General features: G+C 57.7%; 3 protein-coding genes across 3 annotated transcripts; all 3 read right to left on the bottom strand.

The window, feature by feature from the left end:
- Positions 1 to 989: 989 nt before the first annotated feature.
- On the bottom strand, positions 990 to 8,347 carry LOC118259606 (protein DGCR6). The gene is made up of 5 exons (XM_035569260.2): positions 8,209 to 8,347; positions 7,965 to 8,125; positions 7,526 to 7,626; positions 3,875 to 4,015; positions 990 to 1,957 (listed from the first exon to the last, which is right to left on the bottom strand). The coding sequence occupies exons 1-5, from the start codon at positions 8,319 to 8,321 to the stop codon at positions 1,874 to 1,876; spliced, it is 600 nt and encodes a 199-aa protein (XP_035425153.1). The 5' UTR covers positions 8,322 to 8,347; the 3' UTR covers positions 990 to 1,873.
- Positions 8,348 to 19,958: 11,611 nt separating this feature from the next.
- SCARF2 (scavenger receptor class F member 2) lies at positions 19,959 to 42,315 on the bottom strand. Its single transcript, XM_035569259.1, has 11 exons — positions 42,134 to 42,315; positions 35,763 to 35,821; positions 34,016 to 34,117; positions 33,153 to 33,672; positions 32,824 to 33,042; positions 32,288 to 32,416; positions 29,790 to 29,893; positions 29,604 to 29,721; positions 27,495 to 27,616; positions 22,493 to 22,645; positions 19,959 to 21,947 (listed from the first exon to the last, which is right to left on the bottom strand). Exons 1-11 carry the CDS (start codon positions 42,277 to 42,279, stop codon positions 20,740 to 20,742), a joined length of 2,880 nt encoding a protein of 959 aa, XP_035425152.1. The 5' UTR covers positions 42,280 to 42,315; the 3' UTR covers positions 19,959 to 20,739.
- A 4,696-nt stretch (positions 42,316 to 47,011) lies between these two features.
- Positions 47,012 to 57,437, bottom strand: PRODH (proline dehydrogenase 1). The gene is made up of 14 exons (XM_035569257.2): positions 57,157 to 57,437; positions 56,806 to 57,014; positions 52,773 to 52,807; positions 52,285 to 52,434; positions 52,108 to 52,172; positions 51,586 to 51,702; positions 51,344 to 51,423; positions 50,971 to 51,052; positions 50,406 to 50,498; positions 50,169 to 50,315; positions 49,823 to 49,998; positions 49,633 to 49,731; positions 49,415 to 49,503; positions 47,012 to 47,957 (listed from the first exon to the last, which is right to left on the bottom strand). The coding sequence occupies exons 1-14, from the start codon at positions 57,430 to 57,432 to the stop codon at positions 47,770 to 47,772; spliced, it is 1,806 nt and encodes a 601-aa protein (XP_035425150.1). The 5' UTR covers positions 57,433 to 57,437; the 3' UTR covers positions 47,012 to 47,769.
- Between the last annotated feature and the right edge of the window lie 10,883 nt (positions 57,438 to 68,320).

The following is a 68,320-nucleotide window of genomic DNA, read 5'->3' on the forward strand; positions in this document are numbered from 1 at the left end:
ATAGGGCAATTCCCACATCAACCTACTTTCCAGCTGGGGATTTTCCCCTGGGAGGTAGCGACCCCACAAGAGATACACCTTCTGTCTCCAATCACTGAACTGCAGTAGCATGATCCTGTGGGGGGAAAGTCACGATGGATATGGGAGTTTGCCTCAGCCCTGAATTTGCAAAAGCCTCTTTGCTTCTCACAGTGTTGCAGAAAATCAAAATGCTGTTGCATTTGCATACATCAGCAGGCAACACCACCACCTCACCCTACTGAAAGACCACCCACAGAGTCTCCCAACACCTTTGCAGTTTCCTTACTTCAGTTGGGGATGGTCCCAATTTGCTGAAAACCCCTATGGCTTCAGTGATCTGCTTTCATAAGAACCTAAGGGCTTGCAGAACCCTGAATAAGGGGTTAGTGACACATTTCCCAGCGTCAGCAATTAACAGCATTCTGAACCTTCTAATACTGCCTTCTACTGTGAAGAGGTAGTAATAGCAAAGGATGCAGGCAAGAGCAAACAGTAACACAAAGGAGAAGTCTCCCAAATATAATCCTTTGCTATAGGAATGCTAGAGAACCCTTAAACAATGGTCTTCGTGTAATCAAAGCCCTTCAACACATTGGCAAAAGTCCTTGATCCATCCCCAGCAGCTGCTCTGGCTTGAAGAGCCGTTCATCCACGAGGAAAAGAATTGCTTTCAGTCTCTGCCTTGCCCATCCGATTTCTTGTGAGCTCCCAGCATTGCTTCAGGTGTGCAAGAAATGTGCTGGTGTCAGGTGATGGGCATCTCTTTTAACCAAGCTCTCAGCAAGTGCTCAGATTCCTCCTGTGGACCAAGTCTGGGAGATGCAACCAAGAGTTAATCAGCTCAGCCCTAAAAGTTCTTAGGAACTCTCCAGCTCTCTAGCTTTAATCTAGTGAAGCCCCAAACCCATGCTTATCTAGCAAGGATGGAAAAACTGTGTGATTGCTGATATTTAAAAAGCTGCAGCCCCACGAGGCTGTACATAGTATTTTATTTCTATTCATTTGGAAACTGTTTTGAAGTAACAAAGCAAAAGCTCTGAAGCCTTTTCTGCTATCTGACTCGGGTGGAATCACCACTGACGTCACGTCACAGTCCAGTGCAGGTGGACAGAGGCCTCCCTTAATAAAACTCAGAGGAGAAGCCTATGCTGTTAACTGCCTAGATGTCTCTCTGTAAGGGGTCTGCCTGTTTAGGATGCCGTTTCTGCCTCAACACACACGAACACATCTTCTTGTAGATAAACTTTTTTTTCCCCCATCCGCCAGCTATCTGCACACTGAGGCTGCACCGGAAGGCCAACACGCTTTGCTTCCTGTCTGACAGGGCAGCTACCCACTTCTTCCATCCCTTATCAGAGACACTCACTCCTCCTTGACTCAGAAGAGGAGATTGTAATTTGGAGATGACACTGCTCACAAACTCAGCTTCACTCCCCTAGATAACAGAGAACATCCATACACCGGTGGTTTGGGTTTGCTGACTCGATGCCTACAATAGTCTCTCTCAACTTAGTAGACTGCCTCACTGACACTGCAGGCTGTACTGTGGCAGACTAATGCCCTCTGTCATCTCTTGTCTTCGTGACACTTTGCAATGCCGCAGGAATTGCAACATGCATCTTGTTCCGAGGAGTGGAAAGGCACTCTGAAGCTCTCCAGCTTCAGACTCTGCTCTGCTCTGGAGGTCTGCTTCCCCCACCTCTAAAGGTTACCTAAGGGACACAGCTATTTCTTCTACAGCTGCAGACCAGTAGCCCCTTCCTGATATAATATAAAGCAAATGCATTAATAGTCTATTCTTTAGAGGGAATTCAGAAGAAAACTCTGGAAAGTAAACAGCAGATTTGCTTGTTCAGGAGAAGGCCTTCTCTGACTCAGATTCCTTCTGCTGTAACTTCCGAATCAGTTCCAGTAAGTTCATCTGTAAAGTCAGCTCCTGTAAAGGAAAAAAGAAATTTTTGCAAGAATAAGATGATCCCATGCCCTCATGCAGGAAGCAGAAAGGACTGGTTTGTACCACCCACTCAAGAACGAGTAATCCTAAGGGAACAAAAGAAAAAGCTTGCAGATGCAAAACACGGGCTTAATCTTAAGTGTTTCTACAAAACACAAGGCATTAATAACTTAAATCTGCTGCAAACTGTAGCTGCATCAGGAATCCCACTGCTTTACAAATTGTTATTGGTTAAAAAGGTTCTTTCTTGACAGTTGTTGAACAATAAATCCAGTGAGGGCTGCCAGGCTGGCCAGTTTTGAAGGTTTTCCCTTTTCCACCACACAGCCTTCAGTGGAGGAGAGCAGCAGTGTCCCCTTGCACACACAGAGCCATACACTCTAGGGGAGGTTCTCCAGGTAGGCACAGCTCCCCTCCATTGTTCTTGGACAGCAACTCCAGTGCCTGATCCTTTTGCAGGAGACAAGGGAAGGAAGCAGGAGGAAACATTTTGTGTGCTTTCCGACTGCTTTCTTCTAAGGTACATGCAACACACTGCTGTGCTGGTGTATACAATCCCCTCTTGCATTCTTCAAAAACTCCTTTTTCTGTGACTGCCATTGAGTTGAGATCACCATCTCCTATAATCACGAGCATCAGCTTATTGCTTCCTTATACTCCCCTTGCCATCTGCTTGTTCTTCACTCAAATTTATCTCACAAGCCATTTAGCAAATAGACTGTATCACACCTGCACATGGCAGGGTATCTAATTCAGTAAACCCTGGTTCTGTGACGCAGGCTTGTAGATGTTACATTATGGAAGTAAAAACCTATTTTTGTAAATTATATATATATATCAACCACGTAAACATGCAGTTTATATAACAGACTGGGAAAAACACATCTGCTGATGGAAATGTATGGAGAACAACAGATTTCAGCAGTGATTTCTTGTATGATGGCAGCATTCAAAGATGCAAGTCAAGGTCCGGTTTACCAGCTATCATAAAGGCAAACATAAAAAAGAAACAGCAAATAGGAACCCTGGTAAGAGTTACTACTTACAAAAATAACATAAACGGCAGGGGCAGGAGGGGAGACAAAGAGCTGCTTTCAGTAATGAGTAATAGCAGCATAGGAAAAAAAAAAGGACTTGATCAAGGCTACACAACCGGGAATCATGTGAGTTTTAGAAAATGGCTATTTAACTAACTTAGTGTAAGCCAACTTTTCTCTCTAGTAGGTTTTTATCAAAATTAAATTTAATCAGCTGAAAAATACAGTTAAGAATAGTCTGTTCCTGCATTCTCTGCAAACTTCAGTGGCATCGTAATGAGATTTTGGAACTTTTAGTTTTCCATTCCTGTGGTGTCGGAAAACAGAAGAAAAAAAAAAACACAACAAAAAGCTAGGCAACTGCTCTCAAGTTTTAAGAGCACTGGAGAAACACAGAACAATTCTCTAACGAGTCTGATACAACTATCTCCAGTAAGTCACAAGCAAGAATTAATGAGATGCCTTATAAAAAAATAAGACTTATTGAAGGCAATTTATATAGCTAAGCTAAGCACAAAAATGACAAACCTACTTATCCATTTATTTCAGTATTCCATGGACCCGTTCAAGAGTCACAGGACTGCAGGCTGCACAATGTTTCTTCCACCCCCAGTGGGAAAAACACTGCAGAAGGTTGGGGATATTGCCCTCTCTAATGGGCTTCTGTTGCTTCGAACCCACCACCTGGTCCGCCCAGAGCACGTTACACATCGGCTGATGAGGCAAAGGACTGATCATTCTTCCTGAGCCAGCAATTCAGAATTCATTATGAATAGAGTAAGATTTAAAAAAAAAAAAAAGAAAAGTTGTTAGCACAAGAGCACTGCCAGATCTTACACTCACTGCTTAACCACAAACCTACCTGTGGGTTGGTGGTGATGTAGAAGCCTGATACCCCAGCCTTCTCCAGAGTGCTCTGCTGGTCTATGACTTTTTGGTCCAGTTCCAAGACAATTTTCTCATCCATCATTCGCTGTTCCTCTCGAATTCGTTGCTCCACAGCCTGAGATGATGATATGCAGCAGAAGAGTGGATTATTCACCTTCCTCGTATATTTTTCTCATCTCTAAGTCTTTTACCAAAACCAAAGAGCTACTAGACCCTCAAGCACTCCAACTGTGATGACCTAGACTCTTCCAAGGACAGTAGAGGGCAGCAAGCACGGCCTCAGATCTTACCTTGAGTGACTGCCATGCCTTATAGCAAGCTACCTCTCATGAAAGAGCAGGGAAACAGCTGGTACTAGCCTAGTTTATGTGTGTTTTGAGGCTAAAAAAGAGACCATGAGCAACAGATCACAATCCGAATGACTTTTCCTGAGGAGCAGCAGGCTGTAGCTGAGTACTGCAGTAGCACATGTGCTAAAGAAGTCCGTAGTCCAAAAAACACATATCCTGCAGCATCATCAGTGCTGCGAGGGAAGACTTGGAGGAGTAATACAAGCCACAGAAAATCACCACAGAGCCAGTTCAGATGCCTCCACGTTCTCTGCGCACAAACACATACAGAGCTGGAGCTTTACAGCAGACCCAGGTCCCATTTATTCACTAAGGAGTCAAGCTCCTCAACTCCTAGCTTTGCAATACAAAAGTCAGCTTATTTTGTATTGACAACAGCAAGTCAAAGCTTCGCTTGGAACTACAGTATGCTGGGGCTCTATTTCTGGCAGATTAAGGATATTATCAAACGAACACTTTCCAAATAGCCCTATCAGCAGAACCCTCCCGCCTTGCCTTTGCAGAAAACCGCATTACCTCAGAAGAATGAACGGAAGAGCAGAGCATGGTAAAGGTGTGGGTTCGCTGCCTAAGCACAGGATGGCAGAGCTGGAACTCACCTGCCACAGACACACAGTGTAATGGCGGGGTGTAAGTTAGCCTCTCTAGCTGGAACACAGTGATCATTTGCTACTTCAGAGGCACACTGGAAATCAAGTGTTGAGAGCATGCTCTACAAAGGCTACTATGTTCTGCTAGCTGCAGAAGTGGGCTTGGCTAGTCACTTACGGAGAAAATGTCAACCTACTTGGCTAAAAGGAACACTGCTAGAGAGGGCAGAACAAAGCAGAAGGATCGCAGGGGTTGAGGAGAGCCCAGCTCCAACAAAAAGCCACATATGTGCACAGCTAAGGCAATAAGATCTTACTGGGCTGCCCTGAACAACAGACTTCCTTCTCAAGACACAGGGAAAGTCAGGAAACACCAAACCTGCTCTAAACATAAAGGAAGGCTCCGTCTCATGTAAGGACTAAATGACAAGTTTAAACATTTTACCCATGCAATGCTGCTCCTTTGTAACATGGTAAACAAAGGCAAGCATTTAGCTAGAGACATTCAGGGCAGTAAATAATCCTCAGTGCACAGAGAGGAAGAAGTCACTAGGTCTGGGATTTCCTGTGTCAACGACTGTGGTTTAAAAGGCCTGGGCAGATCCATCTGAAAGGGAGGACAAGTTCCACAAGTCCTGTGGAAAAGCCAGAATCTGAATGACAATGGCCTCAGTCCTGAACAATCTGGAAAAAAAATTGAGATTTGTCTACAGCATGAAAGTATCAGCTGCTGTCTGCAAAAGGCCTGACCCAAATGAAGGGTGTTTCAAAGACCTGACTGGACAAACTGTGAACAAGTTGAAGCAGCCTCAGAGCTTACTCTGCTTTGAGCAGGAGTTTGGACCAGACACCTCCTGAGGTCCCTTCCAACATTAACTATCCCACGACCCTAAGAAAACTCTGTGTTTATAAGTTCTTTAGTCTGGAAGGCTCACAATCCTTGTCTGTGGAAGATTCAAATCCCTTGGCTCCCACATTCCCCAAGGACTTTCCTTCCTCTTGATGGCCTTGGGGCAAAGGAGTAGGTACCACACCATTGTCTTCACTTAGTCCTGTGCTGAAGAAGTGATTTGCCCGTCCTTGGGCTTGAAAATCTCTTTAAATGAGATTTAATTACCTGCATACTGTTTAGGGTAGATATCCAACTCTGAGATACAGAAAAGTACAAAAGACTGAGAAAGTAAGGCTTAAACACAAGCTTCAGCTCAAGTGGCTGGTATGCCAGGCCAAGGTTTTAAGTGCTACAGATTCCATTAGGAAGCTGGACATCTAGAAACTACAACTTGTATTATCCCTCCTGTGAGACTAGTCCCAAGCTGTTATACAGGAACTGCTCTTCAAAACCTTTAACCACAGAGAGCAGGTCTGACTAGGAATGTAGCAATTGTTACTAAGATTACTGATCTATTCCTAAAATGCTCTACAGAGTTTAGAATAACAGAGCAGTTACTCTGTCAGAGAATAACAGAACATATAAAAGGGAAGAAGTAACTTCAGTAACTTCCTCCTGACAGACGGATAAATAACACAAAAAGGCATGGGGAAGGTAAAAAGATGTAAGAAGTTGTGCATGATATAATACGAGGAAAAACAAAACACATAATATGGATATGATTGTCATCAAGTCTACTGAGCAAATACAATATTAAAAATGCTTTAGAATCAGCAATATAGATCATTATTTACTGCTGTGCTGCAAGTACAAGTTATTCAGACACAGAATGTCTAATATAGGTCCACACTGGCCTTAGTCATCTCAGTAAGAAATGAAGGAAGTGAAAACAAAAGATCCAACAGTGAGCTCTAACACCATGGTTGTTATGTACAAAGGTCAGAAAAACGCCTACATTTAAACAGTTATGCATTTGCCTTACGTGCAGTAATTTCATGCATACGTTTGAATTACATGAATTAAGAAAACTAGCTACTTGTAATTTCCCTTACTTTAGTGATAAGATAGAGACAGTTTTATAACGTATAGGTAAGGTGATCTTCAGAACCTTCGGACTGAATTTACCGCTCATGCTGAAGATCCTTTCTAGAAATGCCTTGAGAAACACTAAGAATCAATTTTTGTTTTTAGGTACCTCAGGTTATTTCTTTCAGTGTAACTAAGTAAAACATGAGTTTTGAGTGTTCTCTGCTTTCTCACCTTCTAACACATAATGGTAGATTTTATGCATGTTTGTATTTTGCATCAACTTGCTGTCTATCCATATGCAGGCTTAAGCTTGTAATATAACAAACAGACTCATTAGCATATTGTGGAGAAGGCCTTGCTCTTTTGGAGCAGGTTCCTCAACTTCCATGATTGTCAGATCAGGTCTGGGCTCTAACTACACTAGATGGCAATGGCCTGGGGCAATCACCTACTCTGTCAGAAGGGACTGAGGGGTCAAAGGGCAGAGCCAGAAAGAGGACCATCCAGCTGGCGTGGAGAGCCCAGGGTTCTGCAAGCATGGCCAGACAAGATGGCTGGCAGCTTCCAAGGCTTCGCAGAGGACTAGATAAACCCTTTGGAGGTGCCAAGGGCTGTGATGCCCCTGCAACAGCACCAGCTCCTTGGGTGGGACAGCTAGGAACAGCCTTGCAGCAAAACAGCCGTTAAGCCCCAGGGAAGGAGACAACCTTTGTACTTATGTGAAGGGTACTGAGGGAAACTGTGCCCACTTGCTCACCCCTTACCTCCATCTCCCGCTGCTGGGCGGCGCGGAGGATCGGCAGGTTGTGCGGCCTGCAGCACTGCTGGGCCTCCTTGTGCCGGTGGAAGAGCTCCTGCTTCAGCCCTGCTTCGGGGACAGGGTCAGGGCCCCGCGGCCACCGCGCCCCCTCCTTCCCTCCCTCCTGCCCTGTCTCCGCAGCGTCCCCACAGCGTTCCAGCGCCCCACCCTGAAGCCCCAGGCCTGGCTTCCCAGCCTCCCCGTGCAGCCCCCTGGTGCCCCAGGCCCCACTCCTCAGTGACCCCCCCAGCGCACCCAGTTCCCCCAGTGCCTTCACCACCTACCCTCGAGTGCCACGGGGCTGTCCCCCGCGGTGTCCCCACCACCCTCTCCCCCCCGCAGTGTCCCCATCACCCCCCCGCAGCGCCCCCCCCCTCCCCCCGCCGGCCCGGCGCCCCGCTGACCGCGGTGCTCGCTGTGCAGCTTGAGGCGCTGGCTGTAGAGGTTCTTCTCGGTGAGGTGCTGGATCTCCAACAGCCCCTGCACGATCTCGAACACGGTCCCGTCCAGCAGGGCCAGCGCCAGGTCGCTCAGCGTCGTGTAGGAGAGCCGCTGCTGGCAGGAGCTGTCGGGGTGCGGGTCGGTGCCGGTGCCGGTGCCGGAGCCGGAGCCGGTGCCGGTGCCGCCCCGTCCTGCCGCCCCGCGCACCTGGGCAGCGCCTTCACGAGCGCCTGTAGCTCCGAGAGCAGCCGGTAGTGCCGCTCCTGCTGCCGGGACAGCTCCGCCGCCTCGTACCCGCCGCCCCCGCCGAACCGCTCCATGGCCCCGCTCGGCCCCGCTCCGCCCCGGCCCCAGCCCCGGCCCCCGGCGCAGGCGCAAGCGGCGACGCGGGCGGGGCCTGACGGGGCCCTCCCGGACTGCGAGGGCCGGCGGAGGGCGGAGGTGGGCCCCGCGCTGCTGGCGGCGGGCGTCCCCCAGCCACGCACCGCATCGGCGCGGACGCGCTGTGCCCGAGGTCCGGCTGCGCCCGCGGCTGGAGCGGGGCGGGGCGGGGCGGTGGGGCAGGGGTGCAGCCAGGTGGCGGAGCTGCTTCAGTGAATCATAGAGTCACAGAACATCCCGAGATGGAAGGGACCTGTAAGGATCACCGAGTCCAACTCCTGGCACCGCACAGGTCTGCCCCAAAATTCAGACTGTGTGACTAAGTGCACAGTCCAAACGCTCCTTAAATTCAGACAGGCTTGGTGCAGTGGCTGCTTCCCTGGGGAGCCTGTTCCAGTGGGCGACCACCCTCTCAGTGAAGAACCTCTTCCTGATGCGTAGCCTAAACCTCCCCTGCCTCGGCTTGACACCGTTCCCGCGGGTGCTATCACTGGTGACTAAAGAGAATAGATCGGCGCCTGCCCCTCCACTCCCCCTCGTGAGGAAGCTGTAGGCTGCGATGAGGTCTCCCCTCAGCCTCCTCTTTTCCAGGCTGAACAGGCCCAGTGACCTCAGCCGCTCCTCATGCGTCTTCCCCTCTAGGCCCTTCACCATCTTCGTCGCCCTCCTCTGGACACTCTCCAACAGTTTTATATCCCTTTTGTACTGTGGTGCCCAGAACTGCACACAGTACTCGAGGTGAGGCCGTACCCGCGCAGAGCAGGGTGGGACAATCACTTCCCTCGACCGACTAGCGATGCCGTGCTTGATGCATCCCAGGGTACGGTTGGCCCTCCTGGCTGCCAGGGCACACTGCTGGCTCACATTCAGCTTGCTGTCATTAAGAAAATAGCTGTGGACTTACAGACAAGTACTTCCTTCTCGTTGGTTACCACAGAGTTTCCAAACCCCAGAAATAGTAAAGTTTTTCTGAGAGCTGCTTGTTGATACACACTTGCTGTGGGAATGAGCCCTTACCTGCTCGTTTATTTTGGGGACAGCTATGGTGCTGCTCTGGGAGTGTTTCAAAATGTAAAGAGCTAACAGGGTCAAAAACAAAACAAAACAAAACAAACAAACAAAAAAACACCAAAGCATTAGAATCTGGAGGTGTATTTTAAAGTGGTTCAGGATACCAACAGTCGTTCTCAAAAATGAGAACACATTTTCTGTGAGCTCCTGGTTCGTCTCATATGCTGCACAGTACTGGAGAGCGCATTCAAAGTATCCCAGTGCTCCATCTTGTAGGCTGTTAGAAACGTTTTCAATCACTTCATCTGTCAAAAAAATCTTCAGAACTGCTGTTAGGTATGTGAGTTTAGCAGCAATAACTGTGTCCATTCTGAGGCCTGTTGGTACACCGCTGTGACCAAAAGGTGCCAAGCATCTGCCAGTGCCCAGAAATCGCGGCTGCTCTTCGGGGGGCAGAACTCTTCCTCCCCTCTGAACGAGAGCCGCTGTCACTTTGGTGTTCCCCCAGCACAACAAAGGTGCCGGTGTGCTCTAGCCACCTCCTTCTCTAAAAAACGCAGGATGTATTTTTGTTAAGGAAATTGTTATAATTGTTATAATGCTGGAGCAAGAAATGGTGATGAAGCTGTTTGAGAACTGATTGGGGGAGCACTGAGGAGGGAGAGATCAGACTGCTATGGCTGTGCTGTGAGGATATGGCAAATGCCTTCAGATCCTCGCTCTTTTAATTTCTTAAAACACATGGAATTTATTAAGTTCATTTCAACTTCAAATGCACTGTTGGAATGAAAATATTTTCTTTTTGTGAGCACTTTTGTGCAGGTAATGAGATCAATATTTAATAGGTTTCTTGCAAGGCTGAGTTTCAAATTAATTTCAGCGGTACACATGAAGAGATTCCTGACTTGAGTTAGCAAAATGAAAGATACACTGAAATGCATTAAAAAGCTTAAGAAGTATAATATTTAATATTGCTTCAAAGCTTACAAGAACTGCATTGTATATTCGAGGGGAGTAGAAATGTCCACTTTAGAGAAGAATACTTAGCCTCTCCAGAGAAATAGGGCATCCCTAGAATGTCCCTGAATATAAATTGTCCTTTTCTTTTTTGGTTGGTTGCCTCATATTTCTACCCAAGGATGGTGATCCCTAAATCCCAGGTCCTGGAGAGGCTTTTGGTGGGCTGATTACAGATCCCTCTGCCTCTGGGCTGCTTAGACCAATGCCTTGTACAGTTAACTCTGCTGTGTCCGTCTGTCCTGCTCTTCCCCGGCTTGGCTGCAGTGGTGCAGCAGTGTCTCTGGGAAAAGGCTGCAGTGTATTTTTAACAAGCAAATCAACCTACATTTTCCTAACCCCGTTCTCAGGAGCTGCCAAACCGTTTTTGCTGAGCTGCAGCTGCCAGAGGCAGAGCCGTGGCGCAGAGCCCGGCTGGTTACAGCCTGCTGAGGTTCCAGGGAATGGAAAACACGGGCTTTTAATTAAAAGGTATTAGCCGTGGTGCTTGGCTCCGGCTGGGGCAGCATGGAATACCAGCATAAAAGCACTGTTAGTCTATTAGCTCAGCCCCCAAAACCTTACCATTCTCTGCCACAAGTATTTAATGACAGCTTTTGCTTGATGTGTGAGTTTGGGCACTTTGAGCAAGCTGTACTGGGGGCTGGAGCCCTGCTGTGATTCGTTCCCATCCCCGTGCTGGGTCCTCGTAGCCTCCTGCTCCCTGTGTGCTGCGGCTGTGCTGCTGGCACCGCTCGCTGCTGCACTCCTCTTGCACCAGCTCTGCTCGAGCGGCCGCCTGGGCACCATGCCCCGAGCTGCGTGACATCGGTCATTGTAGCGACCACTGTCAGGAGCAAGCTGCTCAGCCCCCCGGTGCTGACTGCAGCTGGGGCGCTGGGTGAAACTGCTGCCATGTGCTGGGGACATCCCTGATGTGCACCAGCACGCCGGGGCAGAGGGCAGGATCCTGGCAGAAGGTCTGCTCTGCCTCCTGTGGGCAGCTGAGCACAGCCTGGAGCCTCACATCAGCACAGCCCTGGAGATGGCTGTAGCCGTGATGTGGCCTGTGCTCTGGCGTCCCCATGCCATCAAGGTTGTCACAAACAGCCATGCAGAGCAGGGCTCCTGCTGTGCACCAGCTGGCCGGGACTTGAACCGTCTTGAACTGTTGAATCAGCTTCCTCATGGGACGAGATGCAGCTGGAATTGAGCAACTTCGGATGTCTTGATCTTTGCCCTTCCCCCACCTGCATCCCAACCAGGCAGCATTTTGCTGTGCCAGGGTCCTGTTTTGCTGTAGCTGTGGCAGGGCATCCATCCCCCGGCCAAGCAGCCAGCAAACCCTTCAGCAGCCTCGGCTGCCCAGTGGTGGGGCCAGGACTCCACCCAGTACCAGCACCAGACTGGGCGTGCTGGCTGCCCCAGCCCGTGTGGGCCCAGTGCTGCTGAGGACAGCCCTGAATGCAGCCTGCCTCGCCCCTGTCTAAGGCATGTCTCACTTGTCACGGCACGGAGCTGCCCCTGTCTTCAACTCTCCAGCCCATCACCCATCCCGGGCTGCTTCACCAGCTCCGTCTTTTCTGCTCTCTTTCCAACGCTGTTTCTAGGGGGAGCCTAAGCCCAGCAGTGGTGTGACCCTCTGCAGATCTAATGCCTCTTACGCCTTTGTGCCCCAACCCCTATCGAAGGAGCCTTGGCTAAGCTGGTGGAGGGAGGGGGCTGGAGTCACGGTGTGTGGGAGGGCCCTGCGCTCTGGGGCCCCCATGCTGCTCTGCTCTGCTGTGGACATTCCTCTCCCTTCCTTTGTGCTGCAGGAAATATGTGCTTCCTCCGTTCCCAACACTGCTCCCTGCTCAATTGCTAACAGATGTGGGTCCCATGCGCTTCTCATTAGTCTGGCAGGCTCGGGGCGCTGTCTCCTCCCAGCTCTCAGGCTGTCTTGGAAAAGGCTGGGCTGCTTGTGGGAACCGGCGTGGATATTTGAGCCGGTGTGCACACCACGAGGCAGTGGGCTCAGGGTGCGTGGGGCCAACGCTGCCTTTGTGCTGGGCTGGGAGGCACCCGGAGCAATGCCGGGCAGGCACTGGAGCAAGCCAGCCAGGGGGATGGAGCTGGAGCTGGAGCTGGGGGCCAGGGCCCTGCTGGGGAGCTGCATGAGACCGTGGGGCATGGGGACGGGGGCACTGCACCTGGGGAAGGAGCATGGCCTGAGCTGAGGTGTGGGCTCACGTTGGGGTGGGAGTACCCAGTCAGGTGGTGGGTGGCATCAGCAGCAGTTCCCCGAGCAGCTCATGGACCGTCCTGCCTGGGGTAAGATCCAGGGGGCTCAGGGGGTGCAGCATGGGATGAGGAAGCATGGGATCTTCCCAGCACCTGGAAGAGATTGTGATGGCTGGACTCAGGGGCTTCAGAGCAGAAACGGCTGTGCGGGTGGCTTGTGATGTCCAGGAAAAGGCTTAACCTGCTTGGGCTGAGTGGCAGAGGGGCAAACGGAGTGAGGAAGCTCCTCCAGCCCTCCCTGCCCTGCCACTCCCACTACAGATCTCACCTGGGCAAGAAGGGCAGGGGCCTGTGACCTTCACGTGGATCCACCACATCCTCCTGCTCTGGCCTATGTGTGTAAGCCTATGCATCCTGCAGGGCAGCAAGAGGCCTTGCACTGGGTCATGGGGCTTGCAGGGACATCCGGAGGGCTCAAGGGATTCTGTGCTGCCAGAGCTGCTTGTCTTGCCACTGGCCCGGGGTTGCTCCCACAGGGTGCAGCACTGCCGGAGCACATTGCTCCCAGCAGGTCACTCACCCAAGGACACATCTCCCAGGGCAGCAAGGTCCCCAGGCTTGATTTGCACAGGTGTCCAGTGCTCCCTGCACGTTTAGGGCAGGGAGTCTGGTCGTTACCTTTCCCCAAAGGGCAGGTTTGCCTATGCGGGAATGCTGAGATCCCAATTCGAACAGGCAAGGCAGAGGGAGTGGAACGTGCACGCGCATGAAGTGCAATGGCTCATTTTTGCAACCGGAGAACGTTGCAATTAGGAGCAATCCTCCAGAGAAACCTGAGCACAAAGCCATCCACAGGGGATGGCTGCCAGAGCCCCGTGTCCCCGCAGGGCAGGAGCCACATCACTGTGGCTCTGAGTCACCGTGCTGGAGCTGAGAACTGCTGCAGGGTTTCAGCGGGCAGCCAGCTGCGCCAAAAGAGGCAAATGCACTGCGGCATTTGCACAAGATGTTGCTTTACTGCTGTAAACAAGAAGCCCAAAGACTTCTTGGGAGAGGTTGAGGGGAAGTGATACAGATCCTCTGGGCACAGAAGGGCTGGGCTTCAGACTGGGCTTCAGAGAGCAACCTGCCCGCAGCCTCCCGCTCCAAGGCACAGCTACGGGTTTGGCTAGCCGTGACAGAGACTGGGGATTCGGCACCAGCTCTGCCCAGGGACATGTTGGCCACCATGAGCTTGGTTTGTGCCCAGCTGAGATCCACGGCCCTGAGCCAGAGACACAGCCGCAGTGCCCCTGGAGCAGTCAGCAGCCCGTGGGGCTGGGCCATGAGGTGTTCCCTGTCCTCAGGCCGGATCCTGCCCTCCCTCCCGGCTGGTGAGCTCTGCACGGCTCAGCTCACGTGCGGGCACACTGCAGCACCTGGGTGTGCAGCAGGAGAGGCTGTTGTGGGGCTAATTGGACCCAGAGATGCAGAACGTGGCTGTGCCAGATGGGAAGTGGGAAATGAGGGGCGTTCTTCGAAAACAACGGTTCAACTTTTTCACCGAGGTTTTAGTGTGCATGGTTTCCCAGAGTGACTCCCCTCCAGCTCTAACTCCGCCAGCAGCACCAGCCCCCTGCACCAAGGGGAAGGGGCTGACTCCATCCCTCCACAACCCCCACCCTCTTGTCCCTCTGTTCCTCCACCCCTCTGTTCTCATCCTGTGCTCGCTGCCCGCCTGCTGCGCTGGCCGGCGTGCTGGGCGCGTGTGGTCACTCTTGGTGGTGGCTTCGCCACCCATCCCCTGCTCCCTGCCTTCCTCTTGCTGCCACTGTAACCTTTTGGCTGGCCTCAGCCTCATTGACACTCATCCCCTGGGTGAGGGGGGACCGCGGGAGCCTCACAGCCACCTCTTCAGGCTCTCTGGATTTATCCAAACCTAACAAGTGCCGTGGAGTAAATGTGTTCCCCTGCTATGGCCTCAGGAGCTGAACATCCGAGCAGGAATTTCAGCCTGAGCTGTAGCTAAAATAAGATCTGGATTTAGGGGATCCTACCTGCCTGGTCTGAGTGTTACTTGGGGGGGGGGAGCATGGGGTCTTCATGCCAGAGCTTTCTCCCCTGGAGCCGATCGGCTTGTGCCACGAGAACCGTCCAGGCTGCTGTCCCAGCCCCGCTGACGCAGCTGGGGGCTGCAGCCCTGCCCTGGCTGGGGCTGGAGGCAGAACCGCAGCTGGTGGAGAGCCCGGAGCGCGGCTGCCTCCTGGCCAGGCTGGGAAGCTGGGTCTGACCTGGCGGAAGGAGCCGAGTGTCAGGAAACATATGCGTGCTTCCCCAGCTGCGCGCCTGTCAGGAGCTGGAGGAGCTGCTGCACACCCGCGTCCTGTCCTCCTTGCCCTCCTGCTCCCTCCTTCCGAGGGCAAGCTCATGTCGGTTGTGACTCAGCAGCCCGAGGGGGTGTTCCTGACCCCCCTCAGGAGGTCTGGGTGACACCGAGTGACTCGTTCTTACGATCCTACTGCGCAGCGGAGCCTGGGCATGCTCTGAGCAAGGAGCAAGAGGCACCTCCCGTGTACTCTGCAAGTGAGGCTCTGGGCTCCTTGCTGCCTTGGGTGCACCTGGGAAGGAGGTGGGTGAGAGGGAGAAGCACGCAGGCCTGACCGGGTGTCGTGCAGGGGCCATGGGCTGCAAGGGGTGCAAAGGATGCAAGGGCTGCAGCACGCTGCAGGGGATGCGAAGGATACAAGGGACGCAAAGGCTGCAAGGGGCGCACAGGGTGCAAGAGCTACAACGGGGTGCAAAGGATGCAATGGGCTGCAAGTGGCACAAAGGAGGCGAAGGATGCAGCAGGATGCAAAGGAGGCAAAGGACGCACTGGGCTACAGGGGTGCAAGGGCTGTGAGTGGCACAAAGGATGCAAAGGATGCAGTGGGCTGCAAGGGCTACGAAGGCTGCAAGGCCTGCAGCAGGCTCTGCAGCCAGCCCCTTCCATCCTCAGGCCCAGGGCTGCCCATTTGCCAGCTGTGCTCCTCTATTTCAGCTGCCTGCTCTCTGAGGAAGAGGTGGTGACTCTGGCTCGTGGGTGCTCTCTGCTGCGCTGGGGGCTGCCCGGCTGCAGGGGCGGCCACATGAGCTGCCCAGACATGGGGCTGCCGTGTGGGCTCAGTCTTGCTGTGCCCCAGCAGCCACCACGCAAGCAGGGGACAGCCTCAGGCCACGCTCCCTTGCCCTGAGGATATTGTCAGGGTCGCCAGATGTCCCAGGGAGACGACCCCGCGTTGTGGAGGCTGCCGGGCTGCTCTCTGTGCTCTCCCTGCTGCTGCGGTCCTGTCCCACCACTGCTGGCCCTCACCTGAAGGCAGGGAGCCTGCCGCGTGCCATGCCCCAGCCGTCGCCCCTGCATCCTGTGCAGTGCAGGGGGAGCACGGCCGTCCCTGAGCAGCAGCCTGGGCCGATCATGTGGCTCCTAATGAAATCCAGACCCTGGCAGAGTGATGACATAGTGCTGTGATTTGTGCTCCCATACAGACTAAACAAGCACGGGTGCTCCGCAATGTGCAGTGCTGCAGCCAGGCCAGCGCAGACACGGGGATAAATCAGGTAGCGGCGGTGCAGATGCCTCTGCCTGTCTTCTGTCGACTTCTTCTTCCTCTCCTGCTCAAAGTGCTTGGATGTGAATGCACTTGCACTTTCCATGAGACAAAATAGGGATTTTCCTAAATTATGCTGAACAGAGCTTCCAGAGCTGTAATAAAGCTTCAGGCTCTTGGATCAGCCCAGAAACACTGGAGTTGCTGCAATTTGTCTGTTTTCTATTTGCATTTTGTTACGACCAGCGGCTAATTGGTGCCCTGGACCACAAGGAAACGCTCCCCCTGCTCCACTGGGTGAGCAAGGTCTTCAGAGAGCGGCTTAGGCGGGTGGGCTGGCAGGTTGCTGCAGACCCTGAAAAGCCACACGCACATCCCTGAATTGCAGAGCTTCCACCCCCGGTGCTTGGACAGCAGAGCAGGGCTGAGGGCTGGCGGGGACCAGCTGGGTAGGCAGGAAGGGGACGGTGGGTGCTTCTGGGCCAGCTGGACCTCCCCAGTTTGGGTCAGGTTTCAGGATTTTGAGCTGCACCTTCTCCCAGCTCCCCTTTCCCCTGCTGAGCACTGCAGAAAGGCATTTCACAGGCACTTGGGTTTGGCTTTGGTGTTCCTACCTTGCTGCTCTGGGAAACCTCTGGCTGTGCAGGGCTGAGGAGCACGGAAAGAGGAACCAGAAAGCATCTGGTGCATGGAGGAAGGGCAGAGCTGGATGCAAACGACTGGGGAAAGGTTCTGCCATCTCTGAGAGAAAGCTGTAGAGGCTCAGGACTTTGTGCAGCTCCAGGGCTGGTGGCATGGGGTCCCTGAGCTGCACCCTGATGGGGGCTGATGGGGACCCTGTGACTTCTCTCTCCTCCCCCCCCCCCTCAAGAGCACCACGCATGTGTCCTGCATGAAGAGGCCACCGGTGTGGACAGGGGTCCCTTCTCTGGCCCCAGATTGAACATCCCCAGAGCTCCATCCTCTGCGTCTTCTCCCAGCCCTGCAGGAGCTCTGGGCAGGCTTGCTCAGGGCACAGAGATGGCGTTGGCATGGTGCGGCCCCTCTGCGGCTGGTCTTGGTTTGGAAGGTTTGGGTGGGTGGGAGGCCACGGCTGGGAGAACACTTTCCTTGGGCTCCTTCCCTCTCGACTTGCTGTGTCCAGGCTTGTATGCTGGAACTACTGCATCCACTTTTGTGAGTAAAGGAGGAAAGGGCCACTTCCCCATGCACACCCACGCGAGGCACTGGGACATCGGCATCACCACACAAAACAGGCTGTATGCACACTCCTACCCACCTCAGCTTGCCTTGGTTGTGACCTGCTGCTGGCTGAGCCAGTGGGGTGTCCCAGGCCCCTCGCAATCCCTCCTCGGCATCAAACACCACTGGCACCACTGCTCCCCTCCCAGCGAGTGTCTGGAGAGAGCTTTCTATATAATCCTGGGCGCTCACTGTCTCATGCATATTTCATTCTCATTTGAATTTCTTTTAAGAGTTTATTTTTGGTAGGGCCTGAAATAGGAAATGAATTGCTGGCAATGGGTTTGCTTTTATTGCTGCTCTCTGGCCAAGCCAAAACAAATGCACTGTTTTCCAACCCAACAACTCCTCTTTCAGTTTTGGAAATTGGGAAGAAATGGGAAGAATACCAATTTCACAGTGCTGGCGGAGGAGAGGAGAACCGGGGGTCGCCACGCGCTTGGACCACATAGCCTGATGCTGCTGGTGGGTTTTGCTGTCCCTGCCTCTGCTCTAGCACGGTCATGGGGCACCGGATTCCCGCATGCCATGCAGTACAGGAGGGGCCCACCACCCTGGGCAGCAGGCTCAGCGCCACGCTCATTCCTTCTGCTGCAGGGGGTGGCTCGTGGCTGCTGGGCAGTTTCTGCACCACCCCAGGAGCTCCTTCTGGTCGTATCCACAGTGTCTCTTCATCAGTGTCTGCTCCAGCTGTCACGCTGCCACCCAAAGCCTCTGGTCTATCAGGGAAGGTGGCTGCAGGAGATGCTTGGTCTTGGGAGAGCACAAGACTTAGTTACTTTTTTATTCCATTATTCCATGTTATTATTCCATGTTACAACTTCCTCTTGTGATGGAATTCAGCTGTTTCTTTCCTTGAGGTCAAAGTCTTATGTATGTCTAAGAGAGTGGTGGAAAGAGGTTAAACAAACAAGTTTATTTATGCTAAGTATGAACTTTTTAGTGGGGTTCACAGCTGCAGGGGAAATTGTTTAGGGGTCCACAAATCAACAGAGTCTGAAAACCATAAAACGAACTCCACACAGCATTGTATATCACATGGTGCTGTCTGTTAGAGATAACCAAAGAGCAGTAGTGGGAGGGGAGTCTGCAGGCCCTAGCAGGGTGCTTGGAAAAGGGATTCAGAGTCACATTATGCAGAAAAATCAGCCCTTCATGATGCTGAGCTATGACAATGCCACATCCATCGCACTGGTGATGACCTCCATGGCCTGGGGCACAGCTTTCCTTGGGGTGAGCCTGACCCATCTGAGCTGGAGGGACCCTGCTACGAAGAACCTGGGGGCTGCAGCAGACGCCGGGTTGAACAGCTTGTTCTTGGCTCCTGAGGGCGGCAAAGCGGCACGGCACGTCGGGAAAGGCACGGGCAGCCAAAGAAGCTGCTATGTCCTCCCCGCAAAGCTGCACCTCAGTGGGGTCTGGATGTGGATCTCCCAGTTCAAGTGGGATGTGAAGGAGCCGGAGAGGCCCAGAGGAGGACCACCAGCCTGGTCGTGGATCTGGGACACCCAACAGGACAGATGGAGAAGGCTGGGCTGGGCTGGCAGTGGAGGGGAACTGAGAGCAGCCAACGACTAAGATGATGGAGTCAAAGTCTTCTTTTTGGTGCCAGATGGTGTGATGGCGGACAGCAGCCACCGACTGCAGCTTGAGAGGTTCAGGTGGGACTCCAGAAGAACCTGCTGGGCAAGTGGCACCTTGGCTCCAGGCAGCCTCACTCTGCCCTGGCCTCCAATGGCTGCCTCCTTTGTGCCTGAGGCTGCCCCGTGGTTGGCCTTTGGTCTGCTGGTCATCGTCCCCCGCTGTGGCAGAGCTCAGGAGAGCTGATCTGCAGGCACCAGCATTCTTACCTCCTGCAGGAGCGCAGAGATCTGCTTTTATTTCTCATGACACCAGGGAGAGCCAGGCAGAAGAGCGAGGCTGCAGCCTGATGGGCAGGGGAGGCTCCTGCTGAGGCTGGAAGAGCCTCACAGGCTGGAAGCTGCTGGCCAGTGAGCAGCTACTGCCCTGAAGGAGCCAGACAGCAACACAGAGCACAGGCAGTGTGCAGTGGCCAGAGCTCTCCCGAGCCCCAGGGTCCAACCCTGCCTATGCTGGAGAAAGTCTGACTGCAAGGTGGATGGTGCCTGCAGGGTGCCAACGATTCTGCCCACAAAGCTGGTCTCTCCTGTGGGACGTAAGCCCACACCCACAGCAAAGGGTGAGCCTGCAACAGCAGCTGCAGCGAAGAGCTGCCCCCCCGTCCTGCTGCAGAGGCACCTGGCACTGGGGGCTCCTTTGCAATCCCTGTCTGAGTGGCTCTGGGGCGGCTGCATTACAGCAATAGCGTCATTTCTAGGGGTGGGGGCTGCTGCTGAGCACCCTGAGGTGGTGCTGGGAAGGGCTCAGAAAGCCCTGTGCTAGGACCAGGTCCTCTGTCTCCCCACCGTGTCCTGCTTAGGACCACAGGGTCCCAGGTGCCTGAGTGAGGCCAGGCAATGCCCAGCACGTGGCCTGCCTGTGGGCAGCCTGGGGCACGGAGAGACGGCACCCAGGTATGGAAGAAATACACTTTATTAGAAAAGCGCTCTGCAGAGATGCCAGGCTCTGTCGTACCAAACTCATCCGCTCGACTCTGCTGGCTGGGCCCCCGGAGCTGTGACAGCCTCCCTGAGCGGCGTCTGGCTCTGGCCATAAATAGTGCTTTCCTGCTGGCTGCTCCTGGCAGAGGCAGCCCCAGGGCCAGGGGACATTGGTCGAAACCAGCTCGACCCCATGCCAGGAGCAGCGTGGTGGCGGAGGGACAGCGGCACCAGGGGGGCAGCGGCACCAGGGGCTGTGCCTCCAGGAGCGGAGAAGCTGAAGCGGCAGCGCAGGGCTGTGGGAGCAGCCCAGGCATGGGCGAGGATGTGGGGCACGTCCCCAGCCACGGCCCCGCTCATCCCCTCACCCCCGCCACGACGGGGACCGACGGACCGGAGTGGGGCGTGGGAAGCAGGTGGCTCCGTTACTGCAGAATATAACATGGGTACGTCTAGTACAACAAGCACTGCTTATGCGATTGATAATACTGCTAACAAAAGGGGGGGGGGGGCCCAGCTCCTGCCCCTGCCTGGGGAGTGGGGAGCAGGGCACAGGGGGGTACCAGGGCAGGGGAGGAGATGGGACTAAGGGAAAAGGAGGGTGAGGGAAGAGACGGGGGAAAGAGGAGGCTGGGCGGCTCTCCCGGTGCCCCCTCTCCAGTCCAGGCCCCCACGTGCCTGCAAACGTCCTTCCTCCTGCCCAACCACACCCGGTGTGGGGCAGGCTGGCATGGGGCTGGGTGCCAGGCTCCCCATCACTGCACCGTCTGAGCGGGCACCGCAGCTGCTTTGGGCGGCTCCAGGGTGGCTTCTCGGCTCTTCTTCCTGGGAGGCTTTTTAATGGGCGTCTTCTTGGCTGCTTGCTCGCTCTGGGGAGCCGGGTCCTGGCTGCTAACGGAGGTTTGCTTCTCTGCCCGCCTGGGCTCCCCGGCCGCTGGCTCGGCCGCAGTGGGGATCAGTTTCTGCAGGTTGGGCGAGGTGGGCAGCAGGGGCTTGCTGGCCTTCTGGCTGCCAGCAGCTGCTGAGCGCTTGGCTTTCTGGGGCGGGGTGGGCTTCTCCCGCTGGGCACCCACCCCGTTGGGCCGGGCGCTGCCCTCCCCCTTGTTGAGGCTCTGAGTCTTTTCCTTCAGCTGGGCAGCCAGCAGCGTGGCTGCCTCGGAGGCCAGGTGGGGATGGAGGGTCTCAGAGCGTGGCTTGCTGGCACTGGGGCTGCGGGGAGCCTCCCCGGTGCGCCGCTCTGGGTGGAAGCCGCCCATCTTTTTGAAGGCGTTCTGCACCGCCCCGTTGATGTTCTCCATCTGCTCCGAGTTGGCCTTGCTCCTCTGCTTGGGCTTGGAGGGTGACTGGGGCTCCACGGTGAGGCCGGCTTTGCCTTCGGGGACACCGGGCTCCTTGGGGTGCTTCTGCGTTCTCTCCTTGCTGCGCGTGCTGCCCTTCTCCTCTGCTTTGCTGTGCATGCAGGCTGACGTCTCGCTGGGGCTCCTCTTCCTCTTGGCCAAGCCCTGGCTGTGCTCGGGGCTGCTGGGCCGCGCAGCCACTTGCTCCGGGGACCGGCTGGGTGCCGGCAGCGAGTTGGACTGGTTGGAGTTGTACCGGCCGTGGATCCAGGACACCTTGGGCTTGGTGGATGGGTCGGGGGGACGGGGCTTGGTTCTCTCTGGGGATGGTGGCTTCCCGGGGCCCCTGGGCTCCGCTGCCATTTCTTCCTCCTCCTTGGACTGCTTGGAGAGGCGGGCGACCCTGGCATAGAGGGCGGCACTGGCTGAGCCCGACCCGCAGGATGAGCGCTCACTGTCCGAGGACTTGAGCAGGGGCATTTCACTGCTGTCGGCCTGGAAGGCTTTGACGGAGCCAGTCTCCTTCAGGAAGGTGTACTCGCCTGCCTCTTCCCCGCCGCCTGGGGCCACCAGCTTCTCTCCAGGGCTGGAGGACGTCCCCCGGTCCCTGCTGTCACCCACACTCTCTGCGGGAGGAGAGCACAGAAGTGTCATGCGAGGATGCGCCTAAGGAGGGGACAGGAAGGGCCAAGCGCAGCAGATCATAGAAGCACAGAATGGTTTGGGTTGGAAGGGACCCTTAAAGGTCTTATCAGTTCAATCCCCTGCCATGGGCAGGGACACCTTCCACTAGGTGCTCAAAGCCCCATCTAACTTGGCCTTGAACACTTGCAGTTATGGTGCAGCTACATCTCTGGGCAGCCTGTGCCAGTGCCTCACCCCACCTCGTGATAAAAAAAAATGCATGTGCTGGTGGGACAGGGACAAAACGGGTCTCCCCCAGGCCATGTCCCACCCGGTCCCTCTCTGCCTCCATGTCCCCCTGTCTCCATGGTCAGCCTTGGTCAGGGTCCCCAGCCTACCCCTTCTTGGGGCCAGGGCAGGAGGAGCCGGGCGCACGGTCCTCTCCAGGCACGGTGCCACCTCCCCTCCCTCATCTCTCCATGGAGCAGGAGGTGGGGCTGCAGCTGGCCCCAAAGCACCCAAGAAAGTGCCATGCCCCTCTGCTCACCTTCATGGGGGACGCAGTACACTGGCCCCTCGTCTGTAGTGTCAAATGAGGAGAAGGAGCCGCGGGAGGACCAGGACGGGGAGGGCTGCTCCACCACTGAGGGTGGCTCGATGAAGCTGCAGTTCAGGGTGTTCTCCAGGTCGTGGTGAGCCACTGCAAGGACAGGGAACCGGCTGTCAGTGACTGCCCTACCACACCCTGGCCCCGCTCCACCCCCGACTTGCCCATGGGAATTGGGGTCCCAGCAGGATGATGGGGATGGCTTCCCAGGCATGGGGACAGCCTCGCCTTCAGGGGGTCCCCGCCAAGTGCCCACACTCTGTGACCAGGTTCCCTGGAAGGGCAGTGACAAACATCCTCTGTGCTTGGGGACAAGTGACTGTGGGCAGCCTAGCCATATGAAGCTTCCAGCCACCTCTGCCCCCCTTGGGGCTGCCATGGCATATCTCCCAAATCAAGGATGGGAGAAGGGAGGAATGAGACACCCAAGCCTGGGTGCGAGTGGCTGCACGTGTACCTGCAGGTTGCACACCGGGTGTTGAGCAAGAGAGGCCACTGCCAGATCCCACAAGAACGCGGTGACCACGCGGGTTTGCCCGGGCACTGTACAAACTGGCCCAGCCGTCTGCAAGGAATGTCCCGTGCTCAGGGGCACCATCCCCTTCCTGGGGACAGGACCAAGCTGCCAGGGTTAATTGCGGGAGTTCCCATTTCTGTGAACGTGAGTTTTCTGGTCTGGGAGGGGCTGTTATTTCTCAATGATCATATTTAAGTATTTTCACTGAAAAAAAATTTGTCAATAAAAATCCTTGAGGGTGGCCAGGGGTGAGATATTTGCCCTGCCAGTGCAAACGGCCCTGCACCCTGACCCAGATGCTTCAGCATCGCCCCTGGTCACTGTGACACCCCTGGGGCTGCAGCTGCATCCAGCGTGCGGTGGGGGAAGTCACAGCGCTGCCACAGGCAGCGCTGGGGTGACTCTCCCAAAAGCCGAGCACTGCCGGATGCTTTCTGTGCTGCTCTCCTGACATTTACTGGTTGGACTGTTTGATCCTTGTGACATTCAATGCTTTATAATGAAGTAAGTCTTCTGACACTGTGAGTGCTGTTGGGATGCCCCCCACAACGTTTAATGTTCCTTAGAAAGTCTGACTGTGGAGAGGTAAGACCTACTGCACGGATGGATGGTTCATTAAATTTACAGGAGTGATGTATGCTCAACCCCGCATGGCTTGGGTTCTTGGAGAAGAACAAAGATGCAGCAAAATAGCAGATGGGTAAGTGCAGGACAGACAAACACAAGGGATGAGCCATGATTTGAATGGGCCACACTCCCCACGTGTGTCCCAGGGAGCCAACCCACTTGTACTCCTCCACTGTGCAAGTAAGCAAGGGGGTAGCTGAGGTGACCATGAGCATAAGCGGGAATAAACCTGGAAGGGGACCGACCTGAAGTGTGGATGCAGCAGGGGCTGAGCCACTCGCCAATGCCCGCTCAGTGCCAGCATGGCTGGACAGGGCACTGGACCCTGGCTGCATAAGGGACGGAGGAAGATGCAGCAGCAGAGAGAAACTTCAGAGCAGTTATGCCAGAGCAAAAGCAGCAGTGATATTTAAAGAGCAAATGGCCAAGAGAGGGGGAAGCAGCAGCTCTGACATGACTTTCCTTGTAATAAAAACCAAAAAGGGAAAATTAAAAGCAGACTGTTGGAAACAGATGAAGCACAATGCTTCCTGAGAGAAGGCGTGACAAGTCGCTGGGACTCACGGCCACGAGGCATCTCCAGGACTTGGATAAGACTGAGGATATGGCCAAAGGAAAAGGAGGCTCTCCCGAGCACCAGCAGCAATTTAGAGCTCAGCTGGGGGCTCCTGCCTGGCCTCTGGGAAAGCCCATCAGTGTGAAAAACACAACCAAAGCAAGCCTTTGGAGCAGGGTCAGGTCTGGCCAAGGTTCCCTTCCCATCCGCAGGAACGCCACGCTGCCCTGGGTGCAGCCCAGGGATGCGGAGCCAGGTGCAGCAGTGCTGGTACCAGCCCGGAGTGCAGGCGGCTGCTGTGCTGTGCGATGCCCCAGAGGACGGCGCTTCCTGCTCTGCTCTGGCATCTGGCTCGGGGAAACTTGGCTGATAAATCATGGGCTGACAGGAGCTGCAGAAATCTGTTCACTTCCTGCAGGCCAACAAAGAGCCCATCTGCTCGCTGACACCTCCATGAGCCTGGCTGGGGCAGCAGGACCAGAGTGTTGATGCCACCTGTGGCACAAGTCCTGCCCCACGTCACCTGCACCCAGCATCATGCTGCACATCCACCCAGTGCTCGGCCGGCCATCGCAGCCCTGCTGCCAGGGACTTGTCCAGTGCCCCTGTACCCCAGCACTGCCTTCTGTGCCTCACAAGTGGCTGCACATGAATGAGAAGTCGTATCAGCCCTAAATGCACTTGGGACCGTGCTGTTCGATCTCAGGATGGAGACAAAGCAGTGAGAGGCCCCATGCGAGGGCTCCCCTGGAGCCTCGAGACGTGGTGCGGGCACTGCTAGCACTCCAGGTCCTTGTACTGATGCGTGCAAGGGCTGCCACCTGAGCCTCCTGCTGGCATTTGTGGCAGAAGGGAGGTTTTAAGCTTGGCTGATCTGCCGTGGTCAGGAGAGGCTGCTGGCTCCTGTGCCGATGATGATGGTGGACAGATGTTGCAGCTCCAGGGCCAGCCCCAGCTGGCTGGGACTGCTGCCTGCCCAGGTCCCGTCCTGCCTGCCGGCACAGGCAGCCCGAGTCCCTCGCACATCTCGTGCTGCAGCAGCTCAGAGCCCCACTGCTCCTCTCTCATTCCCATCTCCAGCTCCCAGCGGCTGCGGTGCAGAGTAGGGCTCCGGACAGCCTCGGGACACAACCCCGACCCTGGGGGAGAGTGGGCAGGCAGAAACGTGCTCCTGGGATTGCCTTGCTGAACAGCCAGAACCCCCAAGCAGGTTTTAATGCAGTTGAGAACAAGGCTGTAGCTCACAAAGCCTGCTTAGACCAGCCAGGGAGCTGCTGCAGAGCTGAAGCTGTGGATGAGGCTGAGGAGCAGCTTAGCAACTACAAAGGCAAAGGCAAAAGCCCTGCGTTGCATGACACAGAGCAGGCTATGTGATTTGGAGTCAGTAAGAGTGATGCCTGCTGAGCAGGTATTCCCTGCCTGGGCTTTTTACTGCCCGAGGAATCACCCACAGACACAGGCACCCAACGAGCCTCAGTGGGACTTTGAAAAATGCTGTCCCTGCCGAGGTGGCTCCTCCATGTGTGTGCTTGTGCTCACAAGTGGTGATCAGCCCGGAGGGAAAACCTGCCTGGCACCAGGTGCTAGCAACCGCGTGGCAGCGGCAGCTCTACTAGGACGTGAGCAGAGTGACCAGGTGTCCTTGGCTTCAGCCAGTGCTGATTTCATGGTGGCATTTCCTAGGGTCCTGTGTGCCTCTACTGCTACTCTGACACCTGGGGGGGGGGGGTGTACACCAGAGCACCTCATGGACCCCCCCTGCCTTGCGCTTCCCACTGGGATGGATGCTGAGGACATGGGCACATGGGGACACGTGCCACCAAGCTGCGGCATCCCTAAGGGCAGTCCCACGCACTGAAGTGGCACCATGGCCACAGGCATGCAGATGCCACTAGCTCCCTCACCCAGGGCTCCCCATGCCAAGCGGGGTCTAGAGACACCAAGGGCTGAGCACCAGAGGGACTGGGAGCTGTCAGCATCAACACCGACTCTGCACCCCCACACTCCCAGCGCCAGCACCTGTGTGGATGACAAGACTAACGCACGGTGCCACACATGCCAAAGCAAACAAACGCAGACCGTGACCAAAGCATTTCAATCCAGTGAGACAGCAGCCCCAGGAACACAAACAGGCTCCAGAACTGTTTGCCCCAGCGCAAGCCAGCCCAACGAGAGCAGCCCTACAAATGGCTGGGTGTCTAGGTGGGACTGGCGAGCGTCACGAGCATCTTCCAGCGTGGACTCCTCCGTCACGGAGGCCGAGGCCGAGCTACGAGGGATGGGGGCCACAGGGCTGCCACTGCCGCCTCCCTCCCTGTTTACACAGGGCAGCTGGGTGGGAGCCAGGTGCCACGGGGCGGCTGCAGGAAACGTGCACACAGCTCCATTGAGCCCTGTGCACACAGACCCCTCTGTCCTCCCCGAGCCCTGCCTGGCCCCTTCCACAAACACAGCCCCTGTTTTGGTTGCAGCAGGGATGTTTCCCCGGCCTCAGCACGCTCCGCTCCGGGCCAGGGCTCTGCTGCATCTCAGGGCGGGAAGAAATCCAGGCATGATGCAGACCCGCAGCAGCTTTGGCGCAGCTTGCAGAGATAGGGGAGACTTCTCCAGGATGGAGGACATCCCCCTGCCTGCCCCCTGTGCCTTGGGGCGCAGCTGCTCCACAGTGGGGCGCTCCAGCCCCTCACAAAATTGGGGTGGGGCTGGGTTAGGATTGAAAACACAGACAGGGATTTTTACTGCGACAGGGATCATTCCTCAATGTGGGAAACTAAAAATGCACAGAACAGCTCAGCAGAGCTCCAGGCACCATCCCTTGGCAAGCAAAGTGAAGCCACCTGGATCCCACCTTGGGATCCAGCAGCCAAAGGCTGAGAGGGAAGGATGGAACCTCGGGGTACACAGCTGGCAGTGCTCAGCGCAGCCCCTGCGAGCCGCCCTGTTCCAACCCTGCAGGGGAAACGATGCTCCGCAGCGTGGCAGGGACCCTCAGCACAGCCAGGGACAGGCAGCTTCACCCCAAGCCTTGCAGCCCCCCTGGGAATCCAGGTGTCCCTGCCGCTGCGCTGCCCTGCTCACAGCCCCATGCACACCCGAGTCCTGTGTCCATGAAATCCCAGCACGGGTTTGGAGCGGCAGCAGCATGGCAGGCTGTGTGTTTCAGCCCAGGACTAACGCCCTACTTTTCCTGGCGCTGCACCCAGGTTTGGTTCTCTGCCCCTCGCTGCCCCTCAGCTCCATACCTACAACCTTGGGCAACTTCTGGCGGCGCAGGGGGATGCGCGGGAGCTTCATGCTGATCCGGCTGAAGCGCCCACACAAGCGTCTCGGCGGTTTCTTGGCTGCTGCCGGGTCCTGATTTGCTCTGCAAGACAGTGCAACAGCCCCATCAGGCACGGTGAGACATGAGGTGCTGGCTGCACGGCGGGGGGGCATCAATCAAAGAGCCATTCATTGAATCAGGAGCTCCGGGATGCTGGAAATGCAAAGGGGTTTTGGGGAAGAGACAGGACTGAGATCGAGAGATGCAGTAGGGAACCCCAGGAGTGCAGTCCCTGTTGGTTTTGCCTTGGAGAGCTTTATCTCAAAGTGGCTGAAGCCTGAGGCAGCTCAGGGGGGGGCCAGGGGTTGGGCACGCATTGGCACTGCTGCCAGCCCCAGGCACTGTCTCACCTGTGCCTGGTGCGGCCTTGTGGCATGGCCAGACCCCGCCTGAAACACCCGCAAGCTCCCAGACAAGGCTCTGAATTATATGATTAATCCTTTTAAAAATAAATAAAGAAAGAAAAATCCCAACCCCAAACAAACACGTGGCTTCTCTTTATTTGCTCTCTGGTTTTGAAGCCTCTCGGAGATGAGTTTTCAAGCAATTATCTGCAGCCACAGGAGCAAGAGGCTCGGTGTGTCAATGCCATTCAACCTGTGCACGCTTGTGGCCGTTGCAGTCTCCCTGCTGCAGGACCCGGCCGTCGCTGTTCTCTGTGGCACCGCCACCGTGGGCTGCTCGGGGACAGGACACAGTGGTCACAGAACGGGGTCCGGGCACCCTGTGGTGCCAGCCCGCATGGGGAGAGAGAACTATTTTGAGCCACTTCCCATGCAATACTTCTCCAAGCGGGGCTGCATTTGTGAAGTGGCTCCTTTTATCTGCAGCATAATTCCATGCAGCCCGCAGGCTCTCCAAACCAGATGTGCCAGGCTGGAGCTGAGCTGGCACAGCTGCAAGCAGAGGCTTCCGGAAAATTCTCATGCAGAGGCTGGCAGCACAAGGGGAGGCTTTCTTGCTGCTGGAAGAGCTCCCTGAGCCCCCTCCTCCCTTGCCCAGCGGTGCAAACCTTCTCCCCAAAAAGTGCCCGTCCCTGTCCCCATCCCCGCCCCTGCAGCAGGGACTGGGGGACTGGCTTCACCCCGTGGACCACACGGGAGGTTGCTGTCCTGCTGCCCCATGCACACTGCTGGTACCCCGGCCCTGCTGCGGGAGCTGATGTGAACATCCCTGCCTCAAGGACAGCCTGCGCCAGGTCCCCTCTCTGTACTCCCCTCTTTCGGCCAAAACCAACAGTGATCAGTCCCTCTGCTTTCCGATGAAATCTGGGGTCTGGGAATACTCCCAGGTGAGAGTGTTCGGCTGAGTTCCCCTGAGCCAAGTGAGTATTTCTCTGCTGTGGGCTTGCAGCAGCCACCAGCCTGCAGGACAGGAGACAGGCACAAGCTCCCTGCGGGATCACAAGCATCCCATCCCAAAACACTCACTCACCCATTTAGCTGGCCCAGGACTGTCACTCCCCTACCCTGACTGTCCCCATGCAGGACAGCACTGCAGCCCGTCGCTCTCCAGCAGGTCACACCACACAGGACAGGAGTCAGTTCTGGACGTCCTGGCCATGACTCACTGTATTCTGGGTTTCCCTTCGCAGAGCGGCTCTAACCCCCAGAGGCTCAGGGGGACCCAGTGGATCTCAGTGAAGTGATGGCCAATGAGTGGGACACAAAGCCAGGGGCCACCCCAGGAGTGCAGGGAAGGGGGTCCTCCTGCCCCCACCCCATGCCTTCTTCTCTCTGTCCTCACAAGCATGGGAAACAGCCTGGGTTTTCCTTCCCGTTCTTCCCTTTGCCTGCCAGCATCCACTTACAAAAAAAAAAAAAAACCACCACCACCAACAAAAAAACCAACAAAACACCCAATGCTGGCACACCGAAGGGACTGAAGAAATGCTCTGGGGGATGCAGCGGGCAAAAGCCACCTCAGGAGCTGCTGCCAGAGTCCTGCAACTCTGCACCCACTCAGGGTCACCATGAAGACCGGCAGGAACAGCACCGGCACCCCGCGCTGCCCGCATCCCGGCACTCACCCACGGGCTTCGTCTTTCTTGCGGCAGACGCAGCAGCAGCAGAGCAGCGAGAGCAGGAGGATGAGCAGCAGCGCCAGGAGGGCTCCGGCCCCGATCACCCCCATCCGCTGGTTGGCCTCTGCAAGACGGAGCAGGCTCAGCTGGGAGCTGCCGGTGGCCCTGCCACCCGCACCCAGCGGCACTCACCCATGTGGCAGGCGCCCGTCAGCGGGTCACACGTGCCGTCGTGGCAGCTGCAGACTTCGGCACAGTTGGCTCCGTAGTGGCCGAGCGGGCAGGTGAGGTTACAGCTGGGGAGAGGGCACGAAGTGAGAGCGGTGCCGCTGCAGGTGCAGCATCCCGGGGACGCTCCCTCCTCTCTCTTTCCTAAACCCTCTGCTCTGGGAAGAGCGGGCAGCACCGCTCCGGGCTGCTCCAACACAGAATCCCCCTGTGGACCCTGCGATCCCCACTGCGGCAGGACCCCATTGCCCCACAGCCACCTTTGCTTGTCCCCACATTTGCTTTCACTGCCTCTGCTCTCCGCATGGCCAAAGAGTCCTCCATCCCCACGTGCTTTGCAAGGCTTTGCAACAAGGCTCACGACACAGCGGTTATAAAAGGTCGCTAACCCCTCAGTCACATCTGAAACCAGCCCAGCAGCCCTGAGGCAGCGCTGAGCATCACGTGCCAGGTTTCCAGCTCAGCTCCGCGGTGACGTGGCCGTGGCACCCTGCGGGCCGCCCTGTGCTGCCCCAGAGCATGTGCGGCGCGGAGCCCTTCCCCCGCAGCCCATGAGCTTGGAAAGCTCCCAGCTTGCTTTATTTACAGAAGGGAAAACAACTGATCAGTCTAAGCAAATAGCCACGGCAACTGCCTTACCAGGGTGAACCCTCCTGGGTCAGCATCAAACCTCCTTGTGCAAAGCAGCCTCCCCGGGAGCTCTCACCAAGGTGAGGAGCACACACAGGCACAGGCACCTTCCCACAGACACCAGGGCTTGAACACAGAAAATACATGCTGGGCACACACTGAAGGAGCCAGGGCTCTGGGGCCACGTAGCTCTCTGGCAGGGTGGGACCCATGGGACACGTCCTGCCCTGCATCCTGCCCCCAGAGCTCTGGAGACAATGACAGTACAAGGCGTTTTATATCTCCCTTCTTTTTTTTTCCTTCTCTCCCCTCCTATTATACTTTGCTTTATGCATCCTTTTTGAACAAAGCATGTTTAGAAAAAAAAAATTAAAAAAGATCAGCCAAGCCCAGCCATATGGCTGCAAGGGACCGAGATGACCCCACGGCTGGTGGGACAGGCACCGCACTGTGGTACCAGGACAGTTTCGGGCGGGCTGGTGGCAGCGCTGGGCACTGACCCCAGCGCCAGCTGTTCCCAGGTGGCAGAAGCCATGCTCCAGCCCGCCCACACTTCCCCAGGGCCGCAGCTGCTCCCTCGGCTGCAGCCGGCCGCAGCTCAGCCCATTTCATGCTCCTCCAGCTTTCAAAGCATTGTCCTGGTTGAGCCTCGTGCCTGCTGCGGCTGGAATGGGTGCTGAGCGCCCGCAGATGCTCCGAGCAGCTGCTCTGCCGCAGCAGCCACGGGGCAGGACACAGCGATGGGTGCAGGGATATTTTCAGGACAGTCCAACACCCCCACCCAGCTAGACCCACATTTCTGCCCCAGGCTAAAAGATTTTGGGGGCTATAGCACAGGGGGCTATTTTTTTTTCCAAGAGGGTCCAGACACCTCCAGGAATGATGCAGAGCAGGTGGACTTCTTTGTGCACACTACAGATGTCTCAGTAGCCTTTCCTTTAGCACCCTCCCTTCATGGTGAGGACACACTTTCCTTGCCTTTTCAGGCAGCATTTCTGTTCCGCATTGGAAGAAAGCAAAGGGATGAGCACTCACTGGGACAGGGCCCGCTCCCAGCTGGAGGCAGCTGGGGACGGGTGCAGCAGTGAGAGCACAGCCGGGGGAAAGGGGAAGGGGCTGGAGGGCTTCGGGCTCCTCCCGGGGGGTTGAGAAAGCCCCCAGTGCAAGCTGCTGCTCGGAGCAGGAGCACCATGTGGATGCCACACCCATGAGGCTATTTGGTAGTCTGAGATGACAAAAAAGGTTTTCTCTCTCTTTTCAGTTAGGAATCCCACCCTGAACTTAAAAGAAAAAAAAAAAAAAGTTTTGTCAAAGTCATTTGTTCGTGCCAAATGGCTACTTCTTGAAGTAAAATCCTTTTGCCAAGAAACCCACCCAGCTGCTAGGGGAGACATATGCTGCAGCTCAGCAGCATCTGAGCAGGGCTCTTGGGAGGACTCTGCAGCGCTCCGAGGTGCTTGAATGAGGTTTTGGTGTCACTGCCCAACAGATGCTTTTATCTCATCACAACCAGGGACAGCAGCAGACCCGCCAGCACCCTGTTTTGCTTCCCAAACTGCAGCTTTACCATGCTGATACCACAGCTCAGCAAGAACGTGCTTCGTGCTTCCCACGCAAGAACGGGTGCTTCCCACAATGGCCTGTGAGCAGTTCTACTGCAGGAAACCCATTTGCTGCTCTCTTGGATCTTAGTTAGTTTGGAGCACACCAAATCCTCTCCGCACAGCCCCGGTGTAAGGGCTGGAGGTGACACAAAGCACGGTTGGCATGCTGCAGGCTTGGCAGAGCAGCGCGCGTGCCCGGGGTGCCCGCCGAAGCTGCAGCTCACTTACTACGTGCCATGGGATCCGGCGCGGCACAGGCACCTGCCCGTCTCGAAGTGGCACTCGCCGTTGACGCAGTCGCTGCAGACGAAGGCGCAGTTCTCCCCGTACGTCCCATTGCGGCACTTGGTTTCGCACCTGGGGGTGGCGAGGGCAGGCAGCTGGAGCACCGGGGAGGGGGCTTCCTGTGGCCTCCCCTGTGTCCCCAGCCCGGCCACCCCACGCTGCCCTGTCTGCTCCACGCAAGGAGATGAGATGTCAGCCCCATTCGGGGCAAAGCCCCACACCCGACCCCAGGCAAAGAGACTCCAAGAAAGCTTCAGAGCCGAGCCCCGCTGCGAGCTCCCATGTTTAGGTGGGGCCACCACAGGCTTCCTGTGGTCCCACGGCTGTGCCAGCAGGCTCCCACCCCTGCCATCCCCTCCTGGCTGTACAGACCTGCCCACCCGCCCCAGGTCCCCATGCAGGGAGCAGCGGGGATGCTTGCACCGCTCCGGCAGGATGCCAGCACCTGGTGAGAACCAACTCCGCCGCCTGGGACTCACCGGTCACCAATCCAGCCGGGGTTGCAATGCGAGCACTTGCCATTGATGTGGTTGCAGGTGTGGCCATCCTTGCAGGGGGGACAGACCTTCTCGCAGCCCTCACCATAGAAGCCGGCTGAGCAGGGCTGGTCGCACTTGGTGCCGTTCCAGCCTGCCTCGCAGGTCAGGCAGCGCCCATCCGCCACGGTGCAGGGCTGCAGGCTCTTGCACTGCCCACAACTGCAACGGCCAAGGGAGACTCCATCACGGCATGCAGCATCCCCAGGGCACCCCGGGGCCCCCAGGCCCCCTTCCACCCCTCCCCGGACCAGCGGGGTCCCAACACTCACCGCCGCCGGCAGCCTTGGCCGTAGAAACCAGCGGGGCAGGGCTCGCGGCAGTATTTGCCCCGGTACCCCGGCTCGCACGTGCAGGTCCCATCCACCTGGTTGCATTTGCCCTTGTAGCATTGGCAGTAGCGGTCACAGCGGGGACCAAACGTCCGCTCACGGCACTGGCAGCGCCCCGTGAACTGTTCGCAGGGCGAGTTGTTGCAGGAGCACTGGTTGTTGCAGCCACGGCCCCACCAGCCTGGCTGGCACAGGCAGTTCCCGGTCTGCTGGTCACACTGGGAGTTGTGGCTGCAGTAGCAGGAGCTGGAGCACTGGGGCCCCCACCAGTTCGGCTCGCAGGTGCACTTGCCCGTCTTCTGGTCGCACTTGCCGTGCTTGCAGAGGCAGACATTCTCACACTTGGGGCCCCAGCGGTTGGGGTTGCAGGTGCACTGGCCTGTCACGTCCTCGCACTGCCCATTGGGGTGGCAGCTGCACATCTCCTTGCAGTCAGGGCCCCAGAACTGCCGGGGACACTCTGTGAGCAGCACACAGACAGCAGAGTCGTCAGCCTCGGCTGCAGCATGCAGCACTGCGCAGCCGCGAGACAAACCCTGCCCCTGGGCACCCGCAGAAAACCCCATCCTAAACAGCATCTCCTGGCCACCGTCCCCTCACCTCCCAGTGCATTTAGGGTGTCAGAGTGGACTCATCCAAAGGGATGCTGCCCTGGGCACAAAGCCAGGGGGGACCAGCAAGGGCACAGTGGGAGCACTGGCAGCCCATCCCGTGTTCTGCTCCGTAAAGTCACCCTGGGACAATCCAGCCCTTTTGTCCCCAGGGCCACCCCGGGTGACACCACCGGTGCCGCTGATACTCACTGGTGTCACAGTTGGCACCGAAGTAGCCATGGCGGCAGCGGCACTCGCTGGGTCTCACGCACACCTCATTCTCCTTGCAGGTGAAGTTTCCTTCGCAGACGGCTGGACCGATAACAGCATGCATGAGGACACAGCACGGGCACAGCGACAGCACCTGCTGGCCTCAGGCACCAAGTGCCACCAGGCTTGCCCCTGCTGTCCCTGTCCCCCACCCTGCAGAGCAGGGGACAGGGAGCACGGTGGCACTCCAGGGGCTGCAGAGCTGCGACACTGCACCCATCCCTGCAAGCAGCGCAGGGCCCTGGCAGCCCAGACAGGCAGGCTGGTTGGGGCCACCACCAGAAAGATGCCACCAGCCTCCTGCCACCGTACTCAAGCTCCAGCCCTGCCACCAGCTTCCTGCCACCCAGCTCAGCCCCGTTCCTGCTGTGGCTGCTCCCAGCGCCAGCATCCCTCACTCAGCTCCACATCCCCAGCAGGGCCAGCTGCAGGTAGGATGCGGGACATGGGGTGGGGGGGTTGCCCGCAGCCACCAGCAGAGACCCCCCCTCCCCACAGACTGCAGCAGGGACACGGCCACCCCTGTGCCTTGCGCCCCAGCAGGGCGGGTCCGCAGCCCCCCAAAGCCTGCGAGTCCCTCTCCTGTCAAGGGGAGTGGGTGCTGGGGCAGGGGCAGGATGTGCTGCTGCCTCCCCGTGCCAGCAGGCATGGGCAGACACCCCCATCGCCCTGACAGAGCTTCCTCAGCCAGTGGAGAGGGAGAGCAGAGAACCCGCACAATCCACCTTACCTGGCAGTTCTTAGACCTACGGTGATGGATACTATAGAAAACCCTAAAATAGACAGATTAAACAGGTTAGGAGAAGTGAGTCTAATGGTTAGAACAGGTTGTGGGGAAAAGGGGGAGAGGAGACGGGGACAGTTTGCTGCGGGACTGTCCTCTCTCCGCCGTCCGGGGAGACCCCATCCTTCTCCCTTCCTGTGTCCCGTTCGCCAAGTGCAGGCACCGGCCGCATGCAGCGAGCGGTTACAAGGCACGTGCAGGGTGAGTTAGTTGGTTACGTGGTCTGCAAACCACTGGCTGCCTGGGCCAGCATGCACGGCTCCGACTGCAGCACCAGGGCAAGGTGAGCGCTGTGGCCAGCCAAAACTGCAGGGAAGAACACAGGATCCCCCAAACCTCCTGCGCAGTGGCGTTGCAGAGGCTGACAGGTTGCACCAGCCCTGCACCCACAGCAGGCTCACCGCAGCCCACGGTGGGAGCCGTAATGCCAGGCACGGTCCTGGCTCCCGCCCGGTGGGCTTGGTGGCACCGGTGCTAGCAGGGCCTCTCTGTGATGGCCCGTGCTGGCACACGCTTGTCCTCGTCCTCTGCCAGCAGCCCTGGCTCCAGCGCTGCGGCAGCACCGGTGGGAGCCCTGGTTGTCCTGTCCCTCCATGCTCCGCCCAGCCCTTGGGGACACCTTGTGGTACCTTGCATCTGAGAGCTGTACCCCAGCCTGGGGCCCAAAGCTGACACGGAGCAGGCAACGCTCCTGCAGACCCTGCTGGGGGATGGCACCCAGGGGGTAGCACCATGGGGACAAGGGCAGCCCAGAGCCGGGCACTCGCTGCCTGCCAGCACAAGATGAGCTGGGGGCAGGCTCTGAGAGCTGCACAGCTCCAGAGCCCCCAGGCATGGCCAGGAGGACTCAGCAAAGGTCAGGCAGACCAGCAGCATGTAACGAGCCAAAATGCCGGTGCTTACCTATCAAACACTCGCTTCCTTGTTGCCTCCATCCTGGACAGCACACAAGCACTGAGGAGCTGCAGGAAATGAACACAAGTGATTAGGATCCCCTGGAAAGCCTCTATCCCTCCTGGAAACCTGGTGAGAGCACCAGCCTGCAGGTGACACCACGATGGCGAGGAGCCACCACATCCTCTTCAGGCATGGAGAGCCACCAGCTCATTCTCTGCTGTGCAGATGCTTTGCAAGGTGCACCAGGGCCATGGATTACCACAGGGGCTTGTGACAGAACCAGCTCAAGATGCCCCACCAGCAAACCAAGGCAATGCCAGGAGTGAGGACTGACCAGCTCCTCCCAGAACCACCAGTGATCACCAGTTTGCCTTCTGAAGGCACATGCGATATCCTCACAGCCTCCCATGCTCCCCTTCCACAACACCCAGAAGAGAGAAACTCCCCGAACATCCTGGACCATCAGCTCTGTCCTACCAGCTCTGCACAGATGCTCCCATGTTGGTGCCTTTTCCTAAAGAAATCAGGAAGGATGCAACAACAAAAACTTCACCTTCAAACGTTGCCGTCTAAAAACAAACAAACAAAAAGATCCCCCCCCAAACCTGGAAAAAAGGTCCTGGGCAGAAACACCAGCTCTGCCCCATGGGTCTGGCCAAGCAGCCTGCTTCCAGAGGTGCTTGGATGTGAAGGATGCTCTGCCTGGTCCCACGCCCACAGCCCCCATTCCGGCGCTGCTCCTCTCCGCACCCAGCCCCGGCAGCAGGTTTCATTGCTGGAAAGCGAGGAGCTCCTGAAAACCTCCTTGCTCTGCACCCTCTGCTCTGGGAGAGTTTCTTATAACCCGTCTTGTTTTAGGGTTAGCACAGGAGGCAGATCCCCTCCTCAGCCCTTGTTCGCTCAGGGCAGCTCTGCCTGCGTGCACCCCGCTGCCCTCTGCGCTGGGCTCCCCAGGGATGTGCGGCACAGGGGCCAAGAGCAGGCTGGGGCAGACCCACACTGCTGCCGACCTCTCCCCAAGCAGCCGCGTGCCCTGCATGCAGAAAATGTCGGATCATGTTACTGCCAGCCAAGATTTAAAGGACAGAATAAGCTGAACATATTCCTCGACCGAGGCATTGGAAAATAATATTTAGGAGGAAGAAAAGCCCAGGCAAAGCAAGGGACGACCACGAGTACCTAGAGATGGGTTCGCTGCTCAGTGGCCTCGATGTCTTGGCAGCCTGGGGACGGCATCCGGCATCCCAAAGGCAGCCTGGTGGCCGAGGCACAAGGTGGCTGTGGACCCCAGCGACTGGAGCACAGACAGCTCCTGGGGGACATCCTGGCCTGGCCCACCCACCCCTTGCCCACCGCAGCTGCCAGGAGAGGGGCACTGGTATGCCCTGTGGCCACACAGGCGAGGGGACACCTTCTCCCCAGCCTGGCTGCTCGCACACGATCCCGCTATACCCCTTGATGAGTGCAGCTCTGCGCACACAGTGACTTCTCCCATTTACTGAGGTTTTCACACCGGCAGCGAAATATTACAGTAGCGCATGGCTGGGGATACCTGCAGCACTTGCAAGCCTGGGGCTCCAGCTGTGCCCCAGCAGGGACCTCCTGGAGAGACCGGCGAGCATCGGGAAGGGCAGCTTTCTGAGCATCATTAAATCTTGCTTGCTCAGCCCCATGTAGAAGCCCAGCAACACCACCAGCTGCTCCACGGAGGCTGGGACAGGTCCCTGAGCCTTGGGTATCCCAGTGCATGGCCCTCATGTCAGACCCCTGGTGCCCCTTGGTCTCAGAGCACCACGCACCAGCTGCATCAGCTAAAATGTTTTTGGCAGAGGCCTGACCCTTCGCAATGCAGGGACAGGGTCTCAGAGCCCTCTTGGAGGTGCAGAGATGTCTACAAGGGATGCCGTCCTAGGTGGAGGCTTGAGTCAAGCCAGGGCTGCTATTTCCAAGCCTCCCATGGTGGGCAGTACACACCGATGCAACCCAGGTGTAGGGAAGACACGTGGAAAAGGTGCTCCCTGTCCCCAGAACCAGCAAGGGGCCACCATGCTGGGGGGTACTGGGAAGACGGGCGATCCCGGTGGAAGCCCCATTCACCTCGGCCAACGCTCAGCGTGAGCCACCCAATCCCTGCTGGAGGTGGAAGCGACCCTGGAGGTTTAGGAGCAGGCCAAAAGCACGCTGCAGTCGAGGGAAACTTTGCACGGGTTGGTCCAGCAATGAACGACAGAGCCTGGAATGTGTTGGTTTTTTTTTTTTCCCTTTATATGTAACAAATGCAGAAGAGGAGGAGGAGACAGCAAGGAAGTATTCGCTCTAAACCCAGTGTAGTCACAGGACCACGTCTGGCTGCCAGAATGAGTTGTCCCAGGCTGGTGGGGCTAAGAGCAGCCCCCAGCAAAATGCATGCAAGGCAGAGGCTGAACTCAGCTCCCCAAGCCAGGCAATGGCAACCCCTGTGCGGGCAGCACCGCACGCGGACCCAGGAGCACCGCGTCCGCCTTTTGCAGAGGATGTTGAAAAATTGGACAGGAGGCAGAAAGGAACCACAAAAATGATTCAAGGCCTGGAAAAAATGCCTTGCAGCTGGAGACCAAAATAGCTCCATCTATTTAGTCCGTCAAAGAGATTACGCGGCGCTGTGATTGCAGCGGGCTCGTCACTCCCCGCGGGGACCCCGGGGCTCGAGCAGGGTCTGTGCCCCAGCAGGAGCAGCAGTGTGGGGCTGAGCATGCAAGGAGAGGTGGCGGGGGGCACTAACCAAAGCGACTCCCCAGGGACCGGGTGGGCCCAAGGCGAGATTCTTCCCTACAAGACAGCCCTGAGTGAGCTACTGGGCTCTGCTCCAGCATAACAGGCTGAAATTTATCGTGCTGTGATAGACAGGAGCGGGGCTGATCAGGAATTGTCCTGCTCTATGCTTCCCTGTCTTTAGAAATTCAGTATCTGATGTTTTTTCAAGTGAAACGGTTTCAGGTCCACAATGGGAAACTCTCCACTAGGGAAATCCCCACTGCCCTCCCCTTCCCCCCCGCACACCCCAAAGCGCCTCGCTTCCTCCCTCCTGTCACAGGGAGGCCTCCAAGAACCCACAGCCACCTGGGCACCTCCAGCAGCCCAGCCAGCATCCTTGGATGCACCAAAACACCCGGGGGGCCGCAGCCCCCAGCGCCCTGAGCTGAGGCCAAAGCCAGGCAGCAGCAGGGAAGATGCCTTCCCCTGCCACGAGCGGGACCCCGGCCCCCTGCCAGCCGTGCCCCAGCCCACACCCCACACCCAGGATTACCGTCTATCTTTTAGCAGATAGCTAATCTCTCCTTCGCTGTGCCTGGCCGTGGTATCCAACACCTCCACGCTCAGCCTCCCCTCATTTATCAGCTGCTCTGACAGCAAATAAATACGCTCGTATTTCAAAGCTCGAGTTCCCTCCCCACGTGGTCAGCATCCCTCGCCCGCACAGCGCAGCACGGACGGACCGTGGAGTGCCAGGACGGTGCTGGGACCAGTGCTCAGCCCCCACCCCAGGGCATCCTCGAGGATGCCCTTGGACCTGCTACCCCTCCCAGGGCATTCCTCCTTTTGTGCGAAGCAGCCGGCACTCCTCCTGCTGAGCACTGTGGCTCTGCTGCCTGGTTTCAGTCCTTCTCTTTCTGTTTTATTTCTTCCCTTGAGAAAGGGCAAAAAGTCACTCTGGTTCCAAGCGTGGCTACCCTGCAGCATACCCATAGCCCCGCAGTTTCAACGGGGCGAGGAGAGAGAGACGGGACGTGGCACTGGGTATCTGGTGCTCCCAGTGCAGCCCTCAGACTGGATCCAGCACTGCACTGGTGGCAGATGACCTGAACCCGTCGGCCGTTGGACTGACGGATGTGTTTCTGAAACATGCCTCATGGCTTTGTCTCCTCTGAAGGGGATTCAGTCCCTGTGCCCCACAACCACTCAATGTGGGACTACTGAGAAATTTGTTTAAAAACTTGCTCCTGACCAACACACACATGCCCTGAGCAAGCAAGTGCTCTGGGCTTCATTATATTTTTCTTTTCCTCAAAGTGCTATAAATGCTGGGAAAAGGAAGAAGACGTTGCCTCTGAGATGTGACTGGCTCATAGGGATTTCACTGACGCAGAGGAAAAGGAGCACAGATGGAGGCAGAGCCAGTGCTGCCCCTGCTCCCTGGGACACAGCTGCATCCCACTGAGCATCCCGCGTCATGCTGAGCATCCTACATCGAGCTGAGCGTCAGCAGGGATTGGGAGCTGCACAAATGCATGGGGGTGCAAATCCCAAAGCCCAGAGCACCACTGCCACCTCCCCCAGCCAAACCAGTGCTTGCACACTGCTGCCCAAACTGGGGAGGAGCACATCACCCCGACACTGAGCCCCCTTTTTCTCTGTTACCCACCACTCGGTGCCACCCTGTGCAGCATTGCCAGGCCCTAGACAGTGTCATCCACGGTGGACTGGGACATCCCTGCAGCTCCCCGACCTGACTCCTGCCAGAGACCACTGGCCTTGAGGTGCAGGCACAGACAGGTATGCCTTGGCGCAGTTGTGGGATCCTATGGGAAAGGAAACCCTTCACGCAGAGAAAGAAATGAAAAAAAAAAAAAAAAAAGGATTACCAAAGGAGAGTTTTGGAGAGAGGAGGACAAGGACAAAGGAATTTCCACGTACACAGGGCTTGCTCTCAACAGCCCTGCACCCTGCATCTCAAGTGGCAGCTACAGGGAGAGTCATGTTGAAAGTTAACAGATGACAAAAGAGCTTCGAATTTAAGAGGAACAGTCACATTTAGTACACAAAACCAAGTAGCTCCAAAACACTTTTCTTCTGCCCTATGTAATTCATTGAATTGCTACCCACTAGCCAGGTCTCTGGAGCTTGCAGTGAGATGCTGAAGTAGAATCCCCAGCACCGAGGGGTGCCTGGACACACGCGGCAGAGCCCGGCACTCGCACAATCACCCAGTGAAACGCGTGGCAAGGAGTCAAAGCAGCAGCTTGAATGAATTCAAATGCCTAGGAAAGCTGAGCTGGGGGAGGGGGAAAATTGGACACCAAAACCCGGTGTCGTCGTGTGCAGGCTGACTCGGGCATCTCTCCAAGCGTCGCTCAGAACGGCTGCTCCCAGCTCCATGCATCACCCGCCTCAGGTCTCTGGGGCCACCAAGCTGTGTTGGGATGGGGACATCGTGTGCTGCAGGCTGCCCTGGCTCTGCGCCCTGCGAGCGGTGTGGCCCTGCACAGTGCTGGGGGAAGAGGATGCACGCAGCTTTTGCACACATGAGCATCAGTCCCAGGATGCTGGGAACTGAGGGATAACTGCTTGCCACCCCTCTGCTGCCGCGTGACAGGGTGGCGGTTTTGTTGGGTACTGGCCTCACGGGTCACAGGCACCCGAGGAAGGCCCGCTCAGAGACGCATCGAATCCCCCTGCTGAATAACAGCACGGGGCTGGGAGCTGCGGCCGCGCTGGCTTGTGAAAAGCCTCCTTAGGAAACTCGGCCTGTAATCTGAGGAGGGGGCACCAGCGCCCTGCGGCCCTGCTGAATGGAGCCATTATGTGGGCCCTTCTAGCTCGCAGCACATGTTTTCCTTGTGGACTTGCCTGACCTCACGAGCGAGATGTAAAGGTGCATTTATAGCCAGGGCCCCCCATAAAGGGCAGGGCCTGGGGATCCTGCTCTTCTTGCCAGGATGGAGCAGCTCTGGGCGCTCTTCCCCCTTTGCTAGGGCCAGCCCGGACGGGGAGCTGGGCCAGCACCAAGCCTGAGCACTGCAAAGCTTGGCCCGAGGTGATGCTCTGTAGAGCGACCCGACCCGTGGTGTCCACGGTATGCGGAGCACAGTGGGAGCGGGGAAGAGGCAGTGCCAGCCCCCAGGGCTCTGCCTGTGGCCAAGCAAGCAGGATGCAACCTCCGGGGAGAGCCAGGCGCTGCCAGCGCCCGCTTTCTGAAGCTAAACCCGAGTGTCCCGGAGCTGCCAACGCATCCGCCCTGAGCAACAAGGGGCAGCTCCACCAGGACGCCCGCAGCATCCCGCATCCTGCCAGAGGCACAGGCCCGGGGGCAGCAGGGCCGGCTCCCTGCGGCGCTCTCCGCCCCCTGCAGCACGCAGCGCCGGCTACCCACGGCAGGACGGGCCCCGGGACACCCAGGACTGTCCCCCCCGCGCTCGGACCGGGCTCGTCGCCCCTTCCCCGCCGCCGCCCGGCATAAGCCTGGGAAGGCGCCCGGGGCCGCGGCTCGCCCGGCGGACAGGAGCGGCCCTCCCTCCCTCTCTCCCTCCCGCAACGCACCGCACCGCGGCCCGGCCCTGCCCCGCAGGGGGCTCCCGGTGCCCGCCCCACCTGCCCGCCCGCCCCCCCGCCGCTCCTACCCGCCGGCCCTGCAGACGTTCCTGCCGCGGGGGCTCAGCTCCTGCGCGGCTCCGCAGCTCAGCAGCAGCAGCAGCAGCACGGCTCCGGCTCCGGCTCCGGCTCCGGCTCGGGCGCGGCGCAGCGGCCGCAGCCCGCGGGCCTCCATGGCCGTCGGCGCGGCGCGGCGCGGCGCGGCGCTGCCCGGCCCGGCCCGGCCCAGGCGGGGCTCGGCGGCCCGGCTGCTCGGTGCCCGGTGCCGCCCTGCCCTGCCCTGCCCTGCCCTGCCCTGCCCTGGCCGCCGCTCGGCAGGCGGAAGCTGCACTGCGAGCGCCGCGCCGCCGCCTCCCCCGCGCCCCTCTCGGCGGCGGCAGGAGGGGCCCGCCGCCAGCCAGGAAATTCCGCATTGGTTCCCCTGACGGCGGGCCAGGCTCCGGGGGCCGCCGCCGCCGCCGCCTCCCCGCGCCCGTCGCGGGCAGAACCGCCCCGGGCTCGGACCCGCGACCCGACGGCGCCGGGGGTGTGGGCTGCGAGCTCCGCCGAGCCGGCCGCGGGCTTCCGAGGGGAGAGGCTGCGGAGCTCTGCGCCCCCCGGCTCGGCCTGGGGGTCCAGCTGGGGCTCTGGCTGGCCCGGGGTCCGGCACAGCCCCAGGGTCCCGTGCCTCCGGGCGTCTGGACGCCTGGGCGTCCGCCGGCTCCAGGGGTGGCTGTCCCCGGGGTCCGGCAGCCCCCGGTGCCCAGCGCCCCCCAAGGCAGCTTGTTGGAGCCACGCAGCGCCCCGTGGGATCCAAGCGGTGTCTGCAGTGGCAGGGCCTAGGCAGCCACTCGTTAACCCACTGTAAGAGTGCAACCAGGAAGCGGGGGGACACGCGGGCGCTTGTAGCATTTACACCCCTGGCATGGATGGAGAACACCCTGGCCACCTGCCACATGGCAGCACAAATGCCGGTTGTAGCAGCACACTTGCTGCACGGCATCGCTTGAAAACTGCAGTGCCGTTGCTCTCCGCAGGCTCAGCTTTCTGGGCAGTCAGATCAATTTCTCCATTTTAATCACTGCATCAATCTCCTGCTGAGTGCCGGTTGTGTCCGAGGGGCTGTGTAATGGTGCACGGACAGCATATATCTGCAGAGCTGGGTGTGAGGACCACACACCTACACGGTTTCCCCACGCAGGGAATGGAGCCTCCATAGATGAGGCGTGGGTTGGGCAGCATCCTTCAGGTGAGGATTACGGAGTCACCAAGCAAAGGGTGGATGAAGAGTTTCTCGCCACCAGCCTCCTCTGATGTCTGTAGTTCATGGGACTGACATGCATGGAAGGTTTCTGTCCTGTTCAAATCCACACAGACAGAAGTTCCCAACAGGGAAGTCCCTGGTGGTTTTACCAGTGGAAACTATGCTCTTAGGCAGTTAAATCCCAACAAATGTGCCTGTAAGAGTGTCACCTGCCTCTCAGTGCCCAGCTGTGGGCAGTGGCTTGTGCAAAGAGCACAGATAGTTTCAAACCTACAGAGCTGCAGCCTGAACAAACACGTTCTTGGCACTGGCTTTCAGACACAACCCCAGAAGTCACTGACAACCTGCAATTTTGCTGGTATGGGTTTTTAACATCCTGGTCCAACGTCTTGACTAGCAGGGTGCAGTGAGCCCAGGTGATGCCACAGCAGGGAGCAGCCAAGACCCTCCTAGAGCCACCCCTTCCCAATGAGTGACGTTGTCATCAGGCCACTGATGGGGTGGCAGACCATGCCTGAGAATTGCCTTTTCCCTGTTCCCTGTGTAACAGCAGGTCGTGGCCATCTGTGAGCAGCCATGGGTGTGGAGGGAAGGTCTGGTGGGTGGCAGCCATCAGAGAAGAATGTCACTGCCCTCAAATGACATGGAGGGGAGGCACAATTCCTGAGCAACACCCAGCTCCCTCCTGCTGTCTCCATCCATCTGTCCAGAAACTATCTCCCATCTCCCTGGTCGTTACCTGGTGTGACCCACCACCTTTCCTTTCCAGACCTTAGTTTTCAAACAGGCTGGTGATCACCGCACATCCCTCCCTCTCCCCTCTTTGCCACCCTCGCCTCTTCCGTGTGACCCCATTCCTGTCCCCACGCTGTGTTGCTGGGCACCAGTATCTCTTGCCTGGGCTACTCTGCCTCCATGTCCAGCTCCCCCAGCTGCCCCATCCTGCGGGCAGGGACTATCTGGTGGCACCCAGCACCACCTGGCACTTGGTCCCCTTGGCTGGGTAGGAGTGCCGAGACAGCAGTGGTCTGGCCATGCTGAGGCACAAGGGACTCCCTCGGGATGACTGCTCTGCACTGAGTGAGCTCAGCATTGCCTCCTGTCTGAGCAAAAGGACTGGGGGGCGGCTTGCTCCAGAAAAGGTGGTCAAGAGGGGCTGTGCACAGATCCATGAAGCCACTGGCACAGAGGCTGCACCATCTGCTCATTCACTTCTCCCTATCTTGTGAAGCTCCAAGGGACAAGCTTATGAAGCTCCAGACACTGCCCTGTGCTTCCTGAGGGGTGCAGGGGGCCCATGCTGCCCCCCAGGCATGGCTGCTACCGTGCCCAGCCCAGACTGTGGCACTACCAGCTGTGCTGCAGCAGGAAGCTGGGCTTGGCAGCCCCCTGCCTGCCCTGGCAGCCTGCCCCCCCTGGAGCTTCAGCCTCGCTCCGGTTGTTTCCATGGCTGGGATTCCCTTCCTATCTGCTCTCTCCATTACCTCTGCTCTGTGCCGAGTGGGGCTGGTGCTCCCTGGCCCCGCTCCTGACAAGCCAAAGGAGACACTCACCGGCACGCATTTTCCACGCTGTTGCTTTGTGCAAGGATGTGTTTACTTTTGGCTCTTTACTTGGCTTCCATAAAGAGCTTTCTCTTCTCTTCCAGGCAGAATGTCCTGTGCTGCTCCATTTTTACCAGGTCTAACCAAAACCAGGGGAAAGCACACTTTTCTCAGCAGTGTGGCTCACCTCTGCATGGGGGATAAGGCTGTCCCTTGGCCAGGAGTCTGGGACTGGAGAAGCTGCTGAGGATGCTGCAGGGAGGGGGAGGATTTACAGTGCGCTGGGGACAGCTTGGGCTGGGCTGGCTTGTACTGCCCGACTGGGCAGGAAGAGTTTTGCAGACATGGGGGGATTGCACGTCCCATGGGTGTCAGCCACCAACGCTGCTCTCCCCCTGGTCCCAGTGAGGTTTTTGCCCCTGCCTTTGAGCAGATCAGGCTGTGTGGGTGCTCTGCAAGCTCATCTCAGTGCTTTGCATTACAGCACAGTTTACAGTTTCTTTTTCAGACTTCAGGCTGGAAATGCCCTACCAGGTGCTTGCCTCCCATTGAACTGTGTTTTGGAAAATAGCAAAAGAGAGAAAGAAACTCCAGCACTATAGTATTTCCAAACACAAAATGAAAGAAAAATATGTTGTTTTGTCTATGTTTCAAAAATCTGTGCAGCTGTTTCACCAGGAAGGGCTGCAGAGTGGACCACAGGGGAGTCATACGATAATGAGGCACTCGTCACTGTCCAGCGGGGACATGTCCAGGCTCCGCTCCTTGGAAGAAGTCCCCACTCATGTGTGCTTGGACCACTCACAAAATTTGAGTGCAAGTCTGCTGAGGTGGCTTCTGCACAGATGTGGGCTCTCTCCCTTGCAACTCCCCCTGCTGCTGTAGCCAGCACCCTTGCAAGTGAGTGAGCACAGGCTAGGGCGTACCCAGTGTTTCATGCCTCCCCTTCCCTCAGGGTAGGCAGATAGCAGCTTCCAGCAGCAAGGGCTAAAACTGGGCAGGCTGGTGAAAGCCTGAGATAAAGGGAGGGCTTAGCCAGGTCACTGTGCCCAGAAATAAGAGGGGTGGTTGCTGGTTCTGCCTAAGCATGGGTAAAGGTTGCTGGGAGCACAGGGCTTTGGGGTGTTGCACTGGCACCCAGGCTTGCAAGGCCATCCAGCACCTTGTGCAGAGAGCAGGCAGCACCCTGCACCCATCATCCCTGCAGCCATCATCCCTGCAGACAGCAGCGTGCACCAGAGATGTGCTGCAGAGCTGCCTGGAGGTGTGTGATTAACTTTTGCAATAGGTAGATGGGCAGCCGTGGGTCTTTTCACAAGCCTGCAGCAGGATAAGGCTGCTCATGCACTTAGGTGGTCCTACGTCCAGCAGCACCAGCACCCTCCTGCAACAGCAGTGCTCCCTGTGCCCGCATCCCTGGGCTCTGAGGGTGCAGGGAGCTTTGGGTCTCGGCATCTTGAGCCATTTCTTCATGCATCCTGAGAGCCGTTCACTCCACAACAATCAGAAGGGGCCAAAGAGGTGGCCAGGAGCAGGGATTACATCTCCTCTCCTCCCAGGAGCACCAGGAGCCCGGCTGCTACCTGCACCAGCACCCTCCTTTTAAACACTCGCAGCTCAAGAGCCCCTGCCCCAGCCTGTAGTCATGCTGCCTGCCCCTCTGCGTGCTCGGAAAGGCAAAACCAGGAGGAAAAAAAAAAAGAAACGGAGACAAAGCGGTAAGCAAGCGTGGCTGGAAAGCCTAAACATCACCCTTCACCCCTTGGGCTTTCACAGAAGGAACTCCAGGGGAGGCGAGGGGGGACGGGGACCCCAGGCGGGCAGGACCCAGCCGGGGAGGGGGCCTCGGATGCCCCGGAGCCGCCGCGGATGCTGCCAGCCCCTCCCGGGCGGCTCCGCAGCTCCCCCTGGGGCCAGGACCGGGGAAGTTTGGCCTCGCCCCGTGCAGCCCCGCTCGGCCTCCTGGCCCCGAGCCCCGGCTCCCGGCTCGAGCCAAAGCGTGCAGCTGGGGGGGCTGAGTGCCGTGCGCTGCCCACCCCCCCGGCCTTCGCCATCAGGGCAGCGAGCCAGAGCCCGCGGGCTACTGCCCTATGACTCTAGGAGAGGCAGGAACAAGAACAGCACAGCCATGCTTTAATCATTGCCATTCTCTGGCAAATCTAGTGTCTGGCAGAGCCGCGGCCCAGCCAGCTCCCAGTGGCCGTCCAGACCTCTCCTGCCCACAGCACGGCTCTGGCCCCATGCAAGTCCCCGCAGCGTTGGGACAGCACAGGGATGTGGCCTGGCAGCTCCTGCCCCCGTGAGCAGGTAGCAGGGACCCCCTTCTGCCTCAGCCACCTCTGACTGCCGCCTTTGCTAGTCACTTCAGCCTCTGCTGAGTCTTCTGCAGAGCTGGAGCCTGGCAGAATCTGCAGGACCTTCTGACCCAGGGAGGGCTGGGGAAAGCTGAGCCACCCCGTGGGCCTTGTACATGTGCCCATGGAGATAGTGGCCAAATCTCCATGTTCACTTCTTGGAGGGCAAAACCCCAGGACAATATTCACCAAGGCTGGGGGGGAGGGAAGGGCTGGCAGCGGAGCATCAGCATCTGCTGTGAGGTAAAGATCTGCTTGCCCTGGGCTCTCAGTGCTGGGACAGCAGGGGGATGTCCCTTGGGGCACTGCCAGCTGGGGCAGCCCTACAGTAGTGGCCTCCCAAAGGAGGATATGGTTCAAACAGCAACAAGAGAACATCGCCTCCCCAGGCAAAGGCCTCGGGGGGGAAAAACAGCAACAAGGAAGTTAGTGGGTTAGTGGTTACACACAAAGGCACAAGAGCCCCATCCCCAGTCACCAGCTGAGCCAAGCACTGCAGCTGGATCCTGCGGGTCTGGGGAGGGTTAGGGGTTGGGGCTGAAGATGGTGCCCGCAAAGAGTCGTCTCTTGAACTCCCTCCAGAGTAGATCCCGCTCCTGGTTCGCTCTCTGCATGAAGCCCCTGTTCTCCTGGGCTCGGCGGGACAGGTAGGGCAGCACCTCATCCACTGGGCCATAGGGCACGTACTTGTAGACAGGAAAACCAGCCTGACCTGGAGGAAGAGAGGGGGATCTTGGAAGTGCCCCAAAGAGCCTCCAAACCACTGTGGGCTCTGCTGTGACAGCTCTTGCTCCCAGAAAAGGGGCAGGGACATGGGGATGGATGCTCCAAGGTGCCCAGACCATTCCAGGGCTGGGGGCACAGGGATGTGACCATGTGCCAACTCAGAACCCTGGCACTGCATGGAAGAGTCAGGGCCAGCCCACCGCAGCAGGGCTGGAGGACAGGATTGAGCAATCGGGCGGGAAACCTGGGAGCATCTCCTGCCAGACATGGAGTAGCCCACCCAGGCAGGGGGGGCAGCAGCCTGTCCCACCCGCTGCTCAGCACAGGGAGCTTGGGAAGGTGCTGGTGGGGGGGGGGAGAGCTCTGAGGTCACCGGCAGCCCTGGGAATGCCGGCAGCCAGGGCTGGGCCAATTCAAGAAGCATTCAACCAGAAACATCAAGTTAACACATTTTTCCAGCATGACCAGAAGAGGCTGCAGACACACAGCCAAGCCCTGCTTACTGGGGGAACTCCAGGACAGAGCAGCATCCGTGCTGGACAACTGCCCGGTCTGCCTCACGCTGCTCTCCTGGCCTTGGGTCCCTGCTCCGGAGACTGGGATGGGGAATGGGATCAGCCCTGACCAGCGAGTACCTGTGTCTGGGCCTGTCTGTGGGGAACGAGGGTCACAAAGAAGCAGGGAAAGTCACCTCAGGTGTCAGGGAATATGCGAGAAGCCCTGGGGTGGAGCTGGGAACCAAGGCCCCACCCTGGCTCCACGCTGGGTGCCAGAGCTGGTGGTGTGGTGGCAGTGCAGGAGCACAGCTGCCCAGGGAAGGGGCCCTGGTACAGGACAAAGGTCTGGGCAAGGGCATGTGGCTGACAGGGGGACCTGCCACCACCAGTCTTGCCTCAGCTGAGCCAGTCCACATAGCAAGGAGCTCTGGTTCCCACCACACCAGCATCTACCAGCAGCCCCATTTCAGCTCATGGCCTGAGGGAGGAATTCCCCTGTCCTGCCACCATGGTCTCACTGGACACTCACTGGACTCCACCTCAAAAGTCCTCATCTATACCCTCCCTCTCCATAACCCTATGCAGGTGTCCCAGTATTGACACAGCCAGGGAAGAGGACTAATCCATCCCACCATAGCACAGCTCTTCTGGTTACCCTTTCATGCAGGAGCTTCGAAACCTGCCAGTCTCCCCCACACACACTCCCTGTGGCACCCGGTGTTTTCCAGGTCAGGGCACCTTCCTCTGCCAGTGCCATCCTCTCCTGGGCTTCACCACTTCTGCCCAGGCAACAAGAAACCATCTTCAGCCTTGTGACAGCCCACAGCCCAGCTCCACTGGCCCTTCAGACCCCACAGCAGGTCAAAGAGACCTCAGGGTAAGCGCGGGACAGAAGCACGTCTGCCATGTCCCCCCTGCTCCCAGGTACTGGAGCTTCAGCGCTCACCCAGGGGGAAAGTGATCTGGTCACACATGCCCAGCAGCTGCCCAAAGCAGACGTTCTTCTCCGAAGGATGGATCCCAAGTTCCATCATCCTGCAAGCCAAACCTTGGTGTTAGGAAAGAGCAGAGACAGTGCTGCCACTGCATGCCCCATATCCCACTTGATCCCCATTGATCACCCAACACAGAGCAAGGCACTGACCCCTCCTCGCCAGTCCCCACCTCTGCAAGGTGAATTTGATCGTGTCCTCGTTGTGAGATGCCACCATCACACTAGCTTTCTGGCTGTGCTTGATCTCCTCCAGGATATAGTCTAGGCACCTGCAGGGAAGTATGGTGTCATGTGGGGAGGCTGTCCAAGCCCAAGCCTGGTGAGGAGGGAGGTGGGAGTGTGGCTGGGGCAGGTCCCTACCTGTGGTACATCTCATTGGTCTTCTCATAAGTGGGGTTGATGGGATCCTCATAGCCAAACTTTGCTGCTCTCTCCCGCTCCTGCTCCATGTAGGCGCCGCGGACCAGCTTGGTGCTGAAGTGCCAGCCCTCCCGGCGTGACAGCTCCACGTCCACGGTCACATTGTTGTAAGCCTCCTGGGAGGAGGTGGCAGAGACAGCGTAGGGTCATTACATCAGTGCCATGAGCCAGCCCCAGAATCACACCAAATGGACCAGAGCATCACTAAGGTGCTCATCCAGCTGCTCCAGCAGGTCCCTTCCCTGCTGTGCACTCCAGAGCCTGCACAGCTTCTGCCAGCCCTCACCTTCAGGTAGCACTGGTGGGTGTTGAAGATGATTGCCTGCTCCCTGTTGAACCGCCGCTGCATCTCCAGGGTGAGGCGGCTGATGGCTGGCTGGAAGTAGCTCTGCTCTGCGTCCACCATCAGCCTCACGCCCGTCTCCGTGGCTCTCTGGTGGGTGAATGATGCAGGGTTGGCTGCTGGGGCCACCTGCCACATGTCCCCCCTCCACAGTGGCACCCAGTCCCAGCTTCCTCAGACCTTGGCGAGGATGTCCATCCGCTGCAGCATCCGTTTCATCTGCTGATCCTCCTCCTCGGTGAAGTGTGAGAACAGCGGCTCGAGCTGCCTGGTCTGAAGTGAGAAGAGCCCGTTCACCAGCTTGCCTGGGGAGCAGCACTACAGGAGCTGCCCATGGGAGACAAATGCCCTGGGAAGCCCACCCCCAGTCCTTCTGCAAACTCAGCATCCCCCGACCACTGCAACATGCAGGCTGCCTGCTCCACGAGCCATGCAGAGCCTGGGGACAGCAGACACACACCCCGTGCCCCCCAAATGCCCCTCCAGCCAGCACAGATGCTCCTGTTGTCCCCCCCACCAGCTTCTCGGCACTGGCTACAGCTGCCAGACCTGCACAAAAGAGGCAAAGGGTGGTGGCCAAAGGCAAAGAGAGCAAACTCCCAAGAGGGAAGAGTCCATGCAGCACCCAAACTTGGAGCAACAGCTGGCGACCAGCACGGGGAACAGGGACAGGCTGCCTCACGCTGGCAGTGCCCTCCCTGTGGAGCTGGTCAGGGGGCAGAGCCTGGCCAAAGTGTGCACCCACCTTCATGTTGGGGATGAGCAGCAGCTTGGAGAACTTGGTGCGGCTGTCGATCAGGCTGTTCCAGGCCAGCAGGTCCACAGTGCTGTAAGCAGGAAGCCAGGTCCATGCTGGTGACTTGGAGGGGTCTCTACCATCTCCCAGTCTCACCAGCAAACCAGCTGCATAGCCTGCTGCACATGGCACCCCGACCCATCTTGTCACCTCCAACAAAAAACCCTCTGCCTTCAGAGCCCCTGGTTTCTGCACCAGGCCAGCGCTGGTCTTCGAAGAATTCCCCTTGCTGTTGCCCAGCTGTCACAGGGACATGGTGAGACTGGACCAGGTCCCCCAGTGTCCCCACCCTACAACACCCTGCAGCTCACGGACAGCTTACCCGCTCACACCCAGGTTCTTGCCCGTCAACCAGTGCTGGCTCTCTGCCTTGGTCGCAATGCCGAGGTTGGCCAGGGCCTCCTGCCACCAAGAGGAGCGTCAGTGCCAAGGAGATGTCAGACCCCATCAGGGGCGTCACAGAGTTGCTCCAAGGACCTCTGGGGCCACCTCCAGCAGCACACCCCCAATGGCTAGGCTCCCCCCAGCAGCACAGCCTCATCCCTTGGATATCAGCCCGCTCACCTGCAGCTTCTCCACCTCCAGCTTCATCTCCAGTGCTGTCTGCCCACGCTGGCCCTGCTCCACAGCCATTTGGTGGAAGAACCACCGCCACTTCACCAGCACCTCTGAGAACTGCAGCTGTAGGGGCAGAAATCTGGGTGAGCTGCACAGGCTGGAGCCCAGGCAGCTCGGAGCCTTCTGCGATGCCAAGACTCTGAGGGATCAAGCCCAGCCCCACAGGCAGACCCTGACCCTACAGCAGAGAAAATCTCTGGGCAAGAAGTGGCCAAGCCTAATACTGACCACCCATGCCCTCATGTTGGGACCTCTTCACATGCTTCCAGGGGTTGAAGCTGTCACCCGGCTGGTCTCAGACACAGAGGGGACAGCCTGTTGCTGCCTCCTCCCCACCTCTGCCACAAGTAGAGTGCTGCTGCACAAGGCGGACACCCCAGAGCACCCACCCCTGCAGATACATCATCCACAGCCCTGGCTCTGGCCCACCTTGCCCTAGTCACAGCCCTGGCACCGAGGGGCACTCACCAGGAACTGAGGCCTGCCCAGCGCTGTCAGCTTGATGGCTGAGAAGCCGTCCTCTGAGCTGCCACCTGGAGAGAACCACCATGGCACAGCTGGCCAGGACACCAGGGCAGGAGGGGGTGCAGGTGTCCCTGGAGTCCCCAGGCACTGTGGGACTGTGGGGACACACCAAAGACTTACTTGAGGCATCGATGCAGCGGAGGAAAGTCTCCATGTGCTGGTCACATTTGGCCTCATCAGCATAGAAATACGTGCGGGCGCTGGTGACTCCATTGCGGTGACTCCCAGATCCACGATGGGCATGGTACTGCTTCTCCCTCTGCTCCGCTCCTGGGGTGGAAGAGACCAGAGATAGGCCATGTAGCCCCTGTGTTGCCTCCAGTCCTGCCAGCCTCCCTGGGAAGCTCCTGCCATGGGCTCAGGGGAGAAGGAATCTGCCTTGGACCTCACAAGAGCCCACAAAGACCCCAATATGCCCTCCCTGCTCTGTTGACTGAGCAGGAGCTCAGCCTTTGCTGAGAAGTGGGGCTGGCTGAGAACCTCAATATTCCTCCTTCAGCTCATGTAGGAGCTGGGCCCTTCCCCCACGCCAGGCCCATGGTGCCTGGACCGGCTGGATGCTCTGGCAGGTGCTATCTCCTGTGAGCAGGAGAGGCTGGGTCACTCACCTCCTGTCTCCTTCTCGGCTGCAGAGGTGCAGGAGCTAAGAAGAGAAACAGGGAAGATAAGGGCCAGGTCAGCAACCCCTTGCAGCCCCACGCTGGTGGCCAGGGCAGCTCCAAGGCTCCCCTGCTGCCAGCCTGGTGCTGGACTCTGCTCTTCCCTTGCCATCCCATCACCAATGGATCAAATGCTGCTCAGCATAAGCTCTGTTGGCAGCTCAGTTGCCCCAAATCCTCTCATGGAAAACAAGCGGGTTTCAGCACCCAGGCAAGTGTTACCTGGGGACCCTGAGGAGCACAGGGAGGATGCCCTGACCCTGGGTCCAGAGCTGCTCTCAGCACACCCAAGCTAGCTGTGGTTGAGGACACCCACCCCATGGCAAGGACAAAGTCAGCACTGGTGCTCCATTTCCATGGCCCTCACCACAGTGGGGCACCAAACCTCATCCGAACACCTCCCATCTCACAGGCACCAGCGACCGGACCACAAAATGAGGAGCTCTTACAGACCAGGTTGCATCAAGCCATAGAACCCCTGCTGCAGCTCAGCTGTCCTGCTCCTCTGCACCTTGGCATTAGTCAACAGCTTACAAACACGGCCTCAGCTTTGGCTCCAGCCAACCTCGGATGTAATTTCAAGCCCAAGCTCTTTGCCACAGAGATAAAGGGCTCTGACAGCCCATGCTAGCGCCGGCCAAGTCATGAGTTCCTCCTGGAGCTCAGGCAGCTAAGCTTCCTCTCTGACACCCTAAATCCAGCCTGCAGACAGCGGTCTTGCTGAAGAACCCTGCCAGCCCCTGGAAGGCAGCACAGAGCTGTCTTCTCCCAGGAGATCTCTGCCTTGTGTAAACCCAGAGTCACTGCCCCCAAATTGGCCATGCCCTACAGAGCCCACGGGGAAGCGTGCTGCGAGTCAAGCCAGGGGGCTTCCACAGGGGAGCGGGGACACGTGTTCACCCACGTGGAAACCCTGTGACGGGGATTAGGAGTTGCTGGAAGCACAAACAAGCAGAGACAAAGCCCTTCCGTCCGGCTGGAGGCTCCCTGGAGCAGCTTTGCATTGCTCACAGTGCAGCAAAGCCTCACGTGAGCCAGGGCAGACGCAGCCAGAGCTCATGGTGAGCTGTGGACACCACGCTGCAACCTGTTGTGTCCTCAGTCTCTGCTCCATGACTGTGCTGCCCCTAGGATGACAGGTCAAGAAACTTGCTGCCCCTGAATATGAAGGGTGATAGAAGGAAAGGAGAGGAGACATCGTGCTGAGGGATGGGATGTGGTAGCAAAGCCCCTGAGAGCTGCAAGATCCCCTTGAAGCAGGCAGGACAGCTCTGAAGCTCCGAGCACACCTCAATCTGGCATCTGAGGTGCTGGGGACAAGTAGCAGGAACAAAGCTCTCCTGACCTATGCAACTTAATTAGCAGAAAACACTCTTGAGTTTGGAGTGTTTTGTATTCCTAAGGACAAACACACCCTTTCCAGCAGCATTCCTGCTGCATGACTGCATCAAGCCCTTCACCCCAGAGGGGGGCATTCAAAACAGTGCCATGGTGCTCATTTTATTGTTCTGCATCAAACAAAATAAAGGAAGCTCCTTCCAGCTGAAGAAATAGCTCTTCCTGGATATCATCTGCTTTCTTTGCAATATTAGTCTTGGCTAGTGAAGCCATTCCTACAATAAGCAAATGCCACTTAACCCAGCAGAAGTCAGCTTATACCTGGCCACAAGCCTCCCAGAGCAGGAAGCATCTCTGAGCACAGCCTGAATGCTTTTGGCAGGCTGCAGCTGGAAAGGAGCCATTTCTAAGCTCTGCCTAGGACCTTGGAGCTCACACTTGCCCAGACAAGCACGCTGGTGCCACCATGCATGAGCCACGTGCTGTGGAGCCCAGCACAAACCAGGCCCTGTGTGTGCTACAAAGCAGGTGATGAAGAAAGCTCCAGTGGGATGCAAAGGCAGGTGCAGTTCACCTCGGCCTCAGCCATGAGCAAATGTGACTTTCAACTTTAGAAGGTCCCAAGACCAAATCTGAAGAAAAGTGTGAAAGCAAGACCATGCAATCCTGCTTTCGCAAGGAAGAATCAATGCAGTAGCACAGGGAAAACCTGCCTGCTGGATTGCTGTGCACAGGTAAAGTGGAGACTTGGGCTTTCAGTAAGTTTTTGATCAGGCTCAAGTAAGTTGTCTCAGGAAAAGCACAAAAGTTCCCCATGTCAGAAATAAGTAGGTGATAATCCATTTCACCCTGGAGGTTACCAGGAGGGTGCCATGAGCCCAGCCTATTTGCTTTGCTCATCAGCAGGAGTTGGGTCTGGCAGAGGCAATGAGGGAGAAGTTGTTCCTCAATTACCACACGAAAGGCAAGTCTCATGGTTACAGGAAGCCCACACTCAAACTACTGGTGATGTCTAAAACCACGTAGGTAGGAATCAAGCAAAGCACTTGGCAGAAAAGAGTCCTCCAAGCTTGCCCCACACGCAAGTTGCCAGCAAACAGCAGCAGGACTGACGCAGCACCTCCCTGCACAGCATCAGCTCAAATCCTCAGGTGAAGCAGAAAGCACCCTGTGCCCCCCGGGACCCACAGCACACCCTGGCACAGCACCCGGCACCAGCCCTGGGAGGTGGAGGAGAAGGGGATGAGGTGTTTTGGGGTGGCTCATTGGCCAGGCTGGTTCATAATCTCATGCTGGGGCAGACATCAGCGGTCCACACAAGGAATCTCTAGAGGAAGCGAAGTCCAAGCATGGTGGGGTGCTGCAGACACTCGGGGAGTCCAGAAGCATTCAGGGAGCCCCTGCTGCAGGGGCAGGAGGGTCCCTGCCCACACTAGTCCAGCCGCAGCCCAGCTCCTGGTGCAGGGTGGCTGTGGGCCAGCAATGGACTGGAGGCTTCAAGGGGACCATGACCAGCACTACGATGGGAGGGGCGCTCTTCCTTTCTTCCCATGGGAAGCAAAGTCCCTGCCCAGCTGCCCTGCCCACCCGTGCCCTACTGGGGGCTGTACCCCATCCCAAAGCCCATGGGAGCGGAGCAGCATCAGGCTGTGCTGCCTGCAGGGGACCTTTCTCCAGCTGCGTCACCATGAGCTGGCTGCAGCTCTGGTACTCGTGCCTTGAGCACGGGGCCAAGGACACCTGTGACAAGCTGGCGGAGTGCTGGATGCCAGCCCAGGCGGTGCAGGACCCAGCCTGTGCAAGGCATGCAGGGGCACAGGCTCAGCTGGTGCCCGCCCCCCGCACACTGCTGTTCCCAGCTGGAAAACCGGTGGCAAGGAGCAGCCACAGCCTGTTGCTGGGGGAGCGAGGCATTTCCACTCGGTTATCTCCAGCTTGCTGCAGAGGAGCAGGCTGCGCAGGAGCTCTGCCTCAGCAAACAGCAGATGGCATCAGGAGGCCAGAAACCTGCTGGCGGCATCTGGTTCGTGCTGGAAAAGCCCCGAAGCACCCAGATGCGGGAAGAAAGCAGCTCCCGAGGCCGACAGCTCCAGTCCCGCACCTCCGAACAGAGCAACAACTTCGGCACCGACCAGGGCGCGGCCCTCCGGTGCCACCAGCACCCTGCGACGACGCCCCAGGCTGACCCCGTGCACGGCGTTTATCCCCCCTTGTCCCTTTGCTCGAACAAATCCCGCGGGGGCTCGGGCACGGCGACACCGCGGCGTGCGGCAGCCAGGCCTTGGCAGAGCCTCCCGTGCGGGATGCGCCGGCGGCAGCACCCCCGGGGCCGGCACAGCCCAGCCGCGGCTCGCCAAAGCGCCAGCGCCCCGCAGCAGGCAGGCAGCGGCCGCTCCCCGATAACAGCGCCGGGCGGCGGCGGGGCGATAAGGGTCCGGGACAGGGCGATAAGGGTCCGGGACGGGGCGGGGGGGGCCAGCGCCCGGCGGGGGAAGGGGCCCCCGTCGGGTGGCGGGGCCGTGACGCACGCGGGTCCCCGCGCCGCAGCCAATGGGGGCGGGGGGATGGGCGCGCTCAGCCAATAGCGGCGCGGCCAAGACCCGCGCCCGCCGCCGCCCGCCGCCGCCCCGGTCCCTGCGCTCACGGCAGCGGCTGGCGCCCGGCCGGCGCGGGGCCCAGGTCCTCCTCCACGCTGTAGTCCAGCACGGCGCCCACGCCGAAGGCCCGGTTCCGGCGGATGAGGGGCTTGATGGCCTCCTGGTCCTCCCCGGCCACGAACTGCCCGTAGAAGGTCATCTTCATCAGCCGCTCGAACAGCGCCCGGCCCAGCACCCGCCGGCCGAGCTGCAGCAGCTGCGGGACACGGACACGGCACCCTCAGCGCCGGGCTCCGGCCCGGCACCGACACCCCCCCCACCCCATCCACCCACCCCCCGACCCCGAACGGGACCCCCCGGGCCGGCTCCGGCATCCCCGCGGCGGGCCCGGCACCCACCTCCCGGTTATGCTCCACCAGCGGCCCCACGGCGCACAGCCCCAGCACCAGCAGCCCCCTCAGCAGCTCGGCGCTGCTCTTGCTGCGGAACGCCTCCCGGGAATCCCCGAAATCCACGGCGGGCGGCGGAGGCACCGGCCGGGGACGGGGACCGGGACCGGGACCCCTACCCCTACCCGCGGCCGGCGGCGGCGGGGCGGCCCCGGGCACGGAGCGCGGGGCGCCCCGGGGGGCGGCGGTGGCGCAGAGAGCCCGCACGGCGCTCCGCGGAACCATGGCCCGGCGGTGCCGCCCGCCCGCCCCGCCGCCTTAAGTACCGCCCGCCCGGCGCCGCCCCGCCGGGCTCCCGCCGGCAACGAGGCCGCCGCTCCGCCCCGCGTTCCGGCCCGCAGCCCGGGGGGAGCCGTGCTGGGACGGGGATGGCCCGAAGGGAGCCGCGTCCTCTTGGAGCAGCCCTGGAAGGGTCGGGGGGGGGGAGGGGTGAGGGGAACCGTGTGCCTTTGGAGGAGAGCCCGGGAGGTATGTGCAAGGACGGCGGTGGCCCGAGGCGACAGCCGGGTGGGGCCCCGTCCCTTCGGGAGCAGCCTCGGGAGAGCGGTGCGGGGCCCAAGGGAGCCGCAAGGGGTCCCTGTCCCCTCGCAGCCATCCGTGGGCCTCCTGCGGTGTGCTCAGCCCACGGAGCCTCCTCCGCGGGGACGACCTGGGGTGGGATCTCAGAGCTGAGGTACCGGTCACGGGGCGGATGTCACCGCAACCCCCCGTGGCTTACTCCTCCTGGTCTGCGTGTGAACGGTTTGGGGGTCTCAGCCGAGCCCCAGTTCGCTGGGTCAGGGTGCTGGGGTTTTCGGTCGGCCCTGCGCAGCCGGGTGCCGTTCCCGCAGGGAGCGGGCTGGCGGGGCTCTGGGGGGGGGGGTGCCCGGCCCTCGCACCCCGCCGCTCCCGGGGACCGGACGGCGGGCACCGTTGCCCGGCGGCGAGCACATCCCCTCTCCCCGCCCACTCCGCCAGCCCCCGTTGTGCCGCGGAGGACCCCGCAGGCCTGCACGGAACCGAGGCATCTCCTCCCGGCTCCCCGGTGACGCCTCGTGCCCGGTGATGCTCCCGGCAGCCGCCGCCCGCGGGGTTTGCTCGGGTGGGGACCCTCGGAGGGCACGGAGCTCGGGGGGGCTCCTGCGGCTTTGGTGCAGGACTTGGCTTTTGCGAAACGAGTCCCGGTCACCGAGATCTGAACGCTGCCTGGCCCCGTCTGGGTGAGGTGTTGCCACCACAGGGCCGGCGGTACAGGCAGAATTAATTGCAGCAAATGGTTTTTCCTCCACAGCCCAGCACTGGCATTGCTGTAATCTGGACCGTGGAGGTTCCTTGAGCTCCTTCACAAGGTTTCCTTTTGGGATGTCCCGTTCCTCCCAAGTGTCGGGCAGAAAAAGGGCCCAGAGCCAGGTACTGGCATTGCCCTCAGCAGAGCTGGATAAAACGTTAGTTGTGAAAAAGCACCCATTTCCTTCAAAATATTTCCTGTTTTGCATTAACTCTTTCATGCCCCAGAGTGAAATAATTCATTATCTCTGCGGGATAAAGCTCCCGTGGGGTGTGCGGAAACTCCCAGCACTAGGACAGGATTGGGACTTTTGCTCCACAGCAGGTTGTGTTTAGGGGGTGAGTTGGTTCTCCCCAGCCCATCTGTGCAGCCCTACTGCCTCCCTGTCACCTGCCCTTGAGGTGGCTCTGGCTTGTGCCACAGTCCAGGCCCCTTGTAAGCTCTGCCTAGTTTTGCTGTCCCAGCTCCGGTGCACTGGGTGCCCTTACGAGGGCAGCTAGGAGCTGCCTGCAGAGCTGCTGGTGGAAAGAGGAGCTGGGATGTTCCTTCACCACATCTCACATCTCATCTCATGACCACCTGGGACCTTGTTCTCTCAGCCCAGATGGGATTTGGAGGCTGGACTGGGCTCTGAGAGTGCTCCCTGTCCCTGGCATTTTCCAACTGCATTCCAAAGAGTTTTTGTTAATTGCTTGAAGCATAAGAAATAAACATTGGACTTGTCCAGGTTCTTCATCTGAGTTCCTGCAGGTCTGACGTAGCTCAGCAGTCATGAGAAAATACCTGGGTGAGTTCCCATATTCAGAAAGGTTGGAGCTATCCAAAAAATGGAGGTTGTCTCCAAAAGGTTACCTGGGAAACATCTGAAGTGGAGAGAGGCATATCAGACTTCCCCGATTCACTTTATTTTGAGAGGGTCCCTCTGGTTTTCCACCAGCCTGGCACAGCGGGTGAGGATGAGCTCTGTGAGATGACCATGAGAGCGTCTGGGGAGAAGGAAGGTCAGTGAAAGCCTGAAAACATTTCTCTGCACTTGCAGCCTAGAAATGAACGTGATGGAAGATTTCTGTGGAAGTGGGGTCTGGGGAATAGACATAAAACGTTTTTTTTTCCAGGCTGCCTCTCGTGGCAGGGCGTTGTTTACAGAGCCTGGATGCCAGAGCGCCTGGAAGGGAGCCAGCTCTATTTTAGCCTGTTGTAAATGATTTAAGCACCTCACACCGGGGGGCATTTCTGGGAAAGCAGCACGGAGGGAGTGGAGCATGTTGGGGCACAGAGAAGCTCGCCAGGGAGCCTCTCCCCAGCCTCTGGCCTTCCTCCCAGGTGATGCTACTGAAGAGCCCTGCACCCTGCTTTGCAGCCCCTTGCGTCTCTGTGGCAGAGCCCCGAGTACAGGGCTCAGGGCGGGCTCCCTGCAGAGCCCAAGTGCAGCCAGAGATGGCTGGGCTGGGAATGCAGTGATTTCCAGGCTGAGGCAGATTAACTCGAGCCACCTTTACCCTTGAGAACTCGGCTGTTCCTTATTGATTAACACGGTGTCTCATTTTTCTAAAAATACACTCTTAATTACCGTGCCTTGGGAGGCAGAGATGTGTCTCAGCAAAACCTCATCGATTTGAGGGCGGCTGCAGACACAGTGAAGCCCCCTTGCTCGCAGAGCCTTGATGTCCACTGCGCAGACGTCTCCCCTTGGCAGGCGGGTTTCTGTCTGCTTCGGGGGACAGGTCGATTCCCAGCTTGCAGCTGGAATTGATGCTTCCCTTTAACCAAGTGCCACTTAGTTTTGCGTCTTAACTTTCTGTGTATTTAAGTGAGAGCAGGTAGCAACGAGTGGCACTTGGACTTCTCTTTTAGTGGAAAAAAAGTAGAAAGAAAAATGTTCCCTTTGCCCTTTCACTCTTGAGATGTCTGTAGGAAAAGAGGACAAGCCATTCTGTTCTCTGGTGTTGAAGTTTTCCTGTCCTCCTCTTCACAGGCAAATGCTTTGCAGGAAACTTCACATGTTTCCCTTATTCTCCTGTCCCAGGGAAGCATGGAGCTGTCACGCAGAGGGACAGCACCCACAGAAAGGGTCTGATGCTCCCCTTGGAGCACAAGATCCCAGACAGGCTGAGTCTTTCCCCCATAACAGACCAACCCTAGATTCCTGGGGTTGTTTCACCTCCTGTCGGAGAGACAGTGGGTTGCCGGATCCCAGGGAGGGGGTTGCTGATGGCCCTGGCCTCCCACCACCGCTCTGACGCCCAGGTGCAGGGGAGGACAGGGGCCTCCTGGGACAAGTTAAGGAGGAAGAAGGGGAATTGCTTCAGGGGGAGTGACTGAGGCTTCCAGGAGGTGCTCCACATCCTCACCTCCGCCTGCCTGCCTGCCTCCCGCCAGTGCAGCCGGCAGTGTGTGAGCCATCGTCACCTGAAGGATCAGTCGGGCACAGCTCTGTCCCCACCTGCCTCAGCCCTTGCTCTGCTCCCTCCCTGTCCTCCTCAGCATCCCCTGCAGCCTCTGCTGTGTGACCGCTGCCAGCGCCTCCTCCACGAGGGAGGAGGAGCCCTGAGTAACCGGGGATGCTTCAAGGAAGAAACCTCATTCCCTTTTCCCTCCACAACTCCTGTAGGAGCTAGGAGAGGGCCTACAAATCTCAGGCCACATGGGCTGCAGGCCCTTGTTGACAAACTTCTGTATACTTTTAATTTATATCCTTTATACATTCTGTACAGCTGCCCCTCCCTGCATCCAAACCAGCCCCCACTTGTTCCCCACTTCTCTGTGAGACTCACCTTTCCCTAAGCATGGGCTTTGCCATTTGTTTTTGCAGCCCCCAGGAGAGGCGCAGGTAGCACTGTTCTCTCATGCAGCTGGGGATGGAGATGCAGGATGGAGCCAGGGAGAGTGAGGGTGCTGGGGAAGGCAGGTTTCCCATCCCTTGGGGTCCATGTGCTCTCACAGCACAGCTGCCATCGATGCAGGCTCAGCTGGGAGCCCTTGGCATCTCCACGGGGAGTAATGGGGCTCTCTCACTGAGCACCCAGAAAACAAGGAAACCCTAAGTGCAGAGCCTGCATGATGAATGCAGCTGGTGAAAAACAGGCTGTGTGGCTGGTGTCACTTCAAGATGTATTTTACTGCCCAGGAAAGCTGTTTTTCTGAGGCTGAATCCAATCTTTCATGGTTACACTGCTTCACTTTGCATGTTTGAAGTTCATTCTGGTCACATTTTTATATGTAATTTCTCTGGTTTTGCCTGAGGAAGTACTGAAGGGAGCATCCCTCCTCAGAGAGATTCTGGCCAGCGCTGATCCAATCTAACACTGGCGACTCCCCTGGGGGGAGGCTGACCTGGAGGTGCCCGCAGCCCCTGCAGCTCTGCTGTCCCTGAGCCCCACTCCTGCTGCTATGGGGTGTGTGTGTGTGAAGCCCCCCAGGACTGCAGGGCGAAGGCGAACCAGGGACAGAGCCCGTGCACAATGGACCTGGCAGCTGCCACCAGAACTTGCACCCAGAGTGGGTGAGAGCTCAAGTAATTTCCTGATGTCATCAGCCAAATTTCTGCAGATTTTCCTGGGGAGAGGAGAAGGCAACACTCCAAGTCCCCATTCCACAAGCTGGCAACGTGACAGCTTTCCGCTGGAGTGACTGATTTTTTTATTTTTTAATGCAAGCCAAACAAAGTCATTTTCTCTCATTAGACCTGCTGATACAGCTGGAAAAAGTGAGCTTGCTCTCTGAAAGCTTCCCATCCATTTTCAGCTCATTTGCTGCTCCCATGAAGGGCACCATCCCCCGGCAAACCTCGAGGCATTTGCTCATCCCAGCTCCAGTGCTCCCTGTCCCCTGGCTGCTTTCACTAAGTCTTGGAAAAGGAAAGACCCAGGGATGGAAAATTTCGTCCCTAAAGGGTAAAGTCAGACAAAATCCAGGCAGGACTTGGCAGACAGACCTAACAACGGTGGCTCCTCTGGCTGACATTTTTGTTTCTGCACTTTTGGGAGCCTTTCTGTGGCTCTGCTCCATTGGGGTCATGTTTTGCAGCTGCAAGATGTGACGTTGCCACCACGACTGAAGACTTTCTCCAGGGTTTGCCTGCATTGGTGGCCAGTTGAGACCCTGGATCACCCTCTCCCAGCTGGGTTGCCCCTTCCTCCAGACTGATGTTGCACAGTGCTTGGCATTTCTCACCTCTGGAGCTGTGGATATTCCAGAAGCCCGTGCTCAGCAGCCTTGCATCCTGTGGGGACAGCTGTCCCGTCACCCCGTCCCTCTCCCTCGCCATCGCAGAGGTGGCCAGAGGGCTTGGATTTGCACGAGGTTGCCACTAGCAAGAAACGTGCTGGAAAGCTGGTCTGACTCCACCTCCCTCCTGTCACTTTTCACTCTTACTGGGAGGACAGGCGCGCTGTCTCTGCGAGGCAGGAGGGGCTGTGTGGGCTGCCAGGGTGCTGAGCTCCCCTGCTGCAGGAGGAGCTCTGCGGCGCCCCACGGTGACAGTGACCTCCCCAGCAAGTCCCCGCGCGCTGAGGGCAAACGCAGAACAAATTCACCCGCGGAGCAGCTGTAGCAGGAAATCGGATCCGAGCCGTTCCAAGCCTTTGAGACTTTTTTTTTTTTTTGTAGCGAGACACGGAGCTACCGGGGGCCCTCGCACCCCCCCCCCCGCCCCTTCCCCGGCCCAGGGCACGGCCGGCGGATGGAGCAGCACCGGGCGGCGCCGCTGGGTGGCGCTGCGGCTCCGCCCGCCGAGCCGAGCCGAGGCGGGCCGGGCCGAGCCGAGCCGAGCCGAGGCGGGCCGTGCCGGGCCGAGCCGAGCCGAGCCGAGGCGGGCCGTGCCGGGCCGAGCCGAGCCGAGCCGAGCCGAGGCGGGCCGGGCCGAGCCGAGCCGAGCCGAGGCGGGCCGTGCCGGGCCGAGCCGAGCCGAGCCGTGCCGTGCCATGCCGAGCCGGGCCGAGCCGAGCCGAGCCGTGCCGAGCCGAGCCGAGCCGGGCCGAGCCGGGCCGGGCCGTGCCGAGCCGAGCCGAGCCGGGCCGTGCCGTGCCGAGCCGGGCCGAGCCGAGCCGGGCCGAGCCGGGCCGTGCCGAGCCGTGCCGAGCCGGGCCGAGCCGGGCCGAGCCGGGCTGGGCCGAGCCGGGCCGTGCCGAGCCGAGCCGGGCCGAGTCGTGCCGTGCCGGGCCGTGCCGAGCCGAGCCGGGCCGAGCCGTGCCGTGCCGGGCCGTGCCGAGCCGTGCCGAGCCGTGCCGAGCCGAGCCGTGCCGAGCCGAGCCGTGCCGAGCCGAGCCGTGCCGTGCCGTGTCGCTCCTCGATCGGGTGCGGCCCTGACCAACAGTTCTCTTGAAAACCTTAAGCTGTCTGTGCTCCTGCTGTGGCATGGCCAAGGTGGCCTGGGCCCCCATCCTCCACCTCGAGTGCTTCGTACCCCAGGGAGGCTGCAGCGTGCTGGGAGAGGGGAGCTGGGGTGGGGGCGCTCGGCTTCATTTCTGCTCGTGCACATGGGGCGCGGCAGCTCTCGGGGCCAAGTTTCTCCAAGCAAGCCTTCTTCCAAAGCATGCTGTCTGCCAGCTCCACTGGTGTCTTTATGTGCATGGGATGGAGGTGTGGGGGAGTAGGTATGAGCACATGCAGGACTGTGCACAAGAGCGTGTGCGCACCTGTGTGCGCAGCCACGTGTGCTGGGAGTTTATTGGGGAGCATGCGTGTCAGAGGGCTGGGGGAGGCAGCGGTGTGTGTGGAACTGTGCCCAGCAGGACCGAGGCAGGTCTATCATCCCTGCCCTGTTGCTCTGGCTGATGCAGGGCTGCCCCCTTCCCAGGCCCTGCTCTGTGTGCCTCATCCCTGCCTGAACAGCATCTGAATGGCATTACATTGCTTCTCCTGGGAACAGCTGCTGGAGCTGTTGCAAAGAACATCCTGGGAGGAGTGCCCAGCCCATCCATCACATGATGACTTGGCATTTACGAGGGGTCTGAAGCAATAAATTCTCACTGGATGTGCCTGGGAGTCAGTGTCAAGGACAGGCTCTGAAAAACCTCCACCATGTGCCAGCACAGCAGCTTCTGGCTGGTGCTGCACTGCCAGTACTTGCTGCCTGCCCCTTGCCAGTGTATGGGGGGCACCACTGGGCTGGCCCAGGCTGAAAAGCTGCTGGCTGGCAGAGGTGAGGGCAGTTGTGGGTGAGAACTTCTCTAGGACAGGCACAGCTTCTGCAGTCTGATGTGTTTATTGGCGACTCATGGTTTTGTTTTTTTAAAAGACAAGAAAGATGGCATCTGTAGTGCTGCATTCATTTCTGGGCTTCCCAGCCCTAGGCTGGGGGACAAGTACATGGACATAATGGAGTGAGTCCAGCTGCAGAGCACTGACAGTGTTGACAACTGTGGTGAAGGACAAAGGTGGTGGTGGTGGTTGTTGTGGGGTGGTGGAAAAGAAGAATGAATCCCCCAGACTTCCTCTTGGCTGCACAGCCCCACCGCAGGGCATTGGTGGGGAACTTGGTGTGCCCCAGAGACAGCAACCCAGACCCAGAGCCACATTTCCCTGCCTGTTACTGGATCACAGTAACAATAGAGATGATAAACAATAGATAAATTGTACAAAATGTGGCATTTTTCTCTGAAGGGTGCTGGGATTCTGATTAAACCTGGTTTTATCATGACATTTTGCTCTGTGAGAATACTTGTCTTGGCTGTGCCCAACGCTGCAGTGTTGCTCAGCAGAGCACAGACGGCCTGACAACAATTTGGCTGCTAAAATTTCTAAAAATAAAAGCTGCCTTTCTTTTTTTTTTCTTCCTCCAAAGAAACATTGCAGCATCACACCTTCTTCCTGGTCCAAACTGTCAAGAATCTTCAGGCAGAGGGGCTGCAGCCACGGTGCTGAACTCCAGTATTGTGTCACTTTGTTTTTCTGCAATATTTTGTTCTGAGAATGGGGATTTTTTTTCATGTGTTGGCAGTGGCTGAAGAAATGGGGAAGCAAATGTCATAGGGTGTATTCAAACACTTGTCATTGGCTGGGAAGCAGCAGGGCTGCCCAGAGAGGAGCTTTTTGGGGTACCGCTGTGGAAAAGGGCTGCCCAGATGAGGTGCCTGGAGCTCATCCCTCTGCCCCCTGGGGAGGCAGATGCTTCCTGTTGTTTTGTGCTTTACTGGTTTGAACTGGGAGCTCCGTCATGGAGTATCACCCCTTTTTGCAGTGAGGTGGCTAGTGGGGGCTTGAGACATCATCTACAGCTGCTGGACCTGACTGGTCGCTGCCCTTCCTGGAGGCTTGGAAGTGGGGCTAGAGGGAGAATAGAATTTTTAATGTAGTGCATGAGCCATAATTCTTTTCATCTGAATGTATATGTATATGTATTTAATAGGCCATCCATTTCCCATCACCTGAAATGAGAGATTGCTTCATTTCACAGATGTTTTGAAGGAGCTGGAGGACTAAAGGGGTGGCCGACCTTCAGACAGGGTTCCCCCTTGCTTGAGGGAAGGATGCAGGGCTGAGCAGGGGTCAGCAGGGCTGGTCATCACCTCCCTGGCACCCTACACATGCTCTCACTTGCTGCATCCTTCAGAAGATCCGGTGGGTGAAGGCAGCTCCATCAGCCACATCCTGGGAGGATTTGCCTTCTTCCCAGTGTCTGGCCCCTTCCTCCTTCCCAAGGGAAGCTGGGCACTTGGCACCGCTGGGTGGTTGGGATTCCCTGGTGGCTTTGGTAGCACCCTCCCTATAGGCCTTCCCACCCAGGACAGCACTGGTCACTTTGCCTATGATACACCACATCCATGGCATCCTCTTCTCCACTAGACTCTGGCAAAGAGGGAAATGAGGTCACCTTGACATGATTCTTTCTCCCTAAAATGGTGTGGCTGTTTTTTATTCTCTACTTTTCCACACCATTGTCCTCTAGGTGTTTACAAATGGATTGTTCAACATCTTGTTCCAAAATCTTTCAAGGAAATGAAGGCCAGGTGGATTGATCTGTAACTTCCCACTTCTTAATCCTGCCTCTCTCTCTCTCTTTTTTTTTTTTTTCTTTTTCTCCATATAGATGCTATATTTGACTCTTGTGCTTCTCTTGGATCAAGCCTTCCAAATTTGTCACAGACTAGTGCTAACAGTTCAGAGGTTGCTTAAATTTTCCAGGGTAATTTTTCCCAATCCCTGACTACTCATACAGATTGGGTTTATTACAGCATCCTGTAACTGCTTCCTTCCTGATACTGGCCTCAGCTTCTGTGCCCTCACTAGTGTTAATTGCCCTAGACACTAGTCACAGCCTTATACTGCAGAACTGTGGTGAGGAAGGCACTGGTTGCTTCAGCCCTCCCTGTATACTTTCTTTGCTTACTTTCTCCATTACAACATGTGAGTGTCAACTCTATTTTCTCTTCATTATACTTCCACTTTATTTCTGGAACTTCTTTAGTTGCTTACTACGCTCCTCGCTATCTGTCACTCACTTAACTCTTTAGTCTTTCTCATTCTACCCTCACATGCTTGTGCTATCCCTTTATACTCATCCTTCTACTCTCATTCCCATTTTTATAGGATTCCTTTTTGATTTTCAGGACACTAAAGTGCTCCTGATGCAACAATATTGGTCTTTTACTGTTTTCCTGTGGTTTCTCTGCGTCAAGATGTTTAGCTGCTGTGCACGTAATATATTCTCATTTAGTAACTTTTTATTTATTTATTTATTTATTTTATCTTTTTCCTTAGGATGGTTTCCTAAGGGACTCTTGCTGGTGGTAAAGCATCCCCATGAGTTTGTTAAGTTTGTGTTTGTGCAGCCAACTGTCTTTTTTAGGATGCTTGCTTTGTTTTAATGTCAAAACCAATGAACCGTGCAGTCTGTGATCACTGACCCCCGCAGAATATCACTTATGTAGATGCCCAACCAGTTCTTCCATATTGGTCATAACCAAGACCATAAGCAACAGCTGCCCCACCCTACGTTCCCAATCCCACCATTTTCTGGCAGAAAAAAAAGCCAGGGAACTTTTGAAAAGTTGTCTGGGTAGGTTACGTCTTCTTGTATTTATTTTTTCCAGTGGAATGTCAAAATGAGATGGTTTAGACATAAAAAGTTGCTGTTTATTCAGCCAACTGCTTGCTGAATGAGGCCTTAACTTGAGAATAATTGCAGATAAAATGAAGCCATATTTTTGATGAATAAATTGTTCTTCTTTCAAATGTGCTCAATTTGAGGTTTAGTGCTGTGATAAATCTTCACTAACTTCTGTTCCCGAGAGAAGCAGCAGACAGGGAGGGAACGTGCCCAGCCCCTGGGTGGACAGATGGTCTGCAGCCGTCCTGCAGGAGAGGCTCCGGGACCTGCTGAGCACGGGCACCTTTCCCCTGGGCTGCAGTGCCCAGCTGGAACACCTACTGGGAAGGAGGTGGGACAGACAGGTGGTTAAACTATCACCAGCTATCACCCAGAGGTACTGGGCCCAGAATGCCACGCTTGCTCTCTAGATGGTGAAGAACAGCTGGAGTCAGTCTGTCCTTCCCTCCCTCCCTCTGTTCCCCAACCTGTCAATCCATTGATCCCTCCCTCCCTTCTTCCATCCACCACCCCTCTGCTACCTTTAAGGATGCAGTGTGGGAGAAGGGGGGCTGTCTGTTCTGCACAACCCGTTGAGCCAAGGAGGTGGAGGGGCACAAACTAAGCCAGGTTTAAAGGTGCCATGGCAGCTCGCCCAGGGGGGCACAGCCAGGCCAAGGTCAGCACCGGGGAATGGAGGCTGGGATGGAGGATGAGGACTCGCCAAGATGCTGGAAGATGGGAGGGAGCCAAAGAAGGGGAGAGGCACCAGAACAAAATTTCCTCCCCAAAAGGTGAAGCCATGTTCTGTGTCAACA

The sequence above is a fragment of the Cygnus atratus genome, chromosome 17 (genome assembly GCF_013377495.2).
Source record: "Cygnus atratus isolate AKBS03 ecotype Queensland, Australia chromosome 17, CAtr_DNAZoo_HiC_assembly, whole genome shotgun sequence".
Taxonomy (NCBI): Eukaryota; Metazoa; Chordata; class Aves; order Anseriformes; family Anatidae; genus Cygnus; species Cygnus atratus.

Coding starts and splice junctions, on each gene's coding strand:
- LOC118259606 (XM_035569260.2), bottom strand. CDS start 8,321: ATGGAGCGGTTCGGCGGGGGCGGCGGGTACGAGGCGGCGGAGCTGTCC. Junction 7,627..7,964: donor GCTGCACAGCGAGCACCGCG/GTCAGCGGGGCG, acceptor TCCCCGAAGCAG/GGCTGAAGCAGGAGCTCTTC. Junction 1,958..3,874: donor ACATCACCACCAACCCACAG/GTAGGTTTGTGG, acceptor TTTCCTTTACAG/GAGCTGACTTTACAGATGAA.
- SCARF2 (XM_035569259.1), bottom strand. CDS start 42,279: ATGGAGGCCCGCGGGCTGCGGCCGCTGCGCCGCGCCCGAGCCGGAGCC. Junction 33,673..34,015: donor CGGTGCCAACTGTGACACCA/GTGAGTATCAGC, acceptor TGCTGCTCACAG/AGTGTCCCCGGCAGTTCTGG. Junction 21,948..22,492: donor GTACTGCGTCCCCCATGAAG/GTGAGCAGAGGG, acceptor CTCCTCCCGCAG/AGAGTGTGGGTGACAGCAGG.
- PRODH (XM_035569257.2), bottom strand. CDS start 57,432: ATGGTTCCGCGGAGCGCCGTGCGGGCTCTCTGCGCCACCGCCGCCCCC. Junction 51,424..51,585: donor TGGAGGTGGAGAAGCTGCAG/GTGAGCGGGCTG, acceptor TCTTGGTGGCAG/GAGGCCCTGGCCAACCTCGG. Junction 47,958..49,414: donor CCAGATCACTTTCCCCCTGG/GTGAGCGCTGAA, acceptor CTCTTCCTCCAG/GTCAGGCTGGTTTTCCTGTC.